This window comes from Anomaloglossus baeobatrachus, chromosome 7 (assembly GCF_048569485.1).
Source record: "Anomaloglossus baeobatrachus isolate aAnoBae1 chromosome 7, aAnoBae1.hap1, whole genome shotgun sequence".
Classification (NCBI taxonomy): domain Eukaryota; kingdom Metazoa; phylum Chordata; class Amphibia; order Anura; family Aromobatidae; genus Anomaloglossus; species Anomaloglossus baeobatrachus.
In genome coordinates this window covers 218816765-218880637 of record NC_134359.1, presented here as the reverse complement: position 1 = coordinate 218880637, position 63873 = coordinate 218816765, and the positions used below count along the sequence as shown (strand labels likewise).

Genomic DNA, 63873 nt, shown 5'->3' with positions numbered 1-63873 from the left:
GTAATGTCCCCTGTCCTCGTATATATGCTCATCATCCTGGTGAATATGTCCCCATGCTGGTATATAAGGTCCTCATCCTGGTATGTATGGTCCACGTTGTCTCCTTCCTGGTATATATGTTCTCGTCCTGGGTTACATGGTCCCCAATCCTAGTGGGCATTCATGTCTGTTGACATTTTTCACATTTCATGTGAACATCCTCACCTTGAAACTCAAATAGCAGAGATCTGAAACTTTCTACTGCTTCAATTGGCAATTTTCCGTGTGGGCAACTTTCCTGTGGACAATTTTCATGTGGGCATTTTTCTGGTCACCCACATTCTGGTGTTAGTAATGGAGAGGTGTTTATCAGACACTCCTATTACTAATCCAGTAAATATAAAAAAAAAAAAAAAAATCTCTTATTTAAAAAGGCACCTCTTGTATCAAGCCCCTCATTAACCAATTTATTAAAAAAAAGTTAAAGCTTAGAAGTTCTGCCGTAATCCACATGGAGGTCCGACTACATTCCACAAAACCAAGCCTGCAAGACATTAAAATAGAGAAGAAATAAAGACAGGACAAAGTCTCATTCACCAATTTATTAGAAGAAGAAAAAAGTTCGTGTTAATCCATTTGGAGGTCTCTTGATGTTCTTCATTTCAGTGGCCCAGCCTATGAAGAAAATTCAGAGAACAAACCTCATAGGCTAGAACAGCAGTCATTGCTAGATTTCTTCCTGGGCTGTGTGAGAACCGCCGCTGGCAGTGAATTGTGGTGACCTCATAAGGTCACCGCATTTCACAGCAGCTGTGTCACAAAGTAGGGTGAGAAGCGCAAATGGCAGTAATCTCATTAGGTCACCACAGTTCACTGCCAGCACCAGTTCTCAAAGAAAGCAGTGCGAGAGCTGACAGCAGTGATGTGTGGTGACATCATGAGGTTAAAAATGAAAGATGAAAAATCACGCACCCAAAATTGAACAGGCTTCAATTGTTGAAAGCAGTTGTAGGTTGCAGCCCAACTCAAATCGAACGTCATATCATGTGATGTTACGAGATAACCAGGAGATCTGCTAGTTCACATATAGTGGACTGTGAACTTTTTATCTGCTTTGCAAGATTAACAGGACTTATAACATTTATCTCTACGTCATGTGTAGAGTTGAGCGAGTACCTAATTATTCGTACTCACTATGCTCATAACGAGTACTTTGTAATACTCACATATTCGTTCCGAATAGCATGTGCAATGCAAGTCAAAGGGGAAAAACTACTATAGTAACAAGTAACTCGAATGCCATACTATTCGTGCGAGTAGCGAATAGAGTGGAATTCGGGTTACTAGTTTACATTGCGAGTTTTCCCCATTGATTTGCATTGCACATGCTATTCGAAATGAATACACGACTATTAGACAGTACTCGTTATGAGTATAGCGAGTACGAATAGTTAGGTACTCACTCAACCCTAGTCATGTGTCATTTCCACTATACGTATGTGTAAAACATTGGCATTCTTCAACCTTAAAGGGAATGCGTTTAACCCCTTAATGAAGAAGCCAATTTTGACCTTCATGATCAGGCCACAGTTTAGAAATCTGACCAGTGTCACTTTATAACGTAATAACTCTAGAACGCTTCAACGGATTCCAGTGAATCGGAGATTGTTTTTTGTGACCTATTGTAATTCGTTAGTGGTAAATTTAGGATGATATTTTTTGCTTTTATGTATGAAAAAAATTGGAAATTTGGCTAAAATTTTTCGATTTAAAAACCTTTTTTACGCCCTTCAACCAGAGAAGATATCACACAAAATAGTTAAGACAACATTTCTCACATGTCTACTTCAACACCATTTTTAAAAATAATAATTTTTTTTTGTTAATTTAAACCTTTTTAACTTCCTAGCAGCAGTTTCTAATTTTTTCCAACAAAATTTACAAAACCATTTTTTTTTTTAGGGACATAAATTACTTTGAGAGACCTATGTGACAGAAAATACCCAAAAGAGGCACCATTCTAAAAACTGCACCCCTCTAAATGCTCAACTGTTAAAAAGGCGTATGTGCGGTCGTTAGGGGGTGAAATCAAATGTGTTTAAAAAAATATATATTTTTTGTTTAGTTTTTCATATCACTTTATTAAAACATAGGAAAACTTGCAATCTGCACATTGGGCCTAATATTCAACTCATTTCCTGATTTGTTTTGTTTCTCAGCAGCCACGTCAGCCCAGAGTTATCACAATTAAGTCCCTATTAAAAATTAGGTTTACTAGAAAAATCTACAATCATTCATCCACTAATCAATCTTTGCATCAACTACCGTAATATACAATGCCTGGTGAAGGTATTCACCCCCTTGTCCTTTTTTGTGTATTGCTACCTCACAACCCAGAATTTTAAGGTTTGGGTTTTTTGAAGGTTTGCACCAGTTGATGTACAGAACATGTCTACAACTGTGAACATTTGGCTATCTTTATATTGTGAAGCAAACAATTAGGACAAAATAACTGAAAACTTAAATGTGTATAACTATTCTCCCCCCCCCCCCCCATCATCAGTAGTTTGTAGGGCCTCCTTTAGCTGCAATTACAGCTGCAAGATAAATCTCTATGATCTTTCCACATCTTGCAATTGGGATTTTTGCCCATTTCTCAAGGCAAAACTGCTGCAGCTCCTTCAAGTTAGTTGGTTTCTTCTGGTGAACATCAGTCTTCAAGTCTGACCACAGATTCTCAATTGGATTAAGTTCTTGGCCGTGGCTAGTCCAGGCCAATATATTTACACTTTTCCCCTTAAACCACTCCAAATGTTGCTTTCACAGTATACTTTGGGTCATTGTATTGTTCCAAGGTGAAACTTCGTCCCAGGCTAAAATCACTGATAAACAGGTTTTCCTCAAGAATAGCCATATATTTAGCCCCATCCATCTTCCACTCGATTCAAATCATTTTCCCTGCCCCTGCTGCCAAAAACCATCCCCACAGCAGGATGCTGCCAACCCATGATGCAGATAATCCAAAATGAATATTCACTGTTCCCCACACCCATAATCCCGCCACTTGCTATCTCCCATCTCAGAATATAAACATTTGTATTCACTGAAGACAGATTTTACCCTGGAATTGAATATTGTGAGAATGAAAAATCAGTCCAGAAAGAGAAAGAAGCCGATTTCTCTGATAAGATATATTATAAAGTTTATTATTTTCATGTGTACTATTTATTTATGAAATAAAAATTAAATGACGCTTTGTGTGTAACTGGTGATTCAAAGAGTTTAGACGAGAGTCATTTGTACTGAATCATTTATTTATCAATATTAGTATCTTGGGTAAACCCCATTGAAAAATGTGCTTTATTCTTGACAACGCCATCCAGTGTACATCTTGCTACATGTATACAATCCTTGAACAGTCGAGATGTGCTCACATTGTTTATTTAGAAGTCCAGGTAGGGGATCTAAATGAACAGTTGGCAGTACAGACATCCATAGACAATATGGAAAGGAGTTTACTCCTCCAGAAGGGATCACCTATTCTTTAGGATTACACCAGTTTGCACCTCGGTCTCTCTTTAATCAAAACGTCACTGAGAAATAGGAAAGCTTTCATTTAATATTACACATTTTATATTGCATGCTATAGAAAGCAAAAATCTGTAGCATTTATTTTATTTGATGTCATTTTGGTTACTTTCACGAGGATTTTTTTTCTGACTCCTATAGGCGCTTGTACTTGTAGATGAGGTGTTTGCAGTTGGGACAGTAGTGGTCCACATCTTTGCAACTTTTGACACAGCAAGGTATTAAAAAGCAGCCCAACACGCATCTGAAAGAAGTGAACAAAGGGATTAAAAAACGTAATGGTCATTCACAACTGTATTGCAGTATATAGGCAAAATCATGGTTTCCTATAAATGCCAGCTGGTCTTCATAAAAGTACCATCATGGCAGGTACGGTAGTCTTCACCAGATCCTTAGTTGCCATGGCCGCCCATTGGCACCCCATGAGGGCTGATCGGCATGTGGAATGGTGCGCTACCCAGCTTGTGCTCATTAAATGTCCTTGTCAGATACTAACAGCGATAATTTATGAAGTTGACAGCAACGGGAAGAGCATCATTTGTAGAGACTGGGACCGGCTCAGCTGCTGAGCCTGCACCATACACCTGCTCCTGCCTTGCGTTGTAAGTGCACAACAAATGTCATGAAGGGGATAAAACAATGGACAGTACCTTTAAAGAGGACTTGTCGCTAGGTCAAAAGTGGGCAGTTTTACTCAGGAGGGGGAATAATTTTTCTTTTTTTTAATCAGTCATATGGTTCCAGAGATGTGGGCCTTTGTACTTAGTTCTGATTTTTATGACTTTTACCAAGAGGGCGTGGTTCAAAACATTCTATGGCAGCGTATCTCTAGTAGCCTGCTTTGCATTATTACCCTGTGAGCAAGGTCTCCTTGGCAAAGAATATAAAAATTAGAACCAAAACGTAAAGGCCCAGACTGTACGGCAATTTAGAACCAAAACTCCCCAGAATACTCAAGGGAATAAAATTAGCGCAAACCCTGGTTATTTTTTACCTAGTGACAGATTCTCTTTAAGTGCCTGAATTTTCAATTGTGTTGTTAAGGGTTCTCTCACACTGGTGTATAAAATGGATGAGTGCAATATGAGAATAATATCGTATGGTACTCAGACCAATGTTAGTCAATGAGGCAGAGCACATCTGCGAGTTTTTTCTCTGCTCAAATCAGACTGAAGAAAAATATCACAGCATGTGCAACTACACTCATATACAATACACAATGCGTCAATTAAAGGCATTGGGTGCAAGAGAAAAAAAAAAATCAGACGACATCAGTTTAGCATCCTTTTATGGATACATTAACATTCTGTAGCAAAGAACACTGTAAATGACTATACAATAATATTTGCTGAGAAAAAAAAAAATACATGCCAAACGGATGCCAGGCGAGGGGGAAAAAAAAAAAAAAAAAAAAAAATATGCAGACTGGCTTAAGCACTTGCATGACAAAAAGATACTCATATGGATTCCACTTGGCCAAGCGGAATTGGCCCAGATTTTTACGCGCCATTGGGAGAGCACCCTGACCTTGATACAATTGGTGTCTCCGCATAAGTAAGCCATTTTACCCATCGATGCGCGGCCTCATGGACATACTATTTACATCTGGGCACAATTTTGGCAGCAGACACTACTCCTGGTGTATGGCGTATTCTCAGACATTCAGAAGTCACACTAGATGCTTACCAAAGCCCTTAACCGACCAGTATAATAATAAAAAAAAAAAATAAGCAGATTCCAATATTTGTGCGATACCGATATTTATCACCTTAAGGCCCCTTTCACACGTCAGTGATTCTGGTACATTTGTGCTTTTTTTTTTTTTAAACGTACCAGAATCACTGACATACGCAGACCCATTATAATGAATGGGTCTGCTCACACATCAGTGATTTTTCACTGCACGTGTCTCCGTGCGGCGTACCCGCGTGTGCGTGATTGCCGCACGGAGACATGTCCATTTTTTTCTGGCATCACCGATGTCCCACGGACTACGCAGTGGTGTGGTCCGTGAAACATGTGCCAGAAAAAAACGTGCTTTTAAAATAAAAATCATTTTTACTCACCCGGCTCCAGCGATGTCCTCTGCAGCCCGCGCAGCCTGCTGCTTCTGAGCCGGCTCATTACTGTCGCGCATATTCATGATGCACGACACAACCGACCCGGAAGCAGCTGCTGCGGGGTCAGCGCCGGACGGATGCTGCACCGCGGGAGCGATCAGCACCATGGAGAGTGGAAGCGCGCACAGGTGAGTTAATCTCTAAGTGCAATCACGGGCCACGGAGAACGGAGCCCAGATTGCACTTAGACAACCCACGTGTGCCGTGATTCACGGCACACGGAGGGACATGTGCGTGTTTTACACGCCAGTGAAAAACGTTCGTGTTTTTCACTGACGTGTGAAACGGGCCTAAGAGCTACTTCGGCTCTAGGCCTGGGCCCCAGATCTCTTGAAAACCTAACGATATTTCTAAAAGTATCTTACGAAGCAATTACAAGTCAGTTACTTTAACCAATTTTAGTCATAAAAACTCTCCCCTCACCAAGCCAGTCATCTGCACCACAACATATGTGAACCCATCATCGTCTACATGATATTAGTAACTTACCCAAAGAAGAACAACAGAAAGCAAAGGAGGATGGTTAAGCCACCGGATTTATACTGGACATTCGTAGTGCATGGCACGTTGCAGGCAGGGCACACGGCCAGTCCTGGGTTATCTCTCAACTCAGTCTTAAAAATTACTTGAGGAACAATAACTATAGCGAGTGTAAAAATAAAATGTATTGGCATTAGTTCTTTCAAACTCAGATTTTTTTCGCAATCAGGATTTTAGGTTTGTGTAGTCCAGACTTACTTGGTTGTGGTTGGCCTGTTGTCTCATTGTATGGCGGTGGTGGTGGATAAACTGCTGGGTTCCAGCCTTTGAGAGAGATGTAAAAATGTCAATTATAGTATATTGCTGTAATAATGAACACTAAGATCTCAGACGGCCATGTTCTTCAAGTATGTAAAAAAAAATGATCATCAGTCTTTATCATGTATGGGTAAATAAATAAAATTAAAAGGCTTCTCTCATCCACTAAAATGTTAAAGGGATTGTTCAATACTTTTCAATTGATGGCCTGTCCTTAGGATAGGTCATCAATGCCAGATCAGCCAGGGTCAGACACTCGGCACCTCCACCGATCTGAGGTTGTCAGTGCTCACGCTCATTTTCAGAGATGCCCCTTCCTCTAATAGCAGCCGCTGCAGAGTACTGCACATCCGCCTCCTATTCAGATCAAAAGGAGGCGGATGTGCAGTACCCAACCTGCAGATTAAAAAAAAAAAAGTCAAAAACGGTGGCGTGTGCACAAGGCCTAAGACACTTCATTCACTTCAGTAAAAATACATAGCGTCAAAACTGGGGTCCTGGGTTCAAGTCCCACAAAGGACAATATCTGCAAGGAATTTGTATGTTCTCCTCGTGTTTGCGTGGATTTCCTCACATTTCCGCCCACACTCCAAAAGACATACTACTGATTGGGGCTCCCAATCTAAATTCCCTATTGGGACAGTGTTGCTGATGTATATAAAAGCGCTGCATAATATATGTTAGCGCTATATAAAAATAAAGATTAAATTTTTATTATTCACCCTCAAACAGCTTTTTTCTTTAATTGTTAATTTGCATCCTAAATGTTAACGAACATTATAAAATAGTCTTCCTTTAAAAAAAAAAACTACCATTTTAATTACACTTTGTAAGAATAAGAATTTAGATGGGGACAGTGTGGCTGATTTATGTAAAGCTGCGTGGAATATATGGGCATATAAAAAAAAAAAAAAAAAACACAGATTATGAATATTATATAAAAAATAAAATAAAAACCTCATTGTTGGAATGTAGCCTAAAGCTGGGTTCACACACAATGACAACGACGTCGCTGTTAAGTCACCATTTCCTGTGATGTAACAGCGACCATAGATGATCGCTAGTAAGCTGTCAAACATGTCATTTTAAGCAGTGACGGAGCAGCGATCATAGCGACCTCGACGGCCGTTGTGCGGTGTCACACGCGTCGCTATGCGACGACTCAGACCTTGATAGAGGCGTGGTGTTTACCCCTAGACATGTTTTGCATTGCCTCTTTTCACACCCCTCTATTTCGATTGGTGATCGCTACAGCGGCGCCTGATTGGGTGACCGTGCCAAACAAAGGAAGACTCAGTAGTGCTTTCATTCATTCTATTTCATTTCATTTCGATCCACAAAGAACGACACACTAGCGACACCAGACAGAGAATCTACTACGTGGAACAAAGAATGGAACTTGAAGAATGAAATCACTGTAACGCCTTCGGCAAGTTACCCAATCGGAACGCTGTTGTAACCACCAATCGGAGTCGTAGGGGCGTTGCAAAATACACCACAAAAATACGCCCTTGTCCTGCCTTCAGTCCTATGTCACTGCCTTCAGCGTCGTCGCGACTGTCGCTGCTTTGGTGTCAAACACAAGGATGCTGAGCTTATCATCATGGCGAAGCGGGATAGCAGCGATCAAAAAAAATGACCTGGAACATTCAGGAGCGAGCAGAAATTTCGCAGCAGGGGTCTGATCGTTGTTATGTGTCACACACAGCGACGTCGCTATTGAGGTCGTTGCTACGTCACAGAAAATGGCGACTTAGCAGCGATGTCATTGTCGCTGTGTGTGGCACCACCTTAAGGCTTCCTTTGAAGACTTTAAATAAAATAATATAATGTAAGAAACTGTATAAGCAAACATCACCATTAGGCTTGCATTGTAAAAGAAAAAGGATGCCATGGAGGAAACACAAAAAACACAAAAACCACACTATATTCCTGTTCTACACAATTTTACTTAAAATATAGAAAAGGCTTAATGCAATGTAAAACCGGTTTAAGAAAATATATTTACATAAAAAAATAAAAATCTGATAGTTTATTTTTCAACTGATTATTCTACAAATGACAGCAGTATAGATGCATAATATTCAACATAATCACTCTTCCATGGGCAATAAGAACATTTTAAGTTGAAATAAAAAAAATCTGAATTAAAAAAAAATTGTATATACAATGAAATAGGTATTGAACATGTCAACAATTATCTAAGTAAATATATTTCTAAAAGGTGCAATTGACCTGATTTTCTCACCAGATGAAATCAAACCATAGTTGTCCATAAATTAAATGATTTGTAATTATGAGACATGAGACAGGGAAACTAGTCACATGTATTGCTCAGGTGTTATTTTGGGCCATTTTTCCACACAAATACACTTCATAGAAGGAGCACACAGAACCTTCAGGATTTGAACTCTGAGCTTTAGTTTATTCCATAAATTTTCTACTGGATTCAGGTCAGATAATTGGCTAGGTAATTCTAGCAGCTTTTGTTTATTTCTGTAAAACCGAGAATTTCCTTTGCTATGTGTTTGAGATCATTATCTTGCTGAAATGTCCACCAATCATTTCATCTTCGTCGTCCTGGCTGATTTTTTTATCAAAGAATGTATGTATCAATACATTTGTCCATTCATCCTTCCTTCAATTATGAAGTTTGCCAGTGCCATATGGTGAAAACAGCCCAACATCATGATGTTACCTGTAAACCTCACTGTTGGTATAATGTTTTTGGGGTGATATGCCTTTTGGCCTTTAAACATGGTCAGTATTATGGCATCCAAAGAGTTCAATTTTCATCTTCAAACGTTTTGTCCAGCAAAGGTGTATTACGCGGTGAGCATGCATACAGACGATGAAAGCCAAGTGCATAACTTATTGTGTACCTGCTGATTCTGTAGTCTTTCTGTAGCGTTCCACAGGTGGTCCTTGCCTTTTGGAAAACCTTTCTGATTCTTTTTACTCCTCGGTTTGAAATCTTGCAGGAAGCACCTGGTTGTGGCTGATTTACAGTGAAATGATGTTCTTTCCACTTCTGGATTATGGCACCAACAATGCACACTGGAACAGTCAGTGGTTAAGAAATTCTGTAAACAATGCCATCAGTAGGTTTTGCAACAATAAGGTTGGGAAGGACATGAGACAGATCACTGGTTTTACCCATCATGAGAAGAAGTTTCTTGTTACACCTTGGAAATGAGACACCTTCTTATAGGCCATCAATTTAAAGGCAGGATTACTAATTACTGACAGAGTTCAGCGGTTCGCATGACTTTCCAAGGCTTTTTGCACCTCTTTCTTAAGGTGTTCAATACTTTTTCATTGTGTCATTTCTCATTACTACACAACTTAATTTAACCCCTTCACGACCGGCCAATTTTTCGCTTTCCGGGTTTTTTCGCCATTTTTCTTCCGAGAGACGTAACTTTTTTTTCGTCAATCTTGCCATATGAGGGCTCAGTTTTTGCGGAACAAGCTGTACTTAAATGAAACCATAAGTTTTAACATATAGTGTACTGGAAAACTGAAAAAAAAATCCAAATTCGGAAAAATTGCAAAAAAAGTGCGATAGCACTATTGTTTGAGATTTTATTCACTGTTAACTATATGGTAAAACTGATGTGTGGATGTGATGCCCGAGGTTGGTGCGAGTTTGCAGACATCAAATATGTATAGGTTTACTTTTATCTAAAGGGTTAAAAAAAAACAAACAAAAAAACACGTCTGAAAAAAAAAAAGTGGCACACTTTTGCGCCATTTTCCGCAACCCATAGCGTTCTCATTTTTCGCACTCTATGGCTCAGTGAAGGCTTATGTTTTGCTTCTCAAGCTGCAGTTTTAACAATACCATTTTTGCGCAGATGCTACGTTTTGATCGCCTGTTATTGCATTTAGCGCAAAATTTGTAGCAACCAAAAAACGTAATTTTGGAATTTGGTAAACAGTGTAGCGGCAAAAAGAATCCAATCAGATTAATTGATTTTATATTTTGATAGATCGGGCATTTCTGAACGCGACAATACTAAATGTGTATATTTTTTATTTTTTTAACCCTTTAATTTTTAATGGGGCAAAAGGGGGGTGATTTGAACTTTTTTTTTTAAAAAAAATTTAAAAACTTTTTTTTAACTTTTTTTATTTTACTATTCCCCTAGGGAGCTATGTGGATCAACAATCCGCTCGCTCTGCCATATCTGCTGATCACAGCTATACAGCTAAACAGCAGATAAGCTCATTTTCTGCCTCACCCAGCTCTGGGCCGGGTGAAGCCGAAAGTCAGTCATGGTAGCACAGGATTATGTGATGACTCCTGTAGCTCACATAACCACCGGACGTCACGTGATCACATCACGTGACTTCCAGTATTGGCTGGTGAGTAAATGTTACCGCCGATGCTGTTAAATTGGCGCTCACATATTGATAGCGCTATTTAAGGGGTTAAACGGCATGGGAAGATAACAATTCTGCTCGTGCCTAGCAGGCACACATCTCAGCTGTAAAAACGGGTAGTTACGTGGGTAGCAACACACTGACCGCTAGGACGTAATATTACTGCCCGTGGTCGTTAAGGGGTTAAGGACATCTATGGTTTGATTTCTTGTGTGGATTGGATGGGTTGTTACTGACAATTGGTAAGAAATTGATGTCAATAGCACCTTTAGAAATAGATTTACTTAGAAAATTGGTGGTGTTCAATTATATGTAGACATTTGTATAATATAAACCATATAATTAAAAAAAAGAGATGCGGTTTCTTTAAATCAATTAAACCAAATTCAGCCTCTTTAATCTACTACAACCCCCTTCAATGAAAAAATATCAATGTGGACTTTAACATTTTATTTTCATGACCATATTCTTTTATCATACCTGCTGCTTGATACAGGTAGTTTCCCTCAGCTTGGTTGGGGTATGGTGGAGCTGTTGTGTTTAACAGGGGTTCTGGTACTGTGGCTGTGTAGCATGAAAAAATAAAATTTTGAATGTTAGAATATAAATTCCATTGTATTCATTCTTCAGAAACATGTCAACTGATAGAAAAATACAGAATCTGCTGAATTTAAAGGTTACTTTACACGTTTCAATTAATCGTGCAATCGCATTTGCGATCGCACCCGCCCCCATCGTTTGTGCGGCACGGGCAATTTGTTGCCTGTGTCGCACAATGCTGTAACCCCCGTCACACGTACTTACCTTCCATACGACCTCTCTGTGGGCGGCGAACATCCACTACCTGAAGGGAGAGGGACGTTCAGCGTCACAGCGACGTCACACACTGGCCGGCCAATAGAAGCGGAGGGGCGGAGATGAGTGGGACGTAACATCCCGCCCACCTCCTTCAGCATTGCCGGCAGGACACAGGTAAGCGGTGTTCAACGTTCCCGGAGTGTCACACACAGCAATGTGTGCTGCCTTGAGAACATTGAACAACCGGTCGTTCAATTTTTAGAAAATGAACGTGAATGCGATCAACGTTTTTGCGTACAATCGGAATCACACGTAGGTGTCACACGCAACTACAACACCAACGATGCCGGATGTGCGTCACTTACGACGTGATCCCGCCGACACATCGTTAGATATATGGTTAGGTTAGACCCATGGTAAGGTTTTAATATTAGAGAGTGTAGGTACTATCCCAACTGGGTACACCTTGACGTTTGGTGGGATAGCTTATGCTTTTTTTGATCAAAAACAGTGTTTACTAAGTACCCTATGTTTATATGCACTATGCTTTTATTTAGTTACAGCAGGGTATATTTTCACAATTTTTTCCTTGGTTTCTCTTTGTCTCATGGCCAGTGTGAACATGGTCTCACAAGTTCCATGTATACCATCTCATACTCCGGCTCACTTTTTTGTTTTTATTTCGTTAGATATATTGTAGCGTGTAAATCCCTCTTAAGACAGAATAATTTTGTGTGAGTTTTTAAAAGGTGAAGCTCTTAATGTTGATGTTGTCATAAAATTATAAAGCAAGTATCATTAGTGATGTTGACCACACCGAATTCACAATTGCAAAATCTGCAGCATAAATAGACAAACTATGGATGTCAAATCTGCAACATTGCCTAATTCACTCTGCACATTTTTTGCACACGTGAATGCAACACAGGGACAGTGGCGTAATGTGAAACTCATGGACCCCAATTATTGCAAGTCTTTAATAGCTTTAATCTTTTTATATAGGCCAAAAAAAAAAAAAAAAATTAGGGTCCCTAGGCTACAGGGCCCGAGTACGATTGCAACCCCATGGTTCCATGGATACACACATACCAATACAGTTAAACTCTGTGGTACAATAGAGACATTGTCTCCCTACATCACCTATCGCTATTCTCTAAGGCGCAGCTTGCTGTATGCCTGTAGCCTACATAATGCTGTACGTCAGCGGCTTGGGGTAGGTGGTGTGGTGCCCCTGAGGCTCCAGTCGCCACAGAGGTACTGCACCTCAGCCAGAGGTGTAGTATCCCATTCTAGGGTAAGGAGGAGGTTACAAGTCGGTATACACACAAACATAGACTCTTAATTTATCGACACTCCATTTGGCCGTAGTTAGGGCGAGCTGCAACCTAAGCAGGCGCCTTAGGGAAAGCATCGTCCTGAAGCTAGTCTGGAGGTGGACCAGTCAGTCAGGAACAAAACGCGGAGGAGAAAGATCCTGGGATCTGGAGCTGGACCAGCTCGTCCCAGGATCAAGGAAGGAGTCTCAGAACCACGGCAAGTGCGCCATACACCTGTGAGCTAGAATCTACAGCTGGTATACCAGCGTGGAGGGACTTGGTCGCAAAAAAGGAAAGGCCCCTCAACTAGTGGAGAGCTACAAGGCTCAGCTAGCAAACCGGAGGCTGAGGTTACTGCAAGTACCGAAGCCACATCCACACACATCCAGTGAAAGCATGACCACATAGGACAAAGGGACAAGGCAGGAAAGCCACACACAAAAATGATCCATTGACACTGGGTTGGGGCTTTGTGTGTGAGGTGCAGGGCAGGCAGAAGAGGCCAGCACAGGAAGATAACCAGGGAAGGAACAACTCAGGGTGTACCGGGTTGTGCCTCCGAACTATCCCGGGATCAGCTGGAGCCCATCACAGCAGGACTCAGCACTCCAAGGGCAGTACTTGACAGACTGTGCTAACCTGGAACTATTAACTGAGTAAAGACCTTGTGACTGCATTCCTGTGTTGCCCAGTTATTGCCTGCGTCTCAGGCCCTGCACCCCGCCATTACATCCTATCTGCCATCAACAGCCCTGGGGCCCAGCTCTGCCTGTGGAGAGCTCTACCAACTCACCTGCTTCACCACTGAACCCACAGAGAACTGAATAGCAGCGGCGGCACCTATCTTGCCGCATACCACAGGTGGCGTCACAAACTCATATCCAGTGTAAATATTTCCCCCATGTCATTTAATTAACGACACCGCCGAGGTCACGGAGCGGGCCCTGTCGCCGTGACATCCTCCGAGCAGAAACAGAGCTGGCCCAGTAATGAGTGCCCCGTGTCAGTGGCATGCTGTATGTTTGTGTCAACCCGGCCTTAAGCCGTCACTAGTGATGGGCAAAATGTTTATATTATAATATATATATATATATATATATTATTTGTGACACCACCCACAGTGCTTGGCAAGGTGGGATATCACCGCTGCTATTGGGGAGAAGGGGGGGAACCCGGTGGCGATGGTACGGCAGCAAGGTGACTAACCCCACCGACCGTGGTATATATTATTTAATATATATATATATATATATATATATATATATATATATATATATATATATATATATATATATATATATATATATATATATATATATATATATATATATATATATATATATAATCTCCATCTATCTAATTGCCTCATTCTGTCTGTCTTGACTCCAAAATGACGTAATTACAGTGACAACCGTCGCATTGGCCGCTCGGCCACGCCCCCCCGCACATATTGGGCTCCTATACACCTCCCCCCAGGACTACTACTCCTATTAGACTCCTCCCCCCAGGACTGCTCCTCCAACGCACACACACACACACAAACTCTGCAGACACACAGCGCTCCACACACAACGCAACACACAAACAACACCGCTCTCACACACCCCCACACCACTTACAGCACCCTACACAAACACTTGGCAACTACACACAACAACATATCTATAAGAAAAATCATACATTAACTACGGTATATATATTCTAGAATACCCGATGCGTTAGAATCGGGCCACATTATATATATTTAATATATATATTTAAAATATATATATATATATATATATATATATATATATATATATATATATATATATATATATATATATATATATATATATATATATATATATATATATATATATATATATATATACACACACACACACACACACAAAGTTTGGACACCTTCTCAAAGAGTTTTCTTTATTTTCATGAAAATTGTTGATTCACATTGTGGGCATCAAAACTATGAATTAACACATGTGGAATGAAATACTTAAAGTGTGAAACAATTGAAAATATGTCATATTCTATGTTCTTCAAAGTAGCCACCTTTTGCTTTGATTACTGCTTTGCACACTCTTGGAATTCTCTTGATGAGCTTCAAGAGGTAGTCACTGGAAATGATCTTCCAACAGTCTTGGAGTACCCAGAGATGCTTAGCACTTTTTGGCCCTTTTGCCTTCACTCTGTGGTCTAGCTCACCCCAAACCATCTCAATTTGGTTCCGGTCTGGTGACTGGAGGCCAGGTCATCTGGCGTAGCACCCCATCACTCTCCTTCTTAGTCAAATAGCCCTTACACAGGCTGGAGGTGTGTTTGCAGTCATTGTCCTGTTGAAAAATAAAATGATGGTCCAACTAAACGCAAACCGGATGGAATAGCACGCCGCTGCAAGATGCTGTGGTAGCCATGCTGGTTCAGTATGCCTTCAATTTTGAATAAATCCCCAACAGTGTCTCTAGCAAAGCACCCCCACACAATCACACCTCCTCCTCCATGCTTCATGGTGGGAACCAAGCATGTAGAGTCCATACGTTCAGCTTTTTTGCGCCGCACAAAGAAACGGTGGTTGGATCCAAAGATCTCAAATTTGGACTCAGACCAAAGTACAGATTTCCACTGATCTAATGTCCATTCCTTGTGTTCTTGTGTTCCTAGCAGCTAGCTATTTTACCATGAAGGCCTGCTGCACAAAGTATCCTCTTAACAGTTGTTCTAGAGATGTGTCTGCTGCTAGAACTGTACGTGGCATTGACCTGGTCTCTAATTTGAGCTGCTGGTAACCTGCGATATCTGAGGCTGGTGACTCGGATAAACTTATCCTCCGTAGCAGAGGTGACTGTCTTCCTTTTCTGGGCCGGTCCTCATGTGAGCCAGTTTCTTTGTAGCATTTGATGTTTTTGCCACTGCAGTTGGGGACACTTTCAAAGTTTTCCCAATTTTTCGGACTGACTGACCTTCATTTCTTAAAGTATTGATGGCCACACCTTTTTCTTTACTTAAAATTTGTATTATGGCAAGAAAAAAGCAGCTAACAGTCTATTCAGTAGGACTATCAGCTGTGTAACCACCAGACTTCTGCACAACACAACTGATGGTCCCAACCCCATATATAAGGCAAGAAATCACACTTATTAAACCTGACAGGGCACACCTGTGAAGTGAAAAACATTTCTGGTGACTACCTCTTGAAGTTCATCAAGAGAATGCCAAGAGTGTGCAAAGCAGTAATCAAAGCAAAAGGTGGCTACTTTGAAGAACCTAAAATATAAGGCATATTGTCAGTTGTCTCACACTTTTTTGTTAAGTATTTCATTCCACATATGTCAATTCATAGTTTTGATGCCTTCAGTGTGAATCTACAATTTTCAGAGTCATGAAAATAAAGAAAACTCTTTGAATGAGAAGGTATGTCCAAACGTTTGGTCTGTACAACACACACACACACACACACACACACACACACACACACACACACACACACGTTGCTGTAAGTGGTGACTGGAAGAATATAGTGGTCTTACCAAAATTTCTGTACTGGGAAAATTCTCATGCAAAAACATTAAACACAATTTATTCTGTTTATGTTTATTCCATCTCCCAAACATCAGAATAAAAAGAAATTTGGAAAAAAAAATAAAAATATATCAACTCATCCCCAAAAAATAGGCCTCAGACAGATCAGTTAAAATACCCAAAGACATTTTTTCAAGTTACTAAAATGTCAGAAAAGTGCTGGAAAAGTGACATGGCTCCCAAAACCAATATTGTACATCCACACTCCCATAGTAAAATGACCCCCTCCTCTCCTTCTGACCCCGCCGTGCACCCAAAACACAGTTAACATCTGAATATGTGGCTAGAATTTAGTGATGTACGGGCGGACTACAGCAGCTCAGTACATTGCTAAGCGTCTGCTGCCAAGTACTGAAGTACAACATTCACTTCAAAGGGAGACAGCTGTACTCGGCACCGGCCACTAAGCAATAAAGTGGGCTGCTGTATTAAATCCTGGACAACCCACTTCATCTATGGAGTCTGACTCCAGAAGCAGAAGCTGGGCATTATATATTGTGCCCGAAAATGACTCATTTGTCATTTCCATTCTGCATCATTGACTGCGCACTCATTTCTGGAAAACAATGGAAAAGCCAAAATAGTTACTACACCTGCAAAAGGAATTCCCCGATTATAAAATTTGCTAAATTGGCAATCCCCCAGGGCCATATTTACCATTAGGCACCCGTGGTCCCGCGCCGGGGGCGGCAGGATGCGGGGGGGTGGCACCTTCTAACCGTAAAAAAAAATAATTTTTTTTTTACATATCCATTAAATCCGCTGTATTTTCGGAGGGGGGAGGGGCGCACCTCCATTTATTTGTATCCACATCAATTAAGACTCAAATGCAGACAAACTGCGGCGGCCGGGCACAGAGAGCTGACTGACCCCGGAACTGCCGGTGCCTGCACTTCCGGGGTCACAGGCGCGCCAATCAGCTCCTTCCTCTGTGCTGCGTCCAATGCTGTGTGGATTTCACATGCAGAGCTCACAGCAGGACGCCGCAGAGGACGCCGCGATGGAAGCCGGATGGACGAGGATACTCACGTAAGCCAGGAAGATGACAGCGGGCCCTGGAGCAGGTAAGTGCTCGCAGAGCTGATTCATAAGGAGCGTGGAGGTGTCTCTAATGCAGACTGGAGATCTGCGCATGTGGTGGGGGGAGAGAGGCTGATATTGGGGGAGACTTGGGGGAAGAGAAGCTGATACTGGGGGAGGCTGGGAGGAGAGAGTCTGATGCTGGGGGAGGCTGATGCTGGGGGAGGCTAGGAGGGGGGAGGCTGATGCTGGGGGAGGCTGGGAGGAGAGAGGCTGATGCTGGGGGAGGCTGGGAGGAGAGAGGCTGATGCTGGGGGAGGCTGGGAGGAGAGAGGCTGATGCTGGGGGAGGCTGGGAGGAGAGAGGCTGATGCTGGGGGAGGCTGGGAGGAGAGAGGCTGATGCTGGGGGAATGGGAGAGAGGGGCCAATGCTAGAGACAGAGGACAAGGGTTGAGGGATAGTGCAATGACAAAATCGATGGGGGGAGTGTAAGGACTCAGAATGAGAGGGGGGCAGCATTGGGAGCTCATTATGGAGAAGGGGCAGCATGTGTGGGCTCAGTATGGAGTGGAGCAATGTAGGGGAGTCAATATCAAGAGTGGGGTAGTGTGTGTGTGTGGGGGGGTGTCAGCATAAGCGTTAGTGTGGTGGTCTTAGTATGATGAATGGGGCAGCATGGAGGTGTCATTATGGAAAAGAGGAAGGCAGCATTAGGAGCTCATGGAGAGGGGCAGCATGCATGGGACACTGAGGAGGGGGCAGCATGCATGGGACATTGTGAGGAGGGGGCAGCATGCATGGGACATTGTAAGGAGGGGGCAGCATGCATGGGACACTGAGGAGGGGGAAGCATGCATGGGACATTGTGAGGAGGGGGCAACATGCATAGGACATTGTGAGGAGGGGGCAGCATGCATGGGACATTGTGAGGAGGGGGCAGCATGCATGGGACATTGTGAGGAGGGGGCAGCATGATGTGAGGTCAATGTGCAGATCATATTTCATAATTGAGGAAGGTGTGGTGGGTATAATTTATAAGGGAGGGCAGTGTGTAGTTTATTAGGGGCAGTGTGACAGTCGCAGTATATAAGTGGGGCGGTGTGGTGGGAATATTTTATACTCATGCTATGTTTTGATGTGCCTGTGGTGATCCCCATTGGGGGGGGGGGGGTTAGTGCCCTTCGTTTCTCATTGATACGTTTTCAAGTGTTTTACAGAGTAGATCTGCCTTAAACAGATGTCGTGTGCGAAAACTCAGTGTTACGTTGTCACTAAGGGGCGCGACCACTTAAAGTGCCTAGGGCAGCACGAAGGCAAAATACAGCCCTGACCCCCCCCCCCACTTTGCACTAACTTTCTCCCACAATAAATGAACAATGAAACTTTTTTCTTATCGAAAAAATGAAACATTTTGAACTAAATCCACCTTTTACCTTAATACATTTATTTTTTTCCCCATTTACACACAATTTTACCAATGGTAAAGAAATCAGCAAAATACTTCTGTATACAAATGCTCAATACATGCCTAGATTAACTCATTGAGGTGTGTAGTTTTCAAAAATGGGTTAAATTTTGTTTTCCTGCTGTTCTAGCATATAGGCGGCTTCTGCAAATTGCGCCTGCAAACTATTCCAGACAAATTTGTGCTTCAAAAGCCAAAAATCACATATCTTCCCCTCTGATCCCTGCCATGTGCCAAAACATTAGCTTTTGTCCACTTGCATTGCATTCAGGAGCCAATCGTGTGGCCCATTTTATCCTATTAACTCTTCTAAAAATGGAAAAATGTGGAGCCAAAAAATATTTAAACAGGTTATCAAAAACTATTTTAATTTTATTTTTTATTATGGACCCAAGAACTAACAGGCAGGCTGTTACCATCTACTGTACTTACCTGTTCTGTATGGTACGGGCTCAGAACGGGCACCGACTGCACCTGCTGCTTCATGGCAACAAAGCAACTCTTCTTTCGGGCAGTTCTTTCAATAGTCATGCTGACTGACAGCTGGCTCCCAACAGATCGCTATGAGTCAGCCATCAATCAGAATCCCATCAGCAGAAAAGTCCCATCAACAGAGCAGAGCAAAATGGAAGAGAAGTTTTTGCTCTGTTTAAGTTAGCAACTACCAGCCTGTAAGTTCTTAGGACCAAAGTACAAATCCGTCAAATCTTGCCATATATGAGGGCTTGTTTTTATTTTTTTGCATGACAAGTTGTACTTTTAAATGAAACCATAAAAGTTATGATAAAGTGTACTGGAAAACGGCAAAAAAAAATTACAAGTGCGGAAAAATTGCAAGAAAAGTGCAATTGCGTGATTGTTTTTGGGATATTTTATTCACAGTGTTCACTATATGGTAAAATTGACGTGTGGGTGTGCTGTCCCAGGTCGGTACGAATTCGTAGACACCAAAAATGTATAGGTTTATTTTTATCTAAGGGGTTAAATAAAACCTGAGGAGTTTGTCCAAAAAACATAGTGCACTCTTTGCACCATCTCTGCGGCCCATACTGTTCTCATTTTTTGGATCTATGGCTCAGTGACTGCTTATTTTTTGCGACTTGAGCTGACATTTTTAATGGTACAATTTTTGTGCAGATGCTAGGTTTTGATCACCTGTTATTGCATTTTGCGCAAAATTTTTGGTGGCAAAAAAAAAAAAAAAAAAAAAAAAAAAAAAAATAATTTTGGCATTTGGAATTTTTTTGTCGCTACGCCATTTACCGATCAGGTTCATTGATTTTATGTTTTGATAGGTTGAGCATTTCTGAATGCGGAGATACCAAATGTGTGTATGTTTTTTTACTTTTTTTAACCCTTTAAATTTTTCAATGGGACGAATGGGGAGGTGATTTGAACTTTTAGGTTTTTATTTTTTTTAAAAACTTTTCTTCATATTACTAGTCCCCCTAGAGGGCAATCTGATCGCTGATTCATTTCTGTAGATCTGAGCTGCACAGCTCAGATGAGCAAAAATGCTCGTCTTCTGTAACAGCCAACTCTGACGGTTGTTACAGGAAGCGAGTCCTGATAGTGACAGGAGTCATCACATGACCTTGTGCTAGCATAGCAACCATCAGCTCCACGTGATCATGTCACGTGGACTCCTATGGTGGCAGGTAGGTGCACGTTGCCTGCTCTAGGCATTGAAATTGCGCTGTCACATGTTGAGAGAGTGATCTAAGTGGTTCAGGCACGGGTGGATCGCCGATACACCTGCAAGGCACACATGTCTGCAGTAGAAATCAGCAGACATGTGTGGGGATCGTGGCTGGCTCACCGCAGTAGCCAGCTGTGATCACCTCTTCATGATTTAGAACGTACCGGTACGTCCTCAGTCATGAATCGGTTAAGTGTAAAACAAACAAGCATAATATTTTTGTGGCGCCCTGGACAAGCCAGGACGTCACAGGTACTGCAACAACACACCCCACACCCCGGTTAGGCACATCAGTCACACACAAATCCTTGTTGCCTCCCTCCAGGGGCTGATTTCCACACCAGGTGGGGTGGAGCCAGGCGGTTGGCCCCACCCACAGAGGAGTTCACAGTCCTGGAGGCGGGAAAAGGAAGCAGAGTAGTTTTGGAGTAGAAGGAGAGAGGAGTAAAGTAGTAGTAGAGCAGCAGACTGACAGTGTCCGGGTACGTGGCCCGGGCACATACAGCAAGGTTGGCAGACGGTGGTGACCGTCTGCAGGAGGGGCCGATCGTCGCGGAACTGTAGGACCAAGGATGGGCGGTGGCCCGCCGGTACCGAACCAGGGAGCGAAGAGAAGCCAGCACCATTCAGCAGGGCCTACAGACCCCAACCAGGCTTGGAGTCACCGTTAAACCGGTCAAATCCGTTAGCGACGGGAACCTCCGGGGTTTCCCAGCAGCAAAGACCCGATTGAAGGCAACCGCTCAACCGTGAAGAGAAATACATTCACCGCCAAGGCTACAGTTCCCAGGGCCAGAGCCTGCGGGCAAAAGGGGCTCCCTCGGAATCTATCCACGCTGGGGAGCGGGTTACCGGTGGAAAGCCATCGGGGCCGAAAACACACTACAGGGGCAGGGAAAGGCAGTCACCGCCAACCTACCGGGAGTGACCACCGCGGCCGTCTGCGGAACCCATCCATCCAGCAGTTTGTTTTACCAGAGACTCAGTGTACGTTACTGGCTGAGTGAGTACCACAGTGCCGTCTGGCACCGCGCTGCCCCCGCGACCCTGCACCTCACCAAACCCTGCCATCCACATTCCAGTCACCTCACCGGGCCCCGGGACCACCGAAAACCCCCTACCCACGGAGGGGAGAGAAATATCTCGGCTGCTCAGAGCCCAACCTCACCACAAACCGTGGGTGGCGTTACGAACCAACTTCCCCAATCCCAAAAACTACCCCCCTTTCACTCACGGGCGAGGAGTGCCACTCGAGTCCCCGGATCCGGCCCACCGCTCGAGCCACCAAGCAGCAGGCTGCAGCAGTGCCGGACCCGAGCGCCAGCGAGAGCGCAGCAGTGACGGCCCCCTCCCCGCCCGCGACATTTTGATTAAAAATCCCAATGATAAATGACAAAATTAATTCCATGAGTAATATGGGTTTCAAAATGGGGTCATTTGTGAGTGGTTTCAGTATCTCAGGGGCTCTGCAAATGTGGCCAACCAGAAGTGTGCTCCACGCACATTCCCTTCTGAGGCCCGCCATGTAACCAGTTTCTGCTCACTTTGGGTATTGGCGTACTCAGGATAAATTGCTTTATGTAATGTAAGGTCATGTTTTTCCAAATTTATAAAAAGTGTGAAATTTGAACATTTGGTGCTAAAGAAACATTACACTGGAAAATACAAAGTGATTAGGTCAGAAATCTGCTGTAAAAACACTTATACAAAAATTTTTTTTTCTTTTCGTGTTTCAATTTTCAAGTTTTCAGAGCAGGACAGGGGTGGGATTGGTTATGGCATCACCCGCTCGTCTAACTCATCAGGAGTTGTAATGTACCTCACGCCACAAATCTTACTCCAGCCTCTAAAGTAAGACACCTTTGACGTCCCTACATTGTCTCATCAAGGATTGGTGGGAATAATGCAGTTTTTGAATAATCAGGGACTTCTTTTTTTTTTCCTTTGTTTCCAGGTCCTAATGGTATAAAATTATATGGAGCACTTGTGGGTTTAAAATGCTCTTCACACCCATAAATGAATTCCTCGCGGGTTTCATTTACAAAATAGGGTCACTGCTGTTTTAGCACCTTGGGGCCTCTACAAATGCTACATGGCATCCTCAAACTATTCCAACAAATCTTACTCTCCAGAAGCCAAATAGTGTGCCTTCCCTTCTTAGCTGTGCATGCAAACAGTAGCTTCCAAACACATAAAAGGTATCATCAAGTTCAGGAGAAATTGTGTAACAAATAGTGGGTTCCATCTTCTATTATCACATTTTGTGAAACTAAAATTTTGGCTCTAAGTCAACATATTCGTGGGGGGGGGGGGGGGGAATATATATAAAAATATAAAAATTTTCATTTTCATGACCCAATGTTGCAAAACCTTTTTAAAAGTACATGGTTCAAAATGCTCACTACACTCCTATATGAATTCTTTGAGAGCTCTAGTTTCCAAAATGGGGTCACTTGTGAAGGGTTCCTGCTGTTCTGATACATGGTCGGCATCGGCACCTGGCGCACCTAGGCAAGTACTAGGGCCCTGGGCCACCAGGGTTCGGGGACTATTAGCAGTCAGCAGGGGACAGTGATTTATTCTGCAGCGTCCGGGCTTCGTTCCAGGGATCACAGTACTCGGGCCGGCAGATGCACTTTCCCATCTGCCAGCCATCGAAATATGCACTAGAATGCAGCATTCCCTGCTGAACACTGCATGCAGGGACATTATCGTTCATCTGGGTGTGGAGCTAAAGCATGTGTGCCGCCCCCTGTGTCAGCAGTGGCTCGAAGGGTGTCCAGACCCAGGGGTCGTGCGGCCACTCAAATGAAGGGTGTATTTATGGGAATTGTGTTTAGAGTTCGTGACGCCACCCATGGTGTGTGGTAATATGGAGTACCACCGCAGCAGTTGGGATTACCCGGGTGCGATGGAATGGGGCAGCCAGGTGTTAGACTCTCCACAGGTAGGGGGAATGCACCGGGACTCAGATTATGAGGGGAAAGTGCCGTTGGGTGCGAAGGGGGTCACTTTCGTACTCCCTCAGTCCAGTAAGCTGACACCGACAACTGGGTAAACCAAAGTATACCGCTGCAGCTGAGGGGAGCTAGTTCGGGTCCCGTCCCCAATGGTGCTGCCTAGTGATCCGTCACCTTCGTACAGGCACTAATTTTACTTCTCTGTTGGTCACGGTAGTATGGAACTAGTCGGGTCCTTCTCCCCACTATGGCTAAGTGTGGGAGCTTGCTCTCAGGGTTCACGCTTGGTATTTTCTGGATAGCTTTTGTGGAAAGTCCTATCCCCCTCATTGCGCTAGTACCCAGATTTTGGAGCGTGTGGAGGTGGGATCTTGAAAGCTCCGTTCTGATCAGGTAAATTGTCAGGTTGTCTGAAGCTACTCCCTGACCTAGGGTCCACGTACCCAGTTGTGCCCTGGTCCCAGCCCGGTGATTGTGCAAGGCCGCCGGCTGTCCTCGACAGTTCCGTGCCCCTTGCCACGATCCCCTTCGACTGGGGATCCAGCTCCTTCTAGGCCCAGACCACCGTCTACTTCCTAGATGGCTTTTTAGGAGCCCGTCTCCAGACCTCTCTCCTTCACCTCCAACACTTCACTTCCTTCTCTCGACGGACTTTCCTGACCTCCCCTAACCAACCCCCCAAAGTGGGCGACCCTATTCCACTCAGGCCGTCCACTGGTGTGTCTGGTGGGTGTGGTACATAGTGTACCTAGGATTTTATTAGCTGTTGTAGGCAACACCATTTAGTTGGTGACCCATAACCAAGAAGGAGCTGGATATTGCACGGGAGGACAGATTGTACAATACCCTGTGATGACCTGATAGTCCAGGGTGTCACACATGGTGTGTTCCAGTCTCATTGATTGAGGACCCACAGCACAACACAGCCAGCTTCCCACTGGCGCAGGTTGTATGTCGCCTCCACCCCAGTACTGTAAATCCTCCAGAGCTGTGTCACCCCAACCCCAGTGCTGTATACCTGCCAGATATATAGGTCCCCCAACCCCAGGCTGTATACCCCCCAGAGATGCACGTCCTTCCACCCCTGTATACCCCCCAGAACTGTATGCCCCATCCCCAGTAATATGTATTCGTGATGTGTAGGTCGCAAACGATCTTACACAAAAATCTGGCTTCCTGCTGTGACCGATAGGAGCCGGATCCCCAGTGAGCCTCTAAACGGCTCTCACAGGGCGTAACATTTTGGTGTTTGGTGGGCGAGACCCCGCCCTCCTGAAAAAAAACCCCCTGCCATTCAGCAAATAAATTGGACCATTGTGAGTGGGTGGGGTTTAACCGCGGGTGGGAGTGGTTTTGGCGGCGTTGACACAAGATTAAATAGATGTGTTCACCTGCGGTGAACACATTTAATAGGAAGCCAAGAACGACCTGAAAGAGCAGGCTCTTTTTGGTGAGCGGAGCCATGGGAACCGGATCAACAAAAAGAGCCGGACTGCCCAGCACTAATGTGTATGCCCCCAGTAATGGGTATGTCCCCAGCCTCTCCTGTGATGTATATGTGCCGCCTCCGCGACAGCCTGCTCGGATCTGGTTCCACAGTGGCTCGAGGGGTCTCCGGGGGTCGCTCAAAATGAAAAAGGGGAATGAAAGGGTGGATTGGGTAGTGTTCGTGATGCCACCCACGGGTCGTGGTAAAATGGGATACCACTGCTGCTGCGTTTAGGAGAGAGGGAGAGCGCCCGGGAGCGATGGGATTGCAGCTGGTGATGTTAACCCCTCCGTGGGCAGGGGAAGGTGTCCCGGGGCTCGGTGATGGTAGGCTGGGGACCTGTTGGAAGCAAAGGGGCACAACGTACTCACACAGTCCAGAGATACTGACACTGACACCAGGTAAACCAAAATCTTGAACGCCCTGCAGCTTGAGTTCGCACACTCTGTGCGTGCCCTTTTGGCATTGCTGGTTGGTCTGAAGCCTTGTCCCCTGGCACTGTTTAGTCTTGGTGGATCCCTTTCGCCTAAAACTACTCGAGTCCAGCTCACCTGCGTGGCTAGCAGGGTGAACTTGTTCTCAGAGTTCACGATTGGGATTTTCTGGACGGTTTTGGGAAGTTCTATCCCTCTCGATGGGCTAGTACCCCAATTTTGGAGCGGGTGGAGAACGATTCATGAAGATTCCGTCCTCGTCAGGTGAATTACTGGGCTGCATAAAGCTACTTCCCAGCCAAGGGTCCGCGTACCCAGTCGTGCCCTGGCCCCTGCCTGGTTGTAGCACAAGGCGGCCGAACTGCCCTCCATGGCAGTACCGTGCCCCTTGTCACTACCCCCTGTGACCGGGGTTCCAGCTCCTTCCAACGTCTGGCACCTGAGACGGGTACAGGAGCCCACCTCCGTAGCGTGACCTCTTCCTGTCACTGCTCACTGACACTCTGACTGCTACTGAAACTTCTGGCCCTCCTACCATCCCTCCATCTGAGCGTCCCTATTCCCCTCAGGCTGCCCAATGGGTGTTTGGTGGGTGTGGTGCAGAGTGTTCCTCAGGATGTGTGTATACCTGTTCTTAGCAACACCAAAGAGACAAGACCCGTAACCAAGGAGGAGCGGGTACCATGCAGAAGGTCAGATTGCACGGCACCCTTGTGACGACCTGAGAGGCCAGGGCGTCCCATACACAGCAGTGTCAGTGTGCACGGCCCTGTGTTAGTGACTGCCAATCGGAGCTGGACAGGAGGCCAGTGGGGCAGGTGAGTGAGGCTGCTGCCGGATTCCCCATATTAAAAATACCTCTGGTGTTTTTATGTATGTGTAGCGCTCCTGAAGCAATCAGGAGCTACAGGGAACAGCATCCTGTCAGAGTTGCAGGGCCTACCCCCAGGGACCCAGAAGACCAGTGCCGTTAACATCAAAACACTTATACAACCCCGGTTTTCCTCTTCCCCCCAAAACTGGTGACGGGCTAGGGTTGTATCCAATGGGTGTCCACCTAAGGGTGGGACCAATCTAGTCCATTAGACGACAACCAGGGAGGAACCAGACAGACAGTCAGTTACTGGAAGTGAAAGGAGACGGACGTAAGGGTACTGACTGGAGTGTAACAATGACCTGTCAGGCTCAGGCATCTGGTTGCTGGGGAAGTACGGCAGAGTACTCATGAAACCATAGCACCGGCTGGGTGCAGAGCCCTAGGTTAGGAAAACGCTCCAGGCAGACCTGATAAAATCTGCACGGTGACGAGACCATCCAGGACCTCACCGACCATAGAGTCCGGGATACAGCAGTGACGGGAGAACCTGGAACTGGGAACAGAGAACCGACCCAACAGGGTTCAAACTGCCTGCCGTACAGACTAGAACCGACAGACAACAAGTATGGGACCACCAGATGCTCCAAGCCATGGGGACCCACCAACCAGAAGGGGATGCAGCCACTAGGTCACCACACCGGCACTGGAACTAAGGGGACCAGTGGTGAGGACCAGCCTCCATCGGGTTGCAAGCATCACCATCGTGAGTAAAGAACCTGTTACACTGCAATCCCTTGTGTGGCCTACCTTCTTTCTGCGCCCCGGTATCACTAACGGACATAAACAACACCACCATCATTTATCCCCTGGGGCCCAGCCCTGCTTGCGGTGGGCCACAACATCCAGGCTGCCATTAACATCAGCCCCAGTCATGAGAGAGACTGCAGCTGCGGCTCCGGCTCCATCCATATAGCCGCAACTCGCAAGTGGCGTCATGACAAAAACGTCATTATAATTCCTGTAAATACAGCCATTTTAAAAGCAACCCCCCAGTATCACGGAACCGGGCATCGTCCATTACACCCGTGACACTATCACCGTGAAACCAGGCCCGGGACAGAATACCCCAAAGCCCTGGGCGCGTCATATGAAATATGTATTTATGTATGTCACTGTATAGATTTATATAATAAGAGTGTCACGGCACTTCTGTGAGGGTATGGGTGCTCAGGTAGGGTCCAAGTCTATATGAAGAAAAATAAGCACCAGGCACTCCAATTGATGTGAAAAAAGAATACATTTTATTGCAACTTCAAACAGTTCAACATTTCGGTCGCTGATTGGACCTTCTTCAAGAACCTTTCTTATGATGGTTGAAAAGCGAACAGAGGAAGTTCAAGTATGGATAAGAAACCAGGTGGGAAGTGGACCTGTTCTAAAAAGGTTTTGAATGGAAATTCACCTATAACAAACTGTGTGTGAATCAGTAACGATGAGGATTTCTCCAGAAAGGGGAGAAAAGAGATGTGCGGTATCCACCGCTTGTAATAAAGATAAGGTAATCTGGCTGACGTCACCGAATGGGCAAGAGTATAACATGCGGTATCCACCACTTGTAGAGTGAGTGAGTGAGAGAGAGTGTGAGAGAGAGAGAGAGTGTGAGAGAGAGAGTGTGAGAGAGAGAGAGAGTGTGAGAGAGAGTGTGAGAGAGAGAGAGAGTGTGAGAGTGAGAGAGAGTGTGAGAGAGAGAGAGTGTGAGAGAGAGTGTGTGAGAGAGAGTGTGTGTGAGAGAGAGTGTGTGAGAGAGAGTGTGTGTGAGAGAGTGTGTGTGAGAGAGAGTGTGAGAGAGTGTGTGAGAGAGAGTGTGTGAGAGAGAGTGTGTGAGAGAGAGAGAGAGAGAGAGTGTGAGTGAGTGAGTGAGTGAGTGAGTGAGAGAGAGAGAATCACATGGTATACACGCACTCTCTACAAGTGGTGGATACCGCATGTTATACTCTTGCCCATTCGGTGACGTCAGCCAGATTACCTTATCTTTATTACAAGCGGTGGATACCGCACATCTCTTTTCTGCCCTTTCTGGAGCAATCCTCATCATTTCTGGTTACCGATTCACACACAGTTTGCTATAGGTGAATTTCCATTCAAAACCTTTTTATAACAGGTCCACTTCCCACCTGGTTTCTTATCCATACTTGAACTTCCTCTGTTCGCTTTTCAACCATCATAAGAAAGGTTCTTGAAGAAGGTCCAATCAGCGACCGAAACGTTGAACTGTTTGAAGTTGCAATAAAAATTATTCTTTTTTCACATCAATTGGAGTGCCTGGTGCTTATTTTTCTACTGTATAGATTTGTCTATTTACTCGTATATGTATTTTGTGAATTTGTCTTTAAAAATGTATATGTATATGTTTGCCTGTCTGTGTACGTATCGGTGTATGTGTGTGTATGTCTGCGTGTGGCTGTTGCCCACTGAGACTTTCACCCAGGGCCCACAAAACCTGGAGCCGGCCCAGTTCTGATATATCTCGACCATTCTTTAAATGTAACCTGTAGGTCGCAGTCTATTTTCAGCCAAATTTGCTCTCCAATCAAATAGCGTTCTTATTCAAACTCTGCTGTGCCAAAACAATAGTTTCAGACTTGTGCAGTATTTGGAAAAAATAAATAGTGGGGTCAATTTTCTGCAGTTCCCTCTTGTGAAAATGATAAATGTGAAGCTAAAAATATTTTAGTGGAAAAAAAAAATTTTTTTTTTTTAAATTTTACCTGAAGGGTTAATTATAATTAACGTCCTGAATGTGGTTTTGAATACATTGAAGGGATAAGTTCTTAAAATGTGGTATGGATTTACTGGTTTTATATTTGAGCCCCTTAAAAAGTGAAGAGGCCTCAAAAAAAAAAAAAAATAAAAAAATGCAAAACACATCAACCCAAATGTAACACTGATCAAGTATACTCCCTTCCGAATGAGCACTCCACCCACTGACCAAGGGCGTTTTAATTGCTATTGTATTATATTGTATCCTACCTGCCCTTTAAGGGCTCTTTTCCACTTGCGAGAGACTCGCGCATATCTCGCATTTCATCACCCGCCATGGCTGCCTCTCTGCCAACAGGAGAGAGTCAGCTGCATAGAAATACATGTACCCGACCTGCTCTTGTGGGCAGAGAGGAAGCCGTGCTGGGTGATGAGATGAGAGATCCGGGCGAGTCTCTCGCAAGTGGAAAAGAGCCCTACATTGTAGACTTTTAGACCAGGTAGAGTAATTCATGGATAGGGTCCCAACAACTGGGTACGCGCTGTTGTTGGCTTTTCACAAATTTGCCAAATTTTGTACCAAGTACCTCAAGAGCCTATTTTCTATAACAGTATTGCAGCTCCAAATTTTTGATTACAGCTGTATGCTGAAATGCTATACTAGGTATTAATTTTAAAAATTGTATTGACTAGTTCCTTAAGTTTCTTAGATGTGTCCGTTATTTTGATATTCATAATATACTCCCTACTGAGTACTCCATCTACCAAAGGGCATTTTAATGATAATTATAGCTGAATCCTACCTGCCCTTTAAAAATTGTAGGGGTTTTGCCCAGTTAGAGGCATTCAAGGATAGGGTCCTAACAACGGGATACGCCTTGTTGTTGGCTATTGGGCTCTTCACGAATTGGCCAAATTGTGTACCAAGTACCTCATTTTAACCTACCGCAGTGTCTATAGCAGAAATGTTGTTCCAAATTGCCTATATTTAAGGCTTACCCAGTATGCACCTGTTCACATTTGTCTTTCTTGGACATGCTGGTCAGTTTTTATTGTATTATACATACTGTATGTACAGTATGTATACACACACACACACACACACACACACACACACACACACACACACACACACACACACTGTATATACGTTGTGTCTCAAAAGGCAACAAAAACAAACCAACCAAATCTCAATCACTGGGATATGTAGAAGTATTCCAGAGTTATAACGACAAAGTGACCAAAACAGATTTGACAAATTGTGCTCTGTAAAGGGATTAACACGTCAATATAAAAAAAAATAATAAAAAATAAATAATATGTATCCCAACCTTTGCCGTTATCACAAGATAATCCACGGCATTTGCTTACCCTGTCTATGGTTTTAATGTTATGGCTAATCCATGTATAATTCTATTACTTCATAGTGTTTTATGCAGCAGACAAATTACTTATGTGACTCATACAAATACCTGCTTCTGCCATTCGGGATGAGTAATCCATATTAATGGCTGTTGCTGGATATTCTGGAGCTGGGCCTTGCTTTTCTTCGGCAGACATGTTTACGAGGTTACTGTGGACATAAGATAATTATTAAAGCAGAAGATATTTTTCTAAAGATTAACCATGTAATAACCTATAAAACAGTTTTTTACAGCATTCGTCAGCGGTCTGTAATAGGAGGAGGAATAGAACAAGCACAGGATCCTCCGATGATTGCCGCGGACTTCACATTGACAACGCAGCTACCTGGGCTTGAATATTTTGAAGTTATGATACTTGCCGAATATCTGTCACCAATACAGACAAATTATGTAGTTATAGGGAATCTGTCACCAGGGTTTTCCACCTAATCTGAGAGCAGCCTAATAGAGACAGAGACCCTAATTCCAGCAATGTATCACTTACTGGGCTGCTTGCTGTACTTTTGATTAAATCATTTTGTTTATTAGCAGAAAATTACTACTAGAGAACTAGTATATCTGCTGTTATGTAGTACTCCATATTCATGGGTTCTGTCTAACGTCACCATCACTGATTGGCAGCATTTGGTTTACACTATGCATACGCAAAAAAAACAGCCAAAATCAGTCGTGTGGGAGGGGTCATACAGAGCTAAACATTCAGATAATTCTAAACCTGACAGAGAATGCTGTGATTTTTATCAATATAATAGCAAGCAGCTCCGTACGCGTCACATCACCAGAATCAGGGTCTCCCCTTGCATCACGCTATTCTCAGATAGCAAAAACCTGGCGACAGTTTACAATTAATGCCCTAATCACAGACTTGTGACATTCAAGGTTTTTTAACCGATAGACTATAGTCTACGGCTTATTTTTTGTTTGGGGCTGATGGTGCACAATTTAAAGAAAAAAAAAATATTATTTAAACATGTCAGAATTTGGTAAAACCATTCAATGTTGCATATGAGTGCCATCTATTTTTCACTTAATGCTAGGAAAAGGGTGCTGCCCCCACGCCAGCAGCCGGGCTGCTCGGATCTGGACCCATAGTGGCTCGAGGGATGCTCTGGACCCGGGGGTTGCACGGACACTCAAATAAAAGAAGTACAGTACAGACCAAAAGTTTGGACACACTTTCTCAAAGAGTTTTCTTTATTTTCAGGACTCTGAAAATTGAAGATTCACATTGAAGGCATCAAAACTATGAACTAACATGTGGAATGAAATACTTAAAAGAAAAAAAAAAAAGTGTGTAACAACTGAAAATATGTCTTATATTCTAGGTTCTTCAAAAGTAGCCACCTTTTGCTTTCATTACTACTTTGCACACTCTTTGCATTCTCTTGATGAGCTTCAAGAGGTAGTCACCGGAAATGCTTTTCCAACAGTCTTGAAGGAGTTCCCAGAGATGCATAGCACTTGCTGGCCCTTTTGCCTTCACTCTGCGGTCCAGCTCACTCCAAACCATCTAGATTGGGTTCAGGTCTGGTGACTGTGGAGACCAGGTCATCTGGTGTAGCACCCCATCACTCCTCCTTAGTCAAATAGCCTTACACAGCCTGAAGGTGTGTTTAGGGTCATTGTCCTGTTTAAACATAAAATGATGGTCCAACGAAATGCAAACTGGATGGAATAGCATGCCGCTGCAAGATGCTGTGGTAGCCATGCTGGTTCTGTATGCCTTCAATTTTGAATATATCCCCAACAGTGTCACCAGCAAAGCACCCCCACACCATCACACCTCCCCCTCCATGCTTCACGGTGGGAACCAGCCATGTAGAGTCCATCAGTTCGCCTTTTCTAGAAAGACAAGGTGGTTGGATCCAAAGATCACAAATTTGGACTCATCAGACCAAAGCACAGATTTCCACTGGTCTAATGTCCATTCCTTGTGTTCTTTATCCCAAAAAAAGTCTCTTCTGCTTGTTGCCTGTTCTTAGCAGTGGTTTCCTAGCAGCTATTTTACCATGAAAGCCTGCTGCACAAAGTCTCCTCTTAACAGTTGTTCTAGAGATGAGAAGGTGTGTCCAAACTTTTGGTCTGTACTGTATAGTACAGGGATTGCTGATCGTACTTCGTGACGCCACCCACGGTGTGTGGTGAGATGTGGTACCACCACTGCTGTTGGGGAGCACCCGGGGGCATTGTAATGGCAGCTAGTTGTTTTAACCCTCCGTGGGTAGGGGTGGATGCCCCGGGGCCCACTGTAACTGTGCTGAGGATGGTGGCTGCAGGAGCCGGCGCGCCCGGTCAGACTGGGGGATATTAGTGTACTCACAGTCAAAGAAATCACACAAGTCTAGTGGTAAACCAAGGTGCCAGTGGCCGGCCGCTGCGGCCGGGTGTATTCTGGCCCCTTACCTAGGGTGATGATCTGGGTCACTTTCCTCTGCACTCTTTAGTTCTCTTTGAACTTCCCGGTGTGGAACACAGGAGTCCGCTCCCAGAACTACGGGTGGGAGCCTTGCCCACAGACGCTGACCCTTGGGATCTAAAGGGGCCCTGGCGGATGCCCTATCCCCCGCGGTGGGCTGCCGGTCTGCTCTTTTGGAGCTTTGGGTGGGACAGTACCTATAATCCTGTCCTCAACTGGTAAATTAAAGCCGGTGGTTCCGGTCCTTGCTTCAGGGTCCAGGTATCCCCTCTTTGCACGTTTTCCGGGTCGGTTCACTGGTGTCGATACCGGCAGGCTCCTACACTGTCCTGGTCCACCTCGGATCTCCGGCAGCTGTCTTCCCATCTCCTGACAGACACGGACCACCGTCTGCCACCTAGCCAGCACTCCAGGGCTCCAACCCAGACGCCTTTCCTTCTCTGGCTTACACTTTACTTTCTCCTCTCTCCTACACCACGCTCCACTGTCCACTCCACTCTCAACTCTACTTTTCCCGCCCCCGAGTTCTCTAGACCCGTAGGTGGGCGTTTTCCTTCCGCCTGGTCCCGCCCACTGGTGTGCCTTTCCTACCCTGGGGGGGGGGTGTGACTAGGGTTTTGTCTGCTCGGTGTAACCCTTTGAGGGAAGGTGTGTGGGGGCCTAATTTGTGTTTGACCACCTGGCGGCGCCAGGGCGTCACAAAAGCTTTTTACACATACAACAAAAACGGATGATGCTTGGATGGCAAAAATGGACACAAACTATAAAACTGATGAAAATTAGATCCAGCATACTAAACATTTGTGACCTTACTCAGGCCTGCTACAAAATCATAGCACTGTGCGAGTTTGCCTTGTGGTCCACAACTGTGGCACACACACCACTATTTGTAAACTGAAAAGTAGCCAACACTAAAGATAAATCACCTACATACTACCATCTATTTTAAGAATGTGTCTTGGGAAAATTTGGGATGTAGTGCTTCCTATGTGGACTCAGACTGAGGGGACAACAAGATCTTGACGCTGTGTGCGCGCCACCCAAGAATGGAATTGGGGTGGGGCTGCTAAGCTTATCTACAAGAGAAGCACATGTCCTTATGACACGTTCCTTATCAATCTTTTTCTTCAGATAAGTACAAAAAATATCTCCAATAGTTCATCTCAACCTGTGTAAAGGTTGATTGCTCATTTATAACAACCATGCAGTGCACGAGTTAAATGGGCTCTGTCAGCACAAAATGACTGTTCAACCAAGCCCAGGTGATCTTGTATGATGGTGGGCCAAACATTTAAATCCACCTTCCCACCTGCAGTCAAAGAGGAGGGGGTGGCGGCGGTAGATGGAAAACCAGCAGGTGGGAAGGTGGATTTAAATTTTTGACCCCGCCATGATGCACTGAGCACTTGTACCTGGTTTGAATAGTCATTCTGTGCTGACCGACTCTCTAACTTATATTTTATATTTTCTCATGGGATCAGGTAAAGGCGAGTAACTATTCAGCTGTTGTAGTGACCAGTGACAGAAATAGACACGAGAGCCCCTGCGCAGGAACATTATATGTGGCCCTTTTGTGATCTAAAATCTCAGATGCACAATTCCACGAGCTTTGGAAGTGGAAATAGGCCCCCTTATCTCTTGGGCACTTATGATATGTCCACCCCTGGTAGTGACCTTCCCACCAAGGCCTTTAGTTTATCTAGGCTTGTAATATTCATCATGAGCTATCTGAAAATATATATTCACATAGTTGCAAAAAGGTGGGAATACCAGAAGACATTTATTTCCCTCATGATCATGTGGCCAGTTACAAAAAGGCGCCTAGTAGCTTTTCTCTCAAATTGAAATGAGCTTTATTGGCAGGACCAAAAACACATTAGCACTGCCAAAGCAGACAGTGCTGTCAACTCTGCTGTACTACCCCCCCCCCCTGATTGTTGGAGATGAAAATTGTCACACTCAGTTCTGCTGTGCTCCAGCACATATTTGCTCTGCAGTGAGGAAAGAAGACTTTCATAATGTCTCATATGGAGCTTGTTCTAAGTAGTGATGGGCGAACCTGAACTGTAAAGTTTGGCGTCTATGCCGAACAGTGTTCGTGCACACAGTCCCAAACATGAGTTTTCCCGGGAAGCTTGTGTTACAGTTTGGGTCATGGGGCTGTAACAAAAAGCACATTAGTAAAAAAACATTATGATTATCCTTACCGGTTCTGCGATGCAACCTGCAGACTTGCTCAGCCGCTGTCTCCCGGCCGTTCCTGCTCCGGGTCCGATCATTAACTTCTGGTGATATTTACTACACTGCTCATCACTCGGCAGTTTTCGGGGTTTATTCGGCCTTGTTCACGGTGACGTCAGGGTTCACCCGAGTCCATGAGCCATGGACTCAATTGAACTTTGACTGTCACTATGCGAGTCTCGCATTGGTATCACCAAACATGGCGCACACTTTCCTTACAGGAGCAGGTCTGCTGCATGTATTTCCTCAGTTGTGCACTCGGGTGAAGTCTCTGACTGCTCTCAGCTGAGTGTGAGCAGACCTGTGTTTGTCTTCTCACACAGATGTAGGAGAGCTGAAGATGCTCGCCCGCCTTTGGACTATGTCACAAGTTTTTGGGGGGGGGGGGGGGGGGTAATAAAGATGGAGTCCTAAATGTCTTCTGCTTTATTTCTAATAGAAAAAAATATTTTGTGTTTTATTTTACTGTTAAAATAATAGACAATCACAGATGCGTCAGAGTGGGCGTCTATGATTGGATGCTGGAGTAACCATAAACCAGCCCATACATTCTAGCATCTAGAATATATGGGCAGATTCCAGGTTACTCCAACAGCCAAATCACAAACAACCATTCTGTGTGATAGCATCTGAGATTGGCTGTTGGGTCCCTCACACATAGAAGTGTAAAAATAACAAAAAAAACAAAACAAAAAAAAAAAAAACCAAAACACAAAACGTAGCGCTCCACAGTATTTTTTGATTTTCAGCGTAGATAAGCGGACGGCTATGGGCTGCCATCCCCATCTGCCTGGCTTTACCTTGGCTGGCAATGAAAATACAGGGAAGCCCATTTTTTTTTTTTTTTTTAATAAGAGCTCATTCACATGACCGTTCCATTTTTGCGGTGGGCAAAACTGTCAGTTTTTTTCACGGATGTATCCATGTGACATCCGTTCCGTATACGGGCCATGTGTCAGTGTGCCTTCCGTTTTTTTTTTGCAGATCACAAAACACAGAAGCAGCTGGATAGATAGATGGACAGAGACAGAGACAGAGGGATAAATAGAAGAATGAATGAATGAATGAATGAATGAATGAATGAATGAATGAATGAATGAATGAATGAATGAATGAATGAATGAATGAATGAATGAATGAATGGAGGGATGGAGGGATGGGAGGGATAGACAGATGGATAGATGGATAATAGATGAGAAAAACAATGTCCCACTCCCCAGCATTTTGTAATCTTGCACCTCTTAGTTCCTTTCATGAGGCACTAAAGGGTGCTTCGCCTTGTATTCAGCCAAAAAATAAATTATAAAAAATGACGTGGGGTTTACCCTATTTTTTGTAGCCAGCTCAGGTAAAGCAGACGGCTGCAGTCTGCAGACCACAGCTGGCAGCTTCACCTTGGCTGGTACTCCAAAACAGAAGGCACCCCACACTATTATTTTAAATTAAATAAATTTAAACAAAAAATGTGGGCTTCCCCCCCAAATTGGATCACCACCCAAGGTAAAGCGGACAACTGTGGTCTGGTATTCTCAGACTAGGGAAGTCCGCGGTTCTTGGACCCTCACCAGCCTAAAAAATAGCAGGCCATAGCTGCTCCAGAAGTGGCGCATCCACTAGCTGTGCCAATCCTGGTGCTTTGTGCCAGCTCATCCAGATGCCCTGGTGCGGTGGCAAACGGGGTAATATATCGTGTTGATACCAGATGTGTAATGTCACCTGGCATCAAGCCCTGGGATTCGTAATGTCACGGTGTATCAGATACCCAACATCACAGTGATAATTGGTCAGCATCAGAAGGAGAAATTACACGCCCCCAGTGAACTCTCTCTAGTAATGCCCACCAGGACTTTTATTTTAACTGATTAAGTTCCAAATACTTTGACTGGCAACATCTTTACATCGCAATGGTGCAAATAAAAGTAATACATTATAAAAAATTTTTTTATTACTCTGCATCTACAATTACAATTTGTGCCCGATTGAACATGAAAAATTTGGTGAAAGGTCCTCCAATGTTAAGCTACGGTAAGTATTTCAAGGGGGGGGGGGGGACCCCCAAAAAAACACAAACTGTCTAAAATGTTTAACATTTCTCTTTTACATATTATTAATAAAAATCTAAAATACAAGGACCACAGTAAATGGTACTAATATTGTGCTAGTCTGGACCAAATTCGCAAACTCAACATCAACTTTAAAAGGGTACGGAATTCTTTGATGTGGAATTTTATTTAAAATTTTTTTTTTTTACATATTAGTGGTTACCTCAAGTAAATAAAATTTCATTAAGTCCATGATGTTCATTCATTTCCAAGCCTGCTGTTTGTAGCCTGATCCAAGTTTAAGATTTTTCTGTTATGGGAGTGTCTCTTTCAGTAATACAGGCTGGAAGTTAGCTCGGTTTGCACCCAGAGTACGGCTGTCTACATTAACTCACCTATCAACACAGCTTCAATTGTGGACTTATGTTCTCTTCCTGTGCTTCTCTTTTTTGTTGCATATTTTCTCTGCCCTCCATGAGATTTTACATGTATTCTTCACGATCTGCAAATCTGTGTATAACCCTTATCCATCCATGCTTCTATAGCCAGCATTGAGAAAAGTGAAGGGGCAGCTAACATTCATCAAAACCAGGAGCAGCCTTGACGGAGTTGTAATGTTTTTGCATAGTATTCTTACAAAGCGTAATTAAAATGGTAGATTTTTTTTATGAAGTCTATTTAGAATGTTGGATAACATTTGGATGCAAATTAACAAATTTTTAAAAAAAAAATAAAAAATTGTTTGAAGGTGTTCATAGACTTTATATTACTGACTTGTTAATAATCGTTATTGTTATATAGCACTAACATATCATAGTATCATAGTATCATAGTTTTTAAGGTTGAAGGGAGACTCTAAGTCCATCTAGTTCAACCCGTAGCCTAACATGTTGATCCAGAGGAAGGCAAAAAAAACCCCAATACCCCCAAATAACCCCAAAAAACCCCAAATATATTCTGCGCGCTTTACATACATCCGCAACACTGTCCCCTTTGTGGCTCCCAATCTAAATTCCCAATCAGTAGATCTTTGGAGCATTGGAGGAAACCCACACAAGCACAGGGAGAACATATAAACTCCTGGCAGAGGTTGTCCTTGGTGGGATTGAACCCAGGACCCCAGCGCTGCAAGACTGCAGTGCAAACTACTGAGCCACCGTGCCATCATGCAGATATGTACACTCCATCTTTTGAGCCTTTCTATTCCCCTTCTTTATCATTGTAGCACATTATGAAATACATATCTGTAGCACCCCTGAAGCCACCAGGGAGCTAAAAAAGTACTGCATCCCTACCAGGATGCAGGGCCTACCCCTAGGGACCGAGAAGACCAGTGCCAGTAATAACAAAAACATTCCAGTTAATCCCTGTTTTCCCCAAATTCCCCATAGACTGGTGCCAGACTAGGGTTGGACCTAATGGATGGCCACCTAGAGGTGGAGCCGATCCAGTCAGCTAGACGACCAGGTGGGAGGGGCAGACAGTGGACAGAGAGAGTTGTTGGTGACGGATGGATAGAGTGAGTGAAGCACTGACAGGAGTGCGACAGTGACCTGAGGGCCCAGGCGTGTGGTTGCCGGTGGAGTATGGTGGAGTACTCCTGGTACCATAGCACCAACAGGGTACAGAATCCTAGTCAAGCAAACACTCCAGGTGTGGCGCCCTGGACAAGCCAGGTCGTCACAAGTACTACACGAACACACCCTACACCCCGGCTAGGCACACCAAAGCCAAAACACAAACCCTTGTTGCCTCCCTCCAGGGGCTGATGTCCACACCAGGGGGTGGGCCAGGCGGTTGGCCCCGCCCACCGAGGAGTTCACAGTCCTGGAGGCAGGAAAAGTGGGGAGTTGAGTTTTAGAGAGTGAAGTGGTAGGAGAGGAGACTGACAGTGTCCGGGTGTGTGGCCCGGGCACTCAGCAAGGTTGGGAGATGGTGGTGACCGTCTGTAGGAGAGGCTGATTGGAGTGAACCGTAAGGACCGGGGACGGGCGGTGGCCCGCCAGTACCGGATCGGGGAGTGAAGAGAAGCCAGCACCATTCGGCAGGGCCTACGGACCCCGACCAGGCTAGGAGTCGCCGTAAAACCGGTCAAATCCGTTAGCGAAGGGAACCTCCGGGGTTTTCCAGCAGCCAAGACCCGATTGAAGGCAACAGCTCACACCGTAGAAGGAAACACAGTCACCGCCAAGGCTACAGTTCCCAGGGCCAGAGCCTGCGGGCAAAAGGGGCTCCCTCAGCATCCATCTAAGCTGGGGAGTGGGTTACCGGTGGGAAGCCATTGGAACCGTAAACACAACACAGGTGCAGGGAAAGGCAGTCACCATCAACCTACCGGGAGGAGAACAACCGCAGCCGCCTGTGGGACCCGTCCATCCAGCCGTTTGTTTGACCAGAGACTCGGTGTGAATTACTGGCTGAGTGAGTACCACCGTGCCGTGCGGCACAGCGCTGCCCCCGCGACCCTGCAACTCACCAGGCCCCGTAACCCGCCTGCCATCCCTAAAACCCTCACCGGGGCTCCGAGACAACCAACCCCCTACCCACGGAGGGGAGAACCAACATCCAAGCTGCTCCCTGTCATCGCTCCCGGGATCCCCGTCCAGAGCAGCGGTGGTGTCACAACTTCACCACAACCGTGGGTGGCATCACGGACAATATCCCCAAAACCACACACCACCCCCCTTTCACTCACGGGCGAGGAATGCCGCTCGAGTCCCCGGGATCCGGCCCACCGCTCGGAGCCACCACTGAGCAGCAGCAGCCGGACCCGAGCAGTGGGTGAGCGCAGCGTCCCCTCCTCCGCCCGCGACACAGGCAGACCTGATAAAATCTGCACAGTGAGGGGACCATCAAGGACTTCACTGACCTTGAAGTTCGGAACTCAGTAGCAATGGGAGAACCAGAGAACAGGACCAGAGACTCCGACCCCATAGGGTTCATGTTACAGTCATATGGACTACCATTGAGAGACTACCAGGAGGGACCCCTAGACACAAAGCCACGGGGACCCACCAACCAAAGGCAGGTGCAGGGGAAAGAAGCCAAAACAGTGCTAAACAGGCACTGGGACTAAGGGGACCAGCGATCAAGACCAGCCTTTCTTGGGTGACCAGTTTCCATCTGACTGAGTAAGGGAACCAGTTACACTACAATCTCCCGTGTGGCCTACCTTCTTTCTGCACCCATCCACATCACCCATCCTCTGGGGCCCGGCCCTGCTTGCGGAGGGCTAACATCCAGGCTGCCACTACTACCAGCCCCAGTAATGAGAACTGTGCAGCGGTGGCTCCATCTACATAGCCACAACCCGCAAGTGGCGTCACATAATAAACTTTTATTTAATCTCCCCTGTAAATATACCCCTTTTAAAAAAGCGTCCCCAGGGACACTAAACCAGGCAACGGCCACCAAGTGACATCTCCCCAGCAATACACCGCCCGGGACAGAGTACCCCATAGCCCTGGGTGACACGTATCCATGGATACATTACCACGTACCCTAAACCAGATACTCTAAATGCAAAAAGCTTGATACGATTTTGGTTTCCTTCCAATAATGGGCAAATCCTCATCACTCAGCCTCATGTTATGGCTCTTTACATATCACATTAGGTTAGGTATAAAGAAGACAAATTAAGCAGATACAAGGAAAACCGTTGACGTCATCTGACTTCTTGGCTCCATCGCTAAAAATAACTACAGTCCAGTCGCATGACTTTTATGGCAACTCTATCAGTCAACAACAACCTTGCAGTTGTCAAGTAATTTCCAAAGGATTATGACCTTCTGTCACAATTTTAATAAACCAACAAAGAATGCTAAAGATGACAATATACATTAGATAAACTTGAGCACACACTGGTTCAGCTACAACTTTATCACCCAGATCTTCCAATACATATACACTCTTGGCTTGGCTGCACACTCGTGTCCTGAATAAGGTAAGAATAAGCATCTGCCAAACTCCTTTGGCAGTGGCTTATCTTGTTGTAAAATGATAGGACTGAGATATGAATTCCTTCTGTCATTTTTTGGTGGAGAATCAGGAGGCGCCTATAGAAAATAGGTTTTCTGCAATAATGTGACTTCGTTGAAAATTGACCCTCCATCTGTTTTCCTTGATGTACCTCTTACTTTCCCAGCGTTTTGTTGACCCATTCTCAACTTTGATATTTGTTGATGCCCTTAATTCTAAACTAGTTAATTTTAAAATCAACAAAATAGGAAAATGTCTAAATTTCAACTTCTAATATGTTGCTATGTTCTGTTGTGAATAAACTATGGCTGTAAGATTTCCAAATCATTGTGTACCGCCCCGCTCGCAGCAGCCTAGCTGCTCGGATCCGGACCTTCTGTGGGTGGCTCGAGGGTCTCCGGACCCTGGGGTCTCGCGGTCACTTCGATCAAAAAGGAGGGTTTTAGTGGTGGATGTAGGACGTATATGTACGGGCTCAGCCGTATTAAGTTCGTGACGCCACCCACGGTATGTGCTGAGGTTAGACACCACCACTACAGTTACGGGGCACCCGGGGGAGAGGTTATGCAGCAAGTTGTTAACCCCTCCATGGGAGGGATGGTGGCCCCGGCACCCGTTGGGGGTTTTTGGTGCAGGGAGATGGGCGACCGCAGGGTGCTGGTGTACTCACTATTTAAGGAAACACACAAGTCTCTAGTAAACCAAGGTGATGGTGGTCGGTGCCCGCAGCCGGCTGCGTTCTGGTCCCCCACCCAGCTGGTGGTCTGTCTTTCTCCTGCACCTTTGTAAGATTGTGGACTGCCTGTACTTGCAACTTCAGCAGTCCGCTCCCGGCTGGATGTGGCCTAAGGAGTCCTTGCCCGCAGACGCTGGCCCGTGGGATCTCTGAGCCCTGGCGGTGGCCTTCTATCCCCCTCGGTGGGCTGTTGTCTTCTAATAGGAACTTTGCGTGGGGCAGGACCTCTAGTACTGGCCTCAAATCGGTAAATTAACCGGTTCCAGTCGCTTCTTGTCCCAGCTTCAGGGTCCAAGTACCCCCCGTGTGCTCCGGTTTCCGGGTCGGTACCGGCGGGCCACTACCCTGTCCCGGTCCACCTCTGTTCCACCGAGCCGTCATCCCGGCTCCTGCAGACGGAGACCGCCGTCTGCCTCCTAGCCACTGGCACCAGGGCTCCTACCCTGGTGCCGTTCAATTTGGGGTATTCGCCTCTGCTGGAGCTGCACCCAGCTCCAGCCCACACTCCTCTCAAACTTGAACTCTAACTGTTCTGTCTACTTTCCCGCCCCCGGTCTGTCTAGACTCCTCGGTGGGCATCTTCCAACCGCCTGGTTCCGCCCCCTGGTGTGTCCATCTAGCCCTGAGGGGGGGTGACTAGGGTTTTGAAGGTTGGCTGATGTCACCTGTGAGGGAAAGGTGTAGTGCAGGGGCCTATCTGTGACTACCTGGCCCAGCCAGGGCGTCACAATTGCATTCCAGTTTTCTTGCTTTTTGAGCAATTGGCATTGCATTTTGAGTTAGTTTTTGAAGACTAGTTTTCTAGGCTTTCGATCTTACGTTACAATGGTGTTCATGGAACAAATATTTGCTGTATCACTGTAATTTCACCCAAGGATATGCTTTATTGTCCAAAGTCTGGACCATACACTGTGACCTACATATATGAGCTTCACAAATCAACTATCCACACTGGACTGCAGAAGAATGGAGGATTGTGGCCTACCAAAATAGTCAATAACATTTGGAACGTGACATAAGGCGCTAAAGTTAATCATAAATATGAGGGTTTTGAGGAATCAATAATGCTGATAGCAAAGCATTGAGTAAGAAAGTTGGCTGAATGTACTGATTTTGGTGGGACTTCTGACCATCAAATGTTTATGGTAGCTTCCATTTGATTCATAGGGAATAAATTTGCATGAATCTTAAAAACACTGGAAGACTTTTAATTGCTCGGAAAATACACATGGTGGACAGGAGAAAGTGAACTCTCCTGACCATATGAGCTTACACTGTACCAGAGAAAGGACTCTGCTGACCATATAAGCTTACGCTCTACAGGAGTGACAGACAGATGATATTGCTGACAATAAGAGCTTACACTCTATAGGACAGTGAGAGAGAGAGAATCATAGGAAGCTGGCTAAGTTGGGCGATGCTGCGGGCCCAGAGATGTAAGGAGAGTGTACAAGCAGCACAAGCCAGGGGCCTTTAATCTCCTGGCGACAAACTTTATGGATTTCAGGAAAATGGCGCTGCCACTAGCGCATGCACAAGTTGAGATCTCTACTCACCATCGACTCGATCTAGACTCACCAACTTCTTGAAATCCATCACCAGGAGATTAATGGCGCCTGCCTCGTGCTGTCAGTACACCCCCTCCTCACAACCCAGGGCCCACAACATCACCCCACCTATGACCCTGCTACACCGCCTCTGCAGTAAGCTACATTTGGCTTATAAGACGGAATATAACACTAGAAGATGGAAGATGGACACCCATTTTTACGTTAATTTTTTTCATATATTTCCTCCACTAAATAAATACCTGTGTGCTGTAAAATGGTCATAGTTAGGGCGAGGGGGCTGCAGAAGGAAACAAAAACAGGGGCGATTGGCCTTCAAACAAATGAGGGTCAGGTGTTTGACAATGCTGACCCACTACTAACCCCCATGTTTGATGTCACCTGTCAATTCACAGCTGACAAACCCCAAAAGTAATACCCTGATTGCCACTGCAGCAGGGCAATCGGAAGAGCTGGGCAATCGGAAGAGCTGGGTAAGCGCCAGAATTGGTGCATCTATTGGAAGTGATATTTCAGGGGTAGCTGTGGACTACTATTTTCAGGCTAGGAGGGGACAAAACTACCACAGGCCTTCCCAGCCTGATAATACCAGTCCCCGGCTGTTTGCTTTACCTTAGCTGGTTATCAAAATAGGTGGGAGCCCATATAATTTTTTTTTATCTTTATTGTTCAAAAGCAGTGGACAATCAACTTCCGCATGCAATAAAGCTTGTTGATTGACTACTCAAAAACCTTTCAACAAACTTTATTAAATGTATGAACAGTATCCGAACATCAAACTCTGATACAGACTTTTTTATTATTAAGTCAATGTTTGGGTCAAAACATCCAGACATCTGGTGTTTGGTACAAACCACAAACTTTACAAGATCATCAACAACTCTATATAATGGATGTGTACTACTAAATACAAAAAAGTGAAAACATTTGGGAGTGTAATTAAATTCTACTCGAATTTTAGAAAAATTGCATTTGCCAAAATGTTGACTTTGTAATTTACTTTCAACTAGATGAGGCAAAATTGTAGTTTGTGACATTTTTCTGAACCATAACACGTTAATAAAATTAAAAATAACTAAAAATATCTTTAAACTCCCCTTCATTCCTCTCCGCATCTTTAAATTACCATCGCTCATGCTAAAAAGATTGTGAAGGATTCTGCGCAAGCGTGCGAAAAGTAGAGATGAGCGGACCGGTCGCGGTTCGGCTCGAGGTCGGTTCGTCGAACGTTCGACGAACCGAACTCGAACTGCATAGGAAACAATGGCAGGCAATCACAAACCCATAAAAACACCTAGAAAACACCCTCAAAAGGTGTCCAAAAGGTGATAACTCACAACACAACACAAACACATGGGGAAGTGACAAGGACATATACTCATGTGAAAACAAAACAGCTGGACAAGGAAAAAGAGGACGAGACACAGATATAGGCATGGCATGCCCTTCTAAAATCATGTAAAACACCGCAAGGTGACTCCAAGCGGAGTCTCCCTTTTTTCCAAAAATTGGGCCACACAGACACCCCATCAGTGGCAGCACTTGTGCCCTAGTTGCAAACAGGATGTTTTGATTTGCATCAAGCACATTCAAAAATACGCTATTCTTAACCGTCCCCAGGATGACACCGGGGTAGGTAGCAAAGTCTTTCCTTATCCCAGCTCTGTTCATCTTGGATCATTTTTAAAAAACACAGCAAGCAAGGGTTACTCCAAGCGGAGTCTCCCTTTTTTCAAAAAATTGGGCCACACAGACACCTTATCAGTGGCAGCACTTGTGCCCTAGTTGCAAACAGGATGTTTTGATTTGCATCAAGCACATTCCAAATCCACAAGCATTTACTCTCCCCAGGATGACACCGGGGTAGTAAATTCCTTGTGGATCCATGACTTGTTCATTTTGATGAACGTTAGTCTGTCCACATTGTCACTGGACAGACGCGTGCGCTTATCTGTCAGCACACACCCAGCAGCACTGAACACACGTTCAGAGACAACGCTGGCAGCTGGACACGACAAAATCTTCAAGGCGTAACTGGAGAGCTCTGGCCATTTTTCTAGATTTGAAGCCCAAAAGGAGCAAGGCTCCATTTGCAAAGTCATGGCATCAATGTTCATTTGGAGATACTCCTGTATCATCCTCTCCAGCCGTTGACTATGTGTCAGACTTGTTGTCTCTGGTGGCCTTGCAAAGGAGGGTCTAAAAAAATTATGAAAAGATTCCATAAAATTGCTGTTACCAGCACCAGATACAGTCCTACTGGTACGGGTAGACTGTTGAAGATGACGAGACCGTCCCATGTTTGTCAAGTTACAACTGGGAGAATCACTCCCTGCACCTGCACGGTTGTTTGGTGGAAAAGCCGAGCTAAGATCGAGTAACAGCTTCTGCTGATACTCCTGCATACGTGCGTCCCTTTCTATGGCTGGAATTATGTCACAAAATTTGGACTTGTACCGGGGATCTAATAGTGTGGCAATCCAGTAGTCATCAACACTTCTAATTTTGACAATACGACTGTCATGTTGGAGGTAGTGCAACAAGAAGGCACTCATGTGTCTTGCGCAGCCATGCGGACCAAGTCCACGCTGTGTTTGTGGCATAGAGGTGCTACCCGTTCTTTGTTCCTCTGACATCTCCCCCCAACCTCTTTCAACTGAAATTTGACCAAGGTCTCCCTCATCTGCTGAGTCTTCCATGTCCATGGACATTTCGTCCTCCATTTCTTCATGTTCTCCTGCACCTTCCTCAACATTTTGCCTGCTACTATGTGCCCTTGTTGATCACTGTCCCCCATGGTCCCATGCCTGCTGCGTTGGTGATGATGAACGTCTGGACCTTGGTGATGTTGTTGTCCCTTGCGCATATGAATCCTCCTGTAGTTCCTCCCCTTTATGTTGTCCCACCCCCTGACTCCGAATAGTGTTTAGCGTGTGCTCCAGCATGTAAATGACTGGAATTGTCATGCTGATAATTGCATTGTCAGCGCTAAACATATTCGTCGCCATGTCGAAACTGTGCAGAAGGGTGCATAGGTCCTTGATCTGAGACCACTCCATCAGGGTGATCTGCCCCACCTCTGCATCTCGTTGGCCCAGGCTATACGTCATGACGTATTGCACCAGGGCTCGGCGGTGCTGCCACAGTCGCTGTAACATGTGGAGAGTCGAATTTCAGCGTGTCGCCACATCGCATTTCAGGCGATGAACCGGCAGGCCGAAAGACTTCTGGAGAGATGCAAGTCGCTCAGCTGCGGCGGTTGAACGGCGGAAGTGAGCAGACAGTTTTCATGCCCTGGTCAGAAGGCCATCTAGGCCGGGATAGTGTGTTAAAAATTGCTGGACAACAAGGTTCAACACGTGAGCCATACAAGGTACGTGTGTCACCTTGCCCAGGCGAAGGGCCGCACCCATGTTTGCAGCATTGTCGCACACGGCCTTACCAGGCTGCAGGTTGAGTGGAGACAACCATTTATTAAACTCTGACCGCAGAGCTGACCACAACTCCTCAGCTGTGTGACTCCTATTCCCAAAACATGTTAAGCTAAAGACCGCCTGATGCCGTTGCGCTCTGCTGCCAGCATAGTAATGAGGGGTGCGTGATTCCTTCTGCGCAGTGAGAACCAGATGAGGTGGAGGAGGCAGAAGCAGTGGCGGAACTTGGACAGAGAGGATTGACACACAAGTCGTGGGGACGGCAAGACATGTGCAGCAGACCCTTCACCATCTATCACCATAGTTACCCAGTGCCCAGTCAGCGACATGTAACGTCCCTGTCCATGCTTACTGGTCCAAGTATTGGTGGTGAAATGCACCCGTTCACACACAGAGTTTCTCAAGGAAGCGGTGATGTTGTGTGCGACATGCTGGTGTAGCGTGGGCACACCTTTCTTAGAGAAGTAGTGGCGACTAGGCATCTGGTACTGGGGCACAGTGACAGACATAAGGTCTCTAAAATCCTGTGTGTCCACTAGGCCGAAAGGCAGCATTTCGGTAGCCAAGAGCTTACAGAGGGATAGAGTCAACCTCTTAGCTTGGTCATGGGTCGCAGGAAGTGGCCTTTTATTTGACCACATCTGAGGGACAGAGATCTGGCTGCTGTGTGTAGACTGTGTTGAGTAGGGTGTCCCTGTAAAAATGCAGGTTTGTGAGGAAAGTGCAGGCGGAGACATGATGTTGCCTTCATCCAACGTTGGTGCTATCGATGTCTGAGAGAGCTGTACACACTCACTTGTTTCCCCTTCCAAACCAACCGACGACCTACCAAGCAAACTGCCTGTTGCGGTTACAGTGGTGGAAGTTGTGCGTGGAAAACCAGGTGTGACAGCTGTCCCCACAGTCCTAGAAGATGAAGAGCGCGCGGATGCACTGGAAGGGGCAGGCCGTGGATGGTTCGCTCCGCTAGGCCGCATTGCAGCACGGTGAGCTTCCCACCGGGACCTATGATATTTATTCATGTGACGATTCATGGAAGAAGTTGTCAAACTGCTGAGGTTTTGACCTCTAACAAAATCATGACAAATTTTACACATCACATAATTTGGGCGATCTTTTTCTATGTCAAAAAAGGACCAGGCTAGGCAAGGCTTAGAGGGCATGCGACCTGCTGAGCCCCCCCGACTAGTGCTCAGAGGCAGAGTGGTGGCTGATGATGCAGTTGTAGACGTACTACCAGTGCTCCGACTGTCCAGGAAGGCGCAAGGTAACTTCGTCGTCGGTTGCATCCTCCTCCACCGCCTCTGTTGACCTCCTCGAGTGCCTGACTGGGGGTTGACAGTAGGTGGGATCTAGAACGTCATCAATAGTTGTGTTTGCACTCCCCTCCCCCTCAGACCGAGGCTCTTCTTGCCCTGACCAAATATTTAAGTTGTCATCCCAATCTGGTATCTGCGTCTCATCTTCATCAGTATGTTCCTCATTGTCTATAACCACAGGTGTTACAGTTTGTGACAAAGGGTCAACATTATGCTCAGAAACTTGGTCCTCACGGCCTGAATCAGAGTCACAAAGGTTCTGGGCATCACTGCAGACCATTTCCTGTTCTGTACTCACTGTAGCTTGGGAGCAGACCTCTGATTCCCAGGCTATAGTGTGACTGAACAGCTCTGCAGGCTCAGCCATCTCAGTTCCACCATACTGTGCAGGGCTGATGGAGACTTCAGAGCTGGGAGAAAGCAAGTTTGATTGGGATGACAACTCAGAGGACTGGTGTTTTTTGGATGCGGTACTTGAAGTGGCTGAGAGGGCACTTGTTGGACCACTTGAGATCCATTCAAGCATTTTCCTTTTTTGGCCATCATCTACCTTTGTTCCTGTTGTTCGTGTCCATAAAAAAGGGAGCACATTGGATTGTCCACGGTAAGTATTATCCTAATTTATCCTGATCTGCTCATCTCTAGTACTAAAGATATGAATAATTGGGGAGAGGCAGGGACTTTATTAATGAGAACTACTGTATTCTTCTGTTGGGCCTGACATATGTTGATGTCCATGGCAAGTGCACTATAATAAACTAAAAAAAAATTGCCAGCACGTCTTAATCTCATAGTCTGAATATTGTAGGTCATGTTCAGTATGCACCAGTTCAAAAATAGCAGTTGCACTAAATTAAAGGGAAGGAGAAAAAACAAGTATGTACCGATGGTGAACATTGGAGTATGAATACACATTACTGCCAAGAAAACATGTGCCAAGATACCACTTCAAGGTGTAATTTTTGTTCAAGTAAATTTAGCCACCTTTATTTGCTAAGTAACTCATTTAAAAAAAAAAAATAAGTCATGTTTTCTTGGCAGTAATTCGGAATCATATTCCAATGTTCACCATCTACTTGTTTTTTTCTCCTTCCCTTTACTTGAGTGCAACTGCTATTTTGGATAAAGTGCACTATAATAGACTGAATATTTTAGGCATACAGTATATATTAGAAATACATATTACGTAGCTGTAGCTTCACAGTAGGTTTCTCTGGACTCCCTAATGTATTCAATATTGTAGACGGCAGCTCTCCACTCCCAGGACAGTCAGTCATCTATAGTATTTAATAACTACTTGGAACAATTTGTCTTAAATATTTGTATTTAATGAAAACAAAGACAAGTGGATAAATTATTAAAATATTCGTACCTGCTAATATCCTGATCCTTGATCCGAAACGACTGAGTGATCTGTAGAGACAAACGTATGATACCATAAAACAGAGGAGAGGCGAGTCAAAGTTTAACCAACTAATCAGATAACTGAATAAAGAATGGAAAGAGTGACAGGGTATTACACAACGTATTACAGTCGCTTCCCATTTGTCATGTTATGACCGCAGTTCACTGCCAAGCTCAGATACTATATAGTGGAGAAAAGGGATTTTAACGTTCCGAGGCTCAAAACGCAGCGGTAGTACACCAAAACCAACATTTATCATATGCCTTTTCTAGAACATTTGTGTTGGAGTTTTCTATATTGGCTCCAATATTGAAAAATCATCTGAAAACGCTTCGCATGACCCAAGCCTTTATGATGTGCCATTCCAAAATACAGGTTTTCCATGAAAGTAGATGCCGGTATATTTTTCCCAATTCTATGCGGCTGAGACATTAATACCTCTATGTACATGTAATTGACACATGAATGAAAATTAAATAATTACCTTCAAAAGGAAAAATATCAGTCAACGACATTTCGATGTTAATGTTTGTCATTGTGTTTTTACATTGATGTGTCTACAGGAAACATCTTCATTCTTATGTCAACATAGCTCGGTCAGTTTGCAATTAATTAATAGAAGCTTAGGTTTATGATGTAGAAATAAAATATGGCTGTTATTTTATTATTACATATTACAATTCAGTTCTTAACGTTTTGTTCTTTTTTTTAATTTGGGATAATTTTTTTTTTGCTCACAGCTTATTTTCCAGTTTCAGGACAGAGCACTGGATTAAATAATATATCATTGTAACTGTCACAATGCTTCATTCAGTCCTATTGCCTCAGGGGTATAATACTCAGCCAATAGCCATGCAGTCTGCCTTTACCAATATCTCAAGAAAAAAGGGTCTCCATCTAAATAGCTCCTTGGATTTGAGCTTGGTGACCATATTGGACATCACCTTTCTAACAATTCCATTTGTGAAATTTCTTCCTTCCTAACTATTCCACAATCCACTGTTCGTGGTATTATTGTAAAAGGATCAGCATCAACTCGACCACAAAATGGGAACCATGTAGGGCTGTCAAGTGCTGAGGAGCAGAGGGCAGAATAGTCAACAACGCTGACTCCTAAATTGCAAAGTCCAAGAATAATAATCACCACAAACACATACATAATATATAAAATCTATAATATATTATATATATATATATATATATATATATATATATTAATATATATATATATATATATATATATATATATATATATATATATATATATATATATATATATATATATATATATATATATATATATATATATATATATATATATTTTACACATTCATATATTTTCTATATAATGTTATATATAAAAAGAAAAAAAAAATCTATATCTATATCTTTTTTTTTCATGCTACCATTTGTATCTACATTACTTATCAGTTGACCAGAAATCATTTAGTCCGTATGTGGGTTTTTTTTTCAAGCAAAACAAAAATTTTGCACATTTAAGCTTCTCACTGTTGCTCTTTATTTACATCAATAGCAAATGTGAATGTGTAGACTATAAAAAGGCAAAATGGAAGTTGTTTTTTTTCATTCATACAATCTGTTAATATCTTAAATACGCAGCTTACAACAAGCCATAATAAATATCAGTAAACCCACCTAACATAAAAAGTCAGACCGTGCTTTCTATATAAAATTCTAATACATTTTTGTATATAAATATTTAAAACAAAAAACACCACCAGCCACCTTTTTAAATGGCACCAATGAGTTTGCATCAGGGAGGTTATGAAGCAGTAGGAATGGTCCCGATCCTGGAATAATTCATCTTAAACATCTTAATAAAATGTAAATTGCTGAGTGACCATTCATTACAGCATTTCCCACTTCAATGTAAAGTGACCTCTGGCCCTCCATTAGAAAGAAAACGTGCGGCATCGTTAAGTGAGGCGAATGTGAACAAAAGGCATCAGAGGTGTGCAATTAGCATCGAATTAAATTACTAAAGTTCCATTTGTGTGTTTATAATGCTGAAGTGTCCAATAAATCGTTTGGGTAAATTAGAGTCTTTTGTACTTGAAGATGCGACAGTCACAACGTGGGCAAAAATGATCCACATCTTTTGTAGCGTTTATACAGAAAGGAATGAAGCAGCATCCAGCTGCAAACCTAGGAAAGAGCCAAACAAAAGCAGTGATTATTTAGCGTCAATATGAAGTCCCCACATCTTATGTGTAATGGTGGTCTTTAGCAACATGATTACATTGAAGTATGAGAGGGTGGTACCCAGTTGAAACAGAAATGGTCTTCTGGGGGGCAGGGCACTTCTAGTACAATGAATATTCGTGGTCTTGTACGATTGTGTCACTGGTCCAGCACCTCCCATGTTCTTTCCATCGCTGTCCTCCTCCTTCCCAGCCCAGTGTGGATGACACACCCTTTGTCATCCACACAGGCAGTCATTGAGCTCCTGCGCAGGTGCACTTTCATCTGCTCTGCTGAGGGCAGATCAATGTATTTTAGTGCGCATGCATGGGTAGTCTTTACCCTTTCCTCGCCTCTGCACATTACAATACTTTGATATGCCCTCAGTAGGGATATCAAAGTGCGCCCGCACTGGATGCCAATGGAGGCCTGTTTGGAAGATGCAGGACAAGTCATTCATGCACTTAATAGCCCTCTGCGTTTGTACTCCTACACCATACTGGCTGGTGACCGTTTCATGCAGCGTTAGTTAAATCCGCCATTTACATTGATGGCTGGCCCATACAATACAAGCACTTTTTACCATTGACCTTTTGTGGCACCCCCATTTCCTCACATTGTAAACTTGTGGCCAGGAACCTCACTCCTCTTTGTTTCTATTGAATGGTGTAACTAATGTCTGTGTACTGCCCCAGCAGTGGTCGAACCGCTCAGACCCAGGTGTCGCTACTCATGGCTCGAGGGTCTTCGAACCCGGGGGCTCAAGGTCACTCTAAAACGTGATGGGGTGGGGGGGGTTATTTACAGGGGAATTAGATAGTTTGTGATGTCACCCATGGTGTGAGGTAATAGGGAGTACCGCCGCTGCTGTTGGGAGTACTCGGGGTGATTGAGTGGGGCAGCCAGATGACGTTACCGTCCACGGGTAGGAAGGGTGGGGGGGGAGGTCCCAGGACTCTGGATGGTGGGATGGATTGCAGGGGGAGCACGCACTGGCAGGTAGCAGGGGGGGTAATTAGGTACTCACTCAGAAGGAAAGCAGACGCTGACAATGTGGTAAACCAAGTCTCTGGGTGCCGCTGCTCTATTGGGGGAGCTCGTCCGGGTTCCGTCCCCTGCAGTACTTCCTGATGGTCCGGAGCCTGCCTCCGTGCACAGATTGTATAGTGTCCAAGTGGCCCGTAAGCTTGAAGCTGTCCGGGGCCCGCTCCCTACTATGGGTAGTAGAGGAGATTGCTCTCAGGAGCTCACGCTTGGGATTTCAGTTGGCTGCTTTGCTTGGAAAGCCCTATCCCCCTCGTTGCGCTATTGCCCCCGATCTCTGAGCTTCGTGGGGCCAGTCCATAAAGGTCCTATCCTCCACAGGTTAATTGCCAGGTTGCTTGAAGCCTCTCCCCGACCTAGGGTCCAGTACCCAGACGTGCTTTCGGACCCAGACCGGCTATTGGACTGCAACTGCCAACCGTCCCCTCCTAGACTAAGCCAGGCATCCAGTCCCAATATCCCGCGACTGGGTCTCAGACTCCTTCAGGTCCAGACCACCGTCTGCAACCCAATCTTCTCCTCCCTGGGAGCCACACGTTCCCTCCTAGCTCCTCACTGCTCCATTTCAGAAACGCATCAAACACAAATTTAATATGCACATAAGTATATCAAAGCCAGATACCAGAAAGTATCAAACACAGCAGCTTCATATAAAGCATTGTGCCACCTGCAATGTGATGCAGATGGCACCTGCAGACCTCAGATTACTATACAAGCTGCAAAACTGAGGCATTCTCTCCCTACTCTGCAGTAACTAAAGCTGCAAACCTCTGAGGCACACTCGTGGCGCCCCTGAGGGTCCAGTCGCCACAGAGGTATTGTACCTCAGCCAGGTGTAATATCCCATTCCCTGGTAAGGAGGAGCACACAGATCACAGTATACACACACACACACACACACACACACTATAGCTACACTTTATCAGGCCGTGGTGAGGGCGAGATTGCTCCTTAAGGCAATCAGTCCCAGAGCCAGTCTGCAGGTGGGGTTAGATAGTGGGTGGACAAAGTAGGAAGCGGAGGGAAGAGGTCCTTAAGACAGGAGCTGGAGGAGCTCGCCCTAGGACAAGGAGGAAGAAGGGGTCCTAAAGCCACGGGAAGTGAGATCCACCCGTGGGCTCGCTTCCACAGCTGACTCACTGGTGTGGAGTGACTTGGCCAGAAAGGGGACTGGCCCTTAGACTAGTGGAGAACAACCAGGCTCAGCTAGCAAAACCGGAAGCTGAGATGACTTCACATGCCGAACCCACACGTGAATCTACTGAAAAGGTGACCACAGAGGGCAAGAGGATTAGGCAGAAGAGCCTCCCAAACAGGGTCTGCAAACACCGGCTCAGGGCACTGTGTGTGAGACGCAGGGCAGGAGGGCGAAGCCAGCGTTGGAAGATGACCATGAAAGGGACACAGAAAAGGTACACCAATCTTGTGCCTCCAAACTACCTGGGGATCGACTGGATTCCATCACTGCAGGATTCAGCACTCCAAGAGCAGCATTTGACTGGCTGGCTGTGATAATCTGGAACTGACAACTGAGTAAAAGAGCTAATGACTGCATCCCACTGTGTCCCAGACTTGTTGCCTGCGCTGCCAGCCCCGCACTGTTTTAATACTTCACTGGCCAACCACTGCCGACGGCTGCCCTGGGGTCCCAGCTCCACCTGTGGGCAGCTGTACCATCTCAGCTGCGTCACCATCTGCCCCAGCGGTCCTGTCTAAGCAGCGTTGGCCATACCTGGCCAAATACCATGGGTGGCATCACGATTCATCATCCCGTGTAAATATCCCCCACTCATTTAAAATGACACTGCCATGGTCACGGAGTCGGGCCCTGCCGCCGTTACCTCCCAACAGAACCAGCCTGGTTTCGAGTGTCTCCACCAGACGGGCCCTGGTAGGGCGTATCACTCTCCCTACTCTGCAGTAACTATACAAGCTGCAGACATTTCTGCTTTACAATAGTTTTCAACTGGATGTTGGTGGGAGGGCGCACACCCAATTGAAATTAGCGCTGCCTACTGGTGGGCTCTCTGCTTTTTGGGCCTGGTTGCACATCCTGGGAACACGATTGTTACACCTGGTTAAAAATGGTTCAGACAGGTTTCCTTTAAAATAAGCAAAAATGGTTGTGAAAATCTCCTCATACTCCGTAGAAACAGTTGTGATTACCCAGACAGAAGAGGCTATTGAATTGCACGGTCACCATATGAATGCATGGCAGGAACTCACCCCAAAAACATAATGGCAAGACATAAAAGCCAGGTAAACAGTCCTGAATTAAAGCTGACTCTTGTCGTTACAATCTCATGACATGAAGGACATGTTGTTAGACTAGGAGAATCAACCAGACGTCCACCTGGTAAAGGAAAGGAAAGGAAAAAAAAAAAAGTTACTTCTGTTTACAAATGTAACATCGGACAAATCGTAATGAACAAAGAGGTAGAGCATCAGCCATAAGTATAATTTAGTTTGAATAATTCGAGATATTGACATTTTCTATTTTTTGCTGTGGATGTTTTTACAAAACTAGCAAGAAGTCTCAGTAAGATTTACAGCAACGTATATAAAAATATCTTGACTCAATATTAATATATCAGTTTCAGAAAAGCTCATGTAACGAAAAAAAACCCAAAAAAAACAAAACCAAAAAACACTACAGCTGCACTGCTTGTTACTTTTGCAAAAAGTTCCCCTCTAGTTCTTTCACCAAAATGACCAAATCAGATTTGCTTACACTGTCTTTGCGGTTTTGTCTCCAGCCCATAATCCATTCTCTTCCTATTAAGCCCTCTCAGTCATACCCATAATTTAAAAAGGTGGATGCCTATCTCCAAGATCCCATCCCAATATGTAGTACCGTAGGTGTAGTGATAATATTAGCAAATATCTCCAATTAAAAATGTAGTATAGATCTAATTAGTGTAGCTTAGATATCCATGGTTACAAACACTAGCAACGATCAGTATAGAAGTTGTTGTATATATGGCTACATATATATGGCTACCCCACCACTGCCCTGCACATAAAAAGGTAAGCGACATGGCTAATCAGGAGAACCATATTTCTAATTGATTGGGAGGCATTATCAATATTGTTACACCTACTTCATATTGGGATAGAAGATTTGAAATGGGAATACCCTCTTTAAAAAGGCAAAATTGTGACTAAACTAAAGCAGCAAAATTTGTGAATACTAACATTATCAGTCCCAAATCATTTGGCAACTACAGTACAGACATTAATACATTTACATATACTCCTACGGTTATATTATACACAGAATTCAAGCATACCTGCTGGTGTGGCACCCCTGAGGCTTCAGTCGCCACAGGGTACTGCATCTCATTTAAGGTGCAGTATTCATCCTGGATAAAGAGGTGGTTATTCACTGGTGTTTATCACATTAACGCAACACACAGTTTAGGTGCTTTCCCAGCTTAGAAGCCAGCCACTTGGACTTTTCAAATTGCTAAAACAACTGCCTGGGTGGCAGGGCAGCACTGGGGAAGTAAAATGGACACACAGACATTTACCTCAGAACAGCGACAGACTCCATACAGTCTGGGACATGGAGGAACACTGTCACCGAGGGGAGTGTGTTCTGATCAGGAGACCACAAAAGATCTTACAAAAATCCCATAAAAAAAAAAAAAAAAAAAAGGGTAGAAGATAATACACAAGAGTAGTTGGAAACTTAGGTCGCTGCAATCCACTGACTACACAGACACAACTAGAAGTCGCAGTGGAGCATTCCTAACGAACCTAGATGCCTCGTCACCGCCGGAAAATTGACCTCAAAGATGAAATGAGGAATCCTGACTTGCCTCAGAGCAAACCCAAAAGGAAAGTCAAAGCCCCCAACATAAGGACGGTGATGTAAGAAAAAAAAAACAAAGAAACCCCACAAAACACACAGATGGTAGATCTAGAAATAAGTGAGGCCCTGCTAGCTAGATACAAAAGTATAGGATAGATTGCTGGTTGCAGCCAGTAAAAACCCTGAATAAATACTAACACCTGATCATCAATTTCCTAAAAGATCACAAGATCTTCCTCCCACTATATCAGGAAGTCTTGTGCAAATACATTTAAATAGAAAAGATAACTACAAATACACACGAGATACAAAAATACAAAAGTTCTTAGGGTACAGTCACACTTTTTTAGCGACGCACCAGCGATCCCACCAGCGATCTGACCGGGTCAGGATCGCTGGTGCATCGCTACATGGTCGCTGGTGAGCTGTCAAACAGGCAGATCTCACCAGCGACCAGCGACCAGCCCCCAGCCAGCAGCGACGCGTGGAAGCGATGCTGCACTTGGTAACTAAGGTAAATATCGGGTAACCAAGGGCTTGGTTACCCGATATTTACGTTGGTCACCAGCGCACACCGCTTAGCGCTGGCTCCCTGCACTCCTAGCCACAGTACACATCGGGTTAATAAGCAAACATTTGCTTATTTACCTGATGTGTAACTCCGGCTACGTGTGCAGGGAGCCAGCACTGGCAGCGTGAGAGCGGCGGACGCTGGTAACGAAGGTAAATATCGGATAACCAAGGAAAGGGCTTCCCTTGGTTACCCCATATTTACGTTGGTTACAGCTTACCGCAGGCTGCCAGACGCCGGCTCCCTGCACATTCAGATCGTTGCTCTCTCGCTGTCACTCACAGCGATGTGTGCTTCACAGCGGGAGAGCAACGTCCAAAACAAATGAACCAGCACTGTGTGTGTAACGAGCAGCGATCTCACAGCAGGGGCCAGATCGCTGCTTAGTGTCACACAGAGTGAGATCGCTAATGAGGTCACTGCTGCGTCACAAAAACCATGACTCAGCAGCGATCTCGATAGCGATCTCGCTAAACTTCACCCGACTTCATTGTCATACTGCGGCTCTGTCTGGGTGTCGCGTACTGTGATTAGCGGTCACCCGTGATGGAATGAATCCCTGAGTGACTGAAGTGAGAAGCGCGATTTGCGCTGCCGTCACCCAGGGTACCCGAGGCCAGCGACTTGCTGTCACAGTTGGAAGATCCAGCGGTGGCTGCGAGTAACCTCAGTGACAGCACAGCTGATCGCGCTACTCACCTCAGTTGCTGCATGGAGCTGTCAGGAGCGGCGGTGTTCTTCTGCAGCTCCTGTCACCTTCATGTAGCAGAGCTGGAAGCGACACGGGACCTCCGTGGATTAAGCCGGACATGGATGGGTTTTTGGGGCTTAATAAAGTGGTGAACGAGGGTATTTGTTAGTGTTTTTTATTGCAAATAAAGGATTTTTCGTTGTGTGTGTTTATTAACTTTAAATTACTGGTTAATCATTGGAGGTGTCTTAGACGCCTGCAATGATTAATCTAGGACTTGGTGGCAGCTATGGGTTGCTGCCATTAACTCATTACCCCGATTGCCAATGCACCAGGGCAAAATCGGGAAGAGCCGGGTAGAGTTCCAGAACTATCGCATCTAATGGATGCGGCAATTCTAGGCGGCTGCTGGCTGATAGTTAGGCTGGGGAGCTCCCCATAACGTGGAGCTCCCCATCCTGAGAATACCAGCCTTCAGCCTTATGGCTTCATCCTGTCTGGTATCAAAATTGGGGGGGACCGCATGTATTTTTTTTTTTTTTAATTTATTTTCCTGCACAGTATATACCCGCCCACCGGCTGCTGTGATTGGTTGCAGTGAGACAGCTGTCACTCAGCGTGTGGGCGTGTCTAACTGCAACCAATCATAGGCGCCTGTGGGCGGGGGGGGGAAAGCAGGGAATAAGAGATTGAATAATGAGCGGCCGGCTTTTTCAAATTAATTGAAGCCACGTATCTTTGGAACAGCTGTTCTTCGCCGCGCTGATGATCGGGAATCCGTGAGTATGCGACAGGGGAAGATACAGACAGAGTGCCAAAGGGATGATGACGACTGAACAGCAGAGAGAAAAAAAAAACAAACCCCGACAGTTAGTTTAAAAACGCACACGGATAGTACGTGATGAATACAGATATGCTACGTGTGCCATCCGTGCAGGCACGGACCCATTGACTTCAGCAGGTCCATGCCTGCGTGCTGACCGCAAAAAACGGACATGTCGGCCGTGTGGGAAAACGCACACGTACTAACCACACGGACGCACGTTCCGTGTGATTTTACGTGTGTGTGCCATCTACCATAGGGCAACATGTCTCAGTGTCTCCGGTATGTGCAAAAACGTACCAAACACGTACCGGAGGCACGGATGTGTATTGCAGGCCTCAGGCATAGCTGCAGACTCAGAATGACATGGAAACAAAACCGATGCAAAAAAGGAACAAAAAAACCCACTGCGGAAATCAATCATGGAATATCTAAAAAGGTGCTGCAAATAGGCAAATAAAACCTACTGGGAAAGGCAAAAGCCTAAAGGCTGGAGGACACATTCAGGACATCTTAACATGGAGCAGAAACCATCACCGGCAAAGGATAGACAGTGAATGCCTTCCTATGTCCTCCCACGATGGACTCCATAGACTTCCTGAAACAGCAATCATCTCCAACACCTGTCTAAGCGACATATGCAGAATCAGACTCACTACCAGCACCAGCCACCAGAGGGAGCCCAGAAACACTGTCGGGATCAGCACCATCTCTGATGATATTCACAACAGGAGTGCTTTAGAACGCCCTCGGGACCAGCTGAAGGGAGTGTTTCAGAGCTCCTTCAGGGAAAACAGGAGTAGATTTTCAGACAGCAGAACAGCAACACCGGTGCAACATAGAGAGAAGCAGGAGTTCACGGTCGCTGAGGTGTGAGCTAGGAGCTCCCTTGGGACCGGCGCTGACGGGAGCAGAGTGCTAGGTTAGAGGGGACTTTATGGCCTTTTAACAAATCTGCCGGGTGAGGAGATTCCAGGTTTCCTTCACCCATCTCAAGTGCCCGGGGCACAGCAGCAAAGAGCCAGGAGCTGTGACCACGGTCCTGTCCAAGAAAGGATTCGCGTTGCCTGCTATACGGGACAAGACTTAAACACCGATCAGGAGTCCCTGTAGAGCTTTATGTCAAAGGGATTCACCACATAGCGCAAGGAGGAAAGGTCTCACAGTTCACAACACCAGTGGTAGCCTCCAAACTATCCGGGATCGACCGGAGTCCATCACAGCAAGGACCGGCACTCCAAGGGCAACATAAAAGTGAGTAAAGAGAACTTTGACTGCATCTGGTGTGTTGTCCCTATCATTGCCGTCACCCCTGCGTTTCGGTGCAATAGACTACCACCACCACCACCACCATCCTCCTCCTCCTCCCTGGGGCCAGGCTCTGCCTGTGAAGAGCTGAACCATCCGAGCTGCACTGTCATCTGCCCAGCAGAGAAGTCCCGCAGCGGCAGCTAGCGCTGGCCGCGCACCACAGGTGGCGTCATGAACAACTACCCCCATCTCCAGCCTTTTTATTGACACCCGGGGGGTGGGGTGTCACGGAATCGGGCAAGGCCAGCGCAGCGTCCCAGGAAAAGCACCGCGGTCCAGTGGAGAGTAACACCCGACCCAGTGGGCGTGTCACTGGCATGTCCGAAGTGGAAAACAAGTGATTTAGCAGGCAAAATAAAAAAAAAAAAAAAAACCCACACACAAAAACACAACAGTAAAACTAGGGGACAGCTTGCTCAATTCCTTCGGTAGGACATGAATGGCCCATTGCCAATCATCTCCTTTTGTAGCTGCTTGGTAGACTGGAGCTCTTACCTAGAACATTAAGTCTCTAACCATCTTGGACCTTCGGCAATATTTGAATACATTGTATCAGCTCTGTATATGGCAGGAGAGATTATATATCTAATATATAAAAGGTGTGTGTGTGTGTGTGTGTGTGTGTGTGTGTGTGTGTGTGTGTGTGTGTGTGTCCGTGTGTCCGCACCGTCTCATTTACAAATCACAAGATTTTGCACAGACGCCTCATGCGTCGTAGACTGTTTTGATGGGAAAATGTAATCCCTCGCTTTACAGTTACCGTATTTTTCGGACCATAAGATGCACTTTTATCCCCCCAAATGTTTGGGGAAAGTGTGGGGGGGGTGTGCATCTTATGGTCTGAATATAGGGCTGCGGCCGGGAATGAGGGTGCTGCGGTGTAGCGTGTCATCGGCGGCATGAGCAGGCTGTAGCAGCGCCTGCCGTGACCACGTGGGCCCGCTCATTACATATGCACGCCCATCATCCCTCAGTGCTGAAGCCGGTGCTAACAGATGGGCGGGGGGGGGTGCGCACATAGTAAACAGCCGGTCGTGAGCACCTCTGGCAACTACACCCTGGAGTGATGATTTGCGGCTGTATTCACTGCACCCCGCGCATCATCATCAACGCGGGGGGCAGTGAATAAGTACTGTACACTCCCCTTTCACCGTTCCCCTGCATCTTCGTGATGTCCTCCCGTCTGCCGGCCAGCTGATCTGTGTAGAGAGCGGTGAGCACAGCGATGACGTCATCGCTGTGCGTGCCGCTAGTCACGCAGGTCAGCTGACCAGCAGACGGGAGGATGAGCGGTGCTGCAGGGAAGTGACCGGTGACCGCTCCACACAGATTGGCGGCGCTGCTGCCGCCACAGACCGGGGGAGGAGCGATGCTGCCTGGAGCAAGGAAACGTGAGTATAAGCATTTATTCTTTGTGTGATACAGGATACATGCCATATAGCAGGATGGGGGTATATAGCAGGATGGGAGGGGGGCATATAGCAGGATAAGGGCATATACCAGGATGGCAGTATATATCAGGATGGGGGCATATATCAGGATGGGGGCATATATCAGGATGCCAGTATATAGCAGGATAAGGGCATATACCAGGATTGGGTACATATACAAGGCAGGAGGATCATTACCAGGATGGGGTACCTTAGCAGAGAATTTGGTGACATTACAGTCACCAAATAACAGTGTCAGCAGCAGATCCTCGCCTCATAAGTGTGTCATGACCACATTTTTTGCTTAAAATTTTATTTTCCTCTAAAACCAGGGTGCGTCTTATAGTCCGAAAAATACGGTACTCTCCAAAAAACCTGCCTCCATTAAAGTCAATAGCGCTGCGACCTATTAAGTTATTAATAGCAGTTGTGATTGGTTGCTATAGGAACAAAAACTGTTAGTATAAGAACCTTATGTGCGAGTTAATAAGATGTCGGTAGGGAGACTGATAGAGAGACATCAGAGAGAGACTAGGAGAGAGACAGAGAGACAGTTACTATCCCAGGCTACGCCCGGGTACTACAGCTAGTATTAAATAAAAAAAACTCAGGCCCCAGCTGTTTTGAAATAAAGAGGAATATTAATACAGGACACAGTGACCCAAACAATAATGCACCCATTAGAACAATGTGCAATGAAAGAATGTATAGTCAGATGCAGCCATTACACAGAACATAGTTGTAAGATGATCTCCACACAAGAACATTTTTGTTAACACATCCAATTGTGGAAGCTATTAATATTCCAAATATCAAATTGATAAAAATGTACTTTGTTCATGGGACAAACACTTTAAATTATAAAGAGTAATTTGTGGCTCTCCATCTGCAAGATTAAGACCGTATAACATAACGTGTTAACCCCCCCCCCCCCCCAAAACTAGGACTTCCTATTCCCCCCACACTGCAGCAGGGATTTTGACCCACTCCTCGACACAGACCTTCTCCAGATCTTTGAGGTTTTGGGGCGGTCGCTGGACAATATTGAATTTCAGCTCATTCATAGATTTTCTATTGGGTTTGAGTCTGGAGACTGGCTAGACCACTCCAAGACCTTTAAATGTTTTACATATTTATTCCTTAGTCACCCTGACTGTTTTTTGGGTCACTCTCATGCTTGAAGACCCAGACCCGACCCATCTTCATTGCTCTAACCGAGGGAAGGAAGCAGTTGGCCAAAATCTTGCTATACATGACCCCATGCATCCTCCCTTCAATACGGTACAGTCATGCTGTCCTCCTTGCAGAAAAGCAAGTATGAGGTTTCACCACCCCCCCATCATGTTTCACGGTGGGGATGGTGGGTTTTTTTTGAGGGGGGGGTGGGTGTACTCATCCTTCTTCCTACAAACACAGCAAGTAAAGTGGATATAAATAAAAAAGTTAGTTTGGTCTCATCTAACCACATAACCTTCTCCCATGCTGCCTCTGGTTCAGCAAGATGGTCAGTCGAGAACTTCAAAGGGGCCTGGACATCTGCTGATGTGAGCAGATGGACCTTGCATGCCCTGCAGGATTTGAATCCATGACAGCGTTGTGTTATAACTATCTTTAAGAATGTGGTTCCAGCTCTCTTCAGGTCATTGACCAGGTACTTTGTTGTGAGCCACCCCAGGGTTATGGGGTACTCTGTCGCGGGCCGTAAATTTACGGGGAAAGTTCACTGGGTGTCAGTTGCCTGATTCAGTGACCATTGGGGTCGCTTGAAAGGGGTTATATACAGTGGAAAAATAATAAGTTCTTGCGGCTAGGTAGATAGAGCCGCCGCTGCAGTCTCTACTGCTGGGGCTGATGGTAATGGCAGCCTGGATGTTGGGCCCTCCGCAAGTAGGTCTGGGGCCCCAGGTGGTAGGTGATGGAGCTGGGCGCGGAAAAGAAGGTAGGCTACACAAGGGATTGCATTGTAACTGGGTTCTTTACTCACAGCGATTTGGTGGCTGGTACCCGGAAGTAAGGCTGGTCCTCACCACTGGTTCCTTTAGTCCCAGTTTGGTGACCTGGTGGCTTCTTTCCCCTGCAGCCTTCCCTAGTTGGTGGGTCTCTGTGGCTTGGAGCATCTGGGAGTCCCCTCCTGGTAGTCTCTCAGTCTTCAGTCCGTACAGCGGAAGTTTCAACCCTGTAGGGTCGGTGTTCCGTTCCGGTCTCTGGTTCTTCC

The 63873-nt window shown here is 45.3% G+C and overlaps 1 protein-coding gene across 1 annotated transcript; it reads right to left on the bottom strand.

The window, feature by feature from the left end:
* Positions 1 to 3272: 3272 nt before the first annotated feature.
* Positions 3273 to 49825, bottom strand: LOC142246082 (lipopolysaccharide-induced tumor necrosis factor-alpha factor homolog). Its single transcript, XM_075319103.1, has 6 exons — positions 49740 to 49825; positions 30682 to 30782; positions 11352 to 11435; positions 6426 to 6491; positions 6177 to 6327; positions 3273 to 3811 (listed from the first exon to the last, which is right to left on the bottom strand). Exons 2-6 carry the CDS (start codon positions 30767 to 30769, stop codon positions 3703 to 3705), a joined length of 498 nt encoding a protein of 165 aa, XP_075175218.1. The 5' UTR covers positions 30770 to 30782; positions 49740 to 49825; the 3' UTR covers positions 3273 to 3702.
* Between the last annotated feature and the right edge of the window lie 14048 nt (positions 49826 to 63873).

Bases quoted from the DNA above. Each gene is read 5' to 3' on its own strand.
- LOC142246082 (XM_075319103.1), bottom strand. From the start codon at position 30,769: ATGTCTGCCGAAGAAAAGCAAGGCCCAGCTCCAGAATATCCAGCAACA. The intron at 11,436-30,681 runs GTATTTGTATGA...CATGCTACACAG, and splicing joins ATCCCGAATGGCAGAAGCAG to CCACAGTACCAGAACCCCTG. The intron at 6,328-6,425 runs GTAAGTCTGGAC...CACTCGCTATAG, and splicing joins AACAGGCCAACCACAACCAA to TTATTGTTCCTCAAGTAATT.